Source organism: Equus przewalskii, chromosome 16 (genome assembly GCF_037783145.1).
Source record: "Equus przewalskii isolate Varuska chromosome 16, EquPr2, whole genome shotgun sequence".
Taxonomy (NCBI): domain Eukaryota; kingdom Metazoa; phylum Chordata; class Mammalia; order Perissodactyla; family Equidae; genus Equus; species Equus przewalskii.
In genome coordinates, this window is record NC_091846.1 from 74,854,699 (window position 1) to 74,926,787 (window position 72,089).

General features: G+C 40.0%; 1 long non-coding RNA gene across 2 annotated transcripts; it reads left to right on the forward strand.

The window, feature by feature from the left end:
• Positions 1-16,970: 16,970 nt before the first annotated feature.
• On the forward strand, positions 16,971-49,283 carry LOC139076530 (uncharacterized). 2 transcript variants are annotated; one of them, XR_011528250.1, is made up of 7 exons: positions 16,973-17,166; positions 28,075-28,192; positions 35,312-35,461; positions 35,596-35,768; positions 37,007-37,554; positions 44,629-44,730; positions 47,263-49,283. It is a non-coding gene; the product is annotated as an uncharacterized lncRNA (long non-coding RNA). The 2 variants fall into 2 exon arrangements; XR_011528249.1 differs by lacking the exons at positions 44,629-44,730; positions 47,263-49,283 and having other exon boundaries at positions 16,971-17,166; positions 37,007-37,977.
• The last annotated feature ends 22,806 nt before the right edge of the window (positions 49,284-72,089 follow it).

Here is a 72,089-nt window from a genome sequence, read left to right on the forward strand (position 1 = left end):
GCATTATTTATTTTAGACCTAAGTATAGGGCTTTCCATTGAACTCTATTAAGAATCTAGACCGTGAAGCACACTGATGCATTGATGGCTTTTAGTCTGCTTTTTCATTTGCATCCCTCCCTTCTCTTCTGAGAGGTTTAGTTACAATTTGATTTCTCTCTTATTCTCTTCATCCTCCACCACTGTGCTGGGCTCCAGCTCTCAGACTGGCCAATCGAAGTATCCCACGACTCCAGCTTCAGTGATTGGATGGGCTCTGGCTCAAATCAGGCCAATCAATGCCTTTCCACAGCATTTTTGCTGGAACTATTAAGAGAAACACTCTCCATTCTCTGGAACTGCAGATGGTGAATGTAATTCCAGACTAGGACACCAGAGAACAAACAAAGCTGAAAGATGGAGAGAGAGATGGAATCCCAATAGTAAATTTCAAATCCCACGAGTCAGATTTCTACTCTGGACTTTACAATTTACATAAGCCAATAAGTTTCCTTTCTTAAGACTTTTTTTTTCCTTTAGACTGAGTTTCTATAACTTAGAAAGAAACCTAACTAAACATCTTCTAAATTTTGCTTTTTAAAAAACTCCATCATCTAGAGTTCACCAAACAAAGAGTTTGGAAGGGACACTTGGAAAAGGGAATAACAATGGCCAGGACACCAAAGTAAGAAGAACAAACCTCCACGGTGTGTGTTGGTCAGTCCAGGAGCTGAGTCAGAGGTAAGGCGTGTGAGTGACCTCATCGTCCCAATGAGGAGTTTGCGTTCATCTCTGTATCGTGGAGGTACTGTCATATAAGTCAATAAGATTTTTGAAAAAGTTGTTTAAAGTGACCAGTATTAACTCAACAAACATTTTCAATAGAAAGCACAAACACTTTCAAAATAGAGATTTCTATCAATGTTAACATACACAACATCAAAATATTAATCTAGGAGGTTGGAAATAATGGGAAAACCAAGTCATGTATTAGGCTTCACAAGAGATACAATAAAAGAGAATCTTTCTGTTCATTAAAAATTTCATCATCTAATATAATTGTAAGGAAATTCTAAGTTCTTTTCACTAAAAAAAAAATCAGTGAGGCACAAAAATCTTCATCAGATAGGGAGGAAAAATAGCTCTTCATGGGGCCAGCCTGGTGGCATAGTGCTTAAGTTTACACATTTCACTTCAGAAGACCCGGGTTCGCCGGTTCAGATCCCAGGTGTGGACCTACACACCACTTGTCAAGCCACGCTGTGGCAGACGTCCCACATATAAAGTAGAGGAAGATGGGCACAGATGTTAGCTCAGGGCCAGTCTTCCTCAGCAGAAAGAGTAGGGTTGGCAGCAGATGTTGGCTCAGGGCTAATCTTCCTCAAAAAAGAAAAAAAAAATAGCTCTTTGCCTCTCCACTATAAACATTGCTTAGGTTGATAGCTAATAATAATAATAATCCTTCATCATTTAAGAAGTGTCTTTCCACTGGCTGCAAATTTACCCCTCCTTGTTGCCTACAATTACATCATATTAAATCTTTTCAAAATTTTCGCTAAAAAATATTGAAATCGTGTTTATCACATTCCATTGATGTGTCCTTCTAGTATAAAGAAAATTATCTGACCAATAAACAAATTCTTTTTCTAAATGCTTGTATACAATTATTTGAATAATCCATTTCATGTTTGATATTCAGCTGCTTGTCTGTAGCCCCCCTTCCCTTCTTCCCCCAGTATTTGTAGTTCCTCAAAGATTACAGAAATAATTCAGAGATCTTATTTTTAATTAATTTAGACAGAATTATATATATTATTCATTTTCTACTTTTTTGAAACATAGTCAATAAAGTTTTACCACATAGGTAGTCTTCAATTTGCTTTCTGCAACATTCCTTTATTTATTCAAATTTAGTTAATAATCTTATATATTAGTGTTTTCCAAAGTATAAGACCCCAGTTCTGCAAGCTGTTACTAAAGTACCATGAGACAAGATGTTTCTTGCATTAGATTTCTTTTTTGCAACCATATTACACTTTTACTCAAATTGAATTAAAGTGTTTTTAAAAACCTAGCTTACTAAGTGGACGTAATTCATATTTTACTTATCATTTTCCTTTACATCATATTAGTTTTCTCCACATTTTGTAAAGCATGTAAATTATATTATTTCTTGCTATGACATAAAAAACGCCTTTTTATATGCTTAAAATACACACATAGATGGTCGATATTTCACATATTTTTACATTGTTACATATACAATTTTCTAGCAAGTGCAATAATTCGAAGTGAGGCAGCAAAATATAAGCACTAATTACAGGATTAAAATAGTGTTCTGTTTATTCAATTGCGCACTTTTAGTACCGTATGCCGGCTCAAAGACATGTTGCGATAAGTCCTAAATGAAATTGCTGGGCAACTCTGCAGGTTCCATTGGAGAAGTCACTTGGCAAACGCGAGCAGTCAGAAGCACCAGGAACTGAAATTTACGTTTGACACAGCTCCCCAGCACGGGGTCTTCAAGTCAGGAGGCCGGCAGTCTCGGAGCCTTTAGTGGACACTGATCTGCTTTGGGGTTTTTTCCTAATTAAATTTGCTTCAATAGAACAGTGAGAAATGTCTCCCACATAAATTAAATGCTTTTATAAATTAAAACCTCATATACAAATAGTTCAAGAAACTTTCTTTTTGTAATTAAACATTTAGAGGGGACAATGTAACTCTCAACAAATTGGGATGTGGGGGCCAAAAATCCCATGTAATAGTTTGTTATTTATATGCTGCTGATCTAAAGTTCCTTGTGGATGGTGATGGGAAAACATTTAAAATTGCCAATTAAAGTGAAGAGTGTCTCAATTTTGAATTTGCTTCATCTTGGTTAACTTAGACACTTTCATCTAAATGCTCAGGTTTGACTTTTTAATTGAAAAAAATTGTATTATTATTTTAGCGTATCTACATGATCCTTCTCCCTAAGAAGCGTTGGGTAGAGAGACCAACTGTATGTCCTATCCTAATGAAATGAGCCTCAGGTCCAGGCACAAGTTCTTATATTCTTCTCTGCATCCTCGAATATTGCATACCATGTTCAGACTATCCCTTGCCGTGCCTGATCATTCATAAGCCTGCTGCACCACTTCTGGTCAACGTGTTCCTCTTGGCATTGACCATGACCAGTGTTTTCAATATCCCACATCGATTAGCTCCTTGTTCTTGCTAGCATTTATCATCTGTGGGTCTTGGTTGGGCCCTCCAACTGGCCTCTGGTTTGGGCATTCCACCCTTTGGCTTCTGGGGGCAATCTCACCCTTCATGATGGAAACTTCTTTGTGGCCCTCTGGCTCTTGTCTCAGTTACTTTCCATGTCCACCACTGGGAATGGTCTGTAATGTTGATGCCAGCAGAGTGCTGTTCCCATACCCCTATGCTGGTGCAGGGACATCAGGCACGACAGTCTCCTTCCAGAGTCCAAAATGGGAAGCTGGGCCAGAGACCTTCCGTGTTCAGTATCCATCTTGACATATCTGGGGTTGTCTCACCCTCTGAAGATTGAACCCATGTGAGGCCCCTGCATGAGGCTTCTTGTCTTCTTCTTCTATTTCCCCCTCTCTTTTCCCTTTCTATCTGGTAGAAAACTCCCCCACATCATGTCTCCCTTCTTCTCTACCCTGTGTACTGTCTTGGTTAGATGGTACCTTCTCTTTTCTTTCCTGGGGCACTAAGCTTCGGAGCTTATTCTTAATGGGGCAGGACATTACAAACTTGATTTGTAAGGAGAATTAAAATACACTGTTTTTATAATCTCAAAATATAATCTGGGCTGCTATGAAGCAGTGTGTTTTAGTGGCCTTTGTCTGTGTTCTTCACATGGAGTGGAAGCATGTGCCTCGAGCCATTCTTAGAGTTCATGTTGGCAAATGTCTGTGCCATCAGTTCATAAGGTGACATTGTCTCCACACAGCCCTCCTGAGACCATGTCACTTCTCCACCTTCCTTTTCACTTTTCTATGCAAGCCCCTTCCCATGATGGACTCACATCTGCCATGTGATTACAGGAGGCAAAGTAGAAGCCTGCTCTCTGAAAGAAGATTTCCTGGTATCAAACTCTTACTGATTGTGGGAACTAAAGCAATTATTCAATGTCTCTGTACCTTAGTTTTCTTATCTTTAATCTTGAGTGTAATAACAGTTGTTGTGACAGTGAAATGAGGTGATACGTATAAAACGCTTAGAACAGGACCTGGCCTATGGTTAATGCTCTGTACATTTTGGCTGTTGTTATGATAGAATCAAAGGACCTCAGGTGTGAAAGGTGCTAGGTCCAACCCTGACATGTTTGAAATCTCCTATAACCTTTCTGTTAGATATTTACACAGTTTGAATGCCTCAAGTGAAAGGAGACTCAGTACCTTTGCAGGTGATTCTTTCTACCCTTGGAGAGTTCTGGATGCTAGAATGCTCTCCTTTATCTTAAGTAAATATGCATCTCCCTGAAATATCTATTCGTTATTCCTAGAAGGCTTCTGGGGCCATTTAGAATAAGTCTAATTCCTCTTCGATCAGAGAGCCATTTTAGTGTTTGAGGATGGCCAGGATGTCTGTTTGTCTTTCATACCATATTTTCCTATGAGCTAAACAGCCACACGTCTCTAACTGGGCCCTCTCTGGTCTGGCTTAATTCCCCTGACCATCTGCCCTTGGAAGGTCATGCAAGCTGTCACATGACTCTGCAAGATCCCATTATTCTGACAACAAATGGATTAGAAACAACCATTTGTGTTGCTTAAAATCATAGAATAGGAAAATTCTTTTTAGCTCTTTGGAAATCATAGTCCACGTGCAAGAATGATAATTCTCTCTTTATCCAGTGTCATGCAGGAACGCACTATTCTACCTTTGAGAATTTTCCAAATAACTTAGTATTAACCCCTTTAAGTGTCAACTGGTTTTTTTGGTAACTATTCATGCATTTTGCTAGTGTGATTTGAATACTTCCCAAATTCTAAAAACTTTGTGGTAGGTACTGTCAGTGCATCCAAAATTATGGAACACATAGTCCTTACCACCTGACAATTTAAAATCCTGGGAGTCAGAGGTAATAAACTCATGCAAATTGTCATAGAGCCTGGCAGTAGTGACCCATGTCAGTTGGGACAACTCAGAGAAAACAGCACAAGCTTAGAGGAGGGGGGAGACCATCTCTGGCAGGCAGAACTATCATGGTCACGGGGGAGGAGGGATGGCCTTCCAAAATGGCGAGAGTTTTAATGCAAAGTGTTGCGATGCTAGATTTCTAGGTGGAAACACAAAGTATAACATGACAGTAGAATGACATTGAAGTGGTAGAGGGTGAGGTGTGTTCAAGATGGAGCATAAAGTCAAGTCAGAAAACAGTGGAATAGCATGTGGGCCTTAAGTAATAAAAATGAAAATGCGCTTGTGATGATCCAGGTCTGGTTTCAACTGGGAGTGCAATGTTGAATGAGAGCAACATGGTTTCAGGCCTGTTGAAGAAACTTTGCAAACACAAGGAATCTCAGGGAAAACAGCGCTGCGGCGGGATGGAGGGTGTTTTATTGGAGGAACTTGGAACGGTTGGAGTTCAGAGAGTGAAGAGGAAAAAAGCAGGAGAGAGGTGGGGGCGGGGTTCAGATTTTGGATTTTAATCCTAACAGCAATACTGTCGACAGGCTCTGAACAGGCACTGCCAGGATCGGGTTTGCATTTTAAAAAATGTTCTATTGGGAATAGATTGGAAGGCCATGATGGATTTGCCATCAGAGTAGATGAGCTTGCTTAAGGAATGAGTGATGCACCAAGAAAGATAGCCTAACATTGAATTCTTAAAAACGCCAACGTTTAAAAGTCAGGGAGTGGAAGAGGAGCCAATTAAGGAAATCTTGAAAAACTGGGGACCGTGGAGGACCATGAACTTTCATCAACAAGGTCAAGACATCTTTCTGGTATCTCCTTCCAACTCAAATACAACATTCCCAACAAAGACTTTTTAGATCAATGAAACAAAAAGTCACCTCTTCATCTCCTAAAACTCTCACAATATTTATTTTTTTCTGTTCCTTCCTAAGGCTCTTTTCACTTTCTACCCTGAAATATAGTTTTTTTACAAACATGTCATTTCTATAGACTACAAGGCCCTAGTGTCAAAATCTGTTCCTTATTCATCTTTGAATCACAAAGGCACCTAACAGAGAGATTTGCACATAATGAGTACTCAGCTTTTATTTAATAAAAGAGTGGTCTAATTTGTGTAGCAGGAAGATAAATTTTAGAGTTATGAGCAAGAAGGACCGCTGAGGAGAGAGACCCCCCCGCCAGGCACAGAAGGGCTTCAGCGAGGCTTCTAGGAGACGAAGATTAATGGCAGTAGAAATAAGAGGCAGAGACGGATTTGAGGGACTTTCTAAGAGAAATTGATAGAGTCAGGCGATCTCATCTTATCATATGATTTAAATACTTTTACACATTGTGACTCTTATTTACATATCTAGCCTTTGTTTCTCCTCTGAGCTCCAAATTCATATATTCAGCTGTCAACTTGGCATCTCCACATGATCCTTAATGGCATCGCTGACCGTTAATTGCTTAGGAATTGTATTTGATTCATGAATTTCTGTTAAGCAAGTCTGGCTCTACATTAAAATTATATTCTAGAGTTGACTTTTTTCATCATCTCCCATTCCAGCTATCTTCAACTTGTCATCTTTCCTCTGGAATAATTCAGAAGCCTCCTGATTGCGTGTCTTTTCTCTTGATATTCTCCAAATAGCAGCCAGTGGTCTTTTACGAACGTAAGTCAGAATGTAGCCTTTCACTGCTTACAACCTTCCAATGCTTGCCACTGCTCATTAAAAAGCCCTAAAATCCTCTCTTGGCTGCTGCCTACCTCTCTGAATTCATCTGACTCTCACTCCAGCATCCCATCCTCCAGCTAGCCTCTCTCAGCCGGGGTTCTGTGAGAATTAGCCATAGTGCTCTAAGCACACACTGTATGTGATGATTTCTCTTCTGTGCATCTAGAGTGGTACCAACCTTGAGAGAACAGAGAAAGTCATCACTCACATCATTTCCCATAGTGTTTAATTCTCATGGCAGTCTTGGTTGAGAAAGCCCTCTAGAGACATAGACATAGAGATATTCTTCTTGTCACTTGAACACTAATACCTGCCTCCAGGCCTTTGTACATGCTCCTTCTTTTGCCAAGATTTCACTTTCCCTAGAATCTTGAAAAGCTGGCTCCTTTCCATCATTAAGACTCAACTCAAAAACTTAGAAAGTAGAAGTGTCACTTCTCAAAGAGGCTTTCCAGAACCATCCTTTCTAAGGTACCTCCATCTTCCAAGCCTTTTCTGTCTCATTGCCCTGTTATCTCCTCCTTGTCATCTCTTAGACCATGAGTGTATGTATTTTTGTTTCCTTAACTAGAAGATTTAAAAAATTATAGACACAAATCAGGTGTGCACAAATGTAGATTTCTACATTTCTCTTTAACATGATCATCAGCCTTAATTTTGCATCTATAGCAGACAACAACACCAGGTCTAATTCAAGGTAATATGGTCTACCATAGCTTAGCTCCATCAGTTCTGATTTTGAATGCTCAGTCTTTCCTGTCACCTCCGTTCTTCCTTCTCCACTCCTTCTTCTGAGATGGCACCAATGGAAAGACCTCTTGCCAATTTCTTTTGCTAAGGGGTTCTTCCATGCTTGGTCTTTGAGCTTCACATGTACACATTAGCTTTAGTTACCTGTTTTCCCTGCTGCAACCTACGTTCATGAGAACCACAATTTTTTTCTTCTTTGAGTGTACAATTTTCCTCTTCTACTTTATTTCTCTTCTCTGTTCTGCCCGTGTCTTTCCTTTCTTAGGAAGCCCAGGGATCCTCTAAGGCTACATTGGTGATGAGAACTGCACCAGGGATATACGTAGCATCATCAGCTATATTGGTGGGATGGTCTGGGCAGGAGCTCATGGTCCTCGGACCTCTTGTATCAGTCAGGATGGGCTGGGTTATGTTGAGGTAACAGGCAACTCCCCAAAATCAGTGGCTTAAAAATGTAAAGGTTTGTTTTTGCTAGTGTAACATATCTTCAAGGGTCAGCTGGGGTTTTGATCCACATCCCTACTGGCCCTAGCAGATGTTACAACCATCATCTCAAACATGGAACGTGTCATTTCTGCTCACATTTTATTGGCCAAAACAGATCACACGGCCACACCTAACTTTTAGGATAGGCCAATACAATCCCCCTGCAGGCCCAGAAAGAGACCAGGAAATATTTGGGGAAGAGTGCTAATTATTAATGGCTTCTGCAGCCATTGTGGTTGACACCTCCCTTGGTTCTTGTTCCTCCTCAGCGGAGGTTCTTAAGCTGGAGTGTGCCTTGGACTCACTGCGAGAGCTTGTTAAGCAGGTTGCTGAGTTTGCCCAGAGCTTCTGATACAGGAGGTCTGAGTGGGGCCCCAAGTCTGCTTCTTGCTGGTGAAGATGATGCTGTTGGTGGGCAGACCACCCTTGGAGGGAGCTGCTACTCCAGAACTCAGAAACTCTGCTGGTCATGAGGCTTCTCAAAGAAGCTGCAGCCTCCCCAGACCACACTCTAGGAGATAAAGCCTGCGGCCCTGTGTTCCCTTAAAGAAGTCCGGGGTTTCCCTCTATTATCTCACTGCTTTCCACCATGGGCTGATGCTCCAGCGATAAAGCACTCGCCCTCTTTCTAAGTCTAGACATAAGAACTTACTCTCATCCGATCTTCTTTTCAGTAGGTTTTTAAAAATAAACATTGGCAATTAGTTTCTATTATACCAGTACACATGCAGAGGCTCAATTCCTTTTGCTGGAGATCTTTAAAGAGGTTTAGATAGCAAATAACATCTCTCTCAACCATTTCTATGGTCATGCTTTGATTCTAACATGAAGGTCTTATGTAAATTAATGATTAAAAATAAATTGTTAATTTGAACGGAAAAACAATTTATTACTGCAAAGTACATATAATTTAACTCAGGTCACAAAAGCATTTCATGAAGAACTTGCTTTAATAAATAAAAAAGCTACGTTGTTTGAAAAGATATTTGTGAATTTTAAACATTAGCCCTGGAATTCATTTGTAACGTGGAGAAAGCCTTTGCTAAGGGAGAAAATTGGCTTATTCCTTGTTCCGACTTCTGCAAACGCCACTTTAGCAGAGTCCACATCCATCAGGAGAGTTCAGCTATGTTGACAAGTCACTTTGCATACAGTTGAGTTTGGGTGTAGTGGCGCAATTTTTGGAGGGTGGCTCTATTTCATCAGAGTACGTTCCCACCCAAATGATTCATCTTACGCTGAAATGTCAGGCTATTCTGCAACCTTGGGTTAAGCCAGCTGATATTGTAAAGTAGATGTTATCGCCTCTCCTCTCCATCCACATGAACCTATTTGCTTCCACCCAGGCTGGAGGAGAGGATCAGGGGCTGAGCGGGTACGAGTCCGACTCATTGTGATGGCATTTTCTGCTCCACGATAATGGTTTTTTTTGAGACTGTTAGCTCATTCTTCACCATTATAACACAATGTTCTTTACTTTTATAATAGCTTTTGCTTTTCATTATAAAATAATACATATTAATTTTAGAAAGTTTAGAAAACACAAGGAAGAGAAAGAAAAGCTACCTTTAATTCTATCTCTGAGTGATATTGCTAATATGAATTAGTTTATATTCTTTTACTTTTTCATTTTTCTTGTGCTTATAAACATGTCTTAAAAAAAAAATAACGAAATGATTATTTACATACTGCTAGGTAATCTACTCTTTTAAGACCAATATATCACAAACCTCCCCCCAATCAAGTAAATATTATTCTGCACAATATGAATGATTCCATTGAATTTTAATAAACATTTTACGTTAACAAAAGAAAACAAAATGAACCAGAGCTTTCTTGTTTAAGTCACTCATTGGGAAAGCACTTTCTGGGTAATTCATGGTTTACAGCCAGGACATGTAATAATTAATGGTCATATCAGAATTTTTAAATACTTTTTCTATTACTAGTCTCTGCGATATCCACCCAATTATTTTATAGTAGTGACTTCCTACACAGAAAGTAGCTTGAAAAAGTAGCGGCCATAATTGAATCTGGAATCAAGTTCCTAAGACTTGCTGAAAGTTTGTAGATAGGTCCAAGTGTTACATGACTTCCTCAGTATTTGCATCCTTTAATCATTGCAGTACTGTGAGATAGAAGAAATCTCAGAGCACCTAGTCAACCCTAATCTGCTCCCTTTAATCCATTTATCTTAATTTGAAGCCTCAATGTACACAAATGTTCACAGACTATGCTCTGATTTTGTAATATCTTTAAAGAAGATCCTGCAATTAGCTTTATTAGTACCTGCCTGTGTTTAGCAACTTCTACTCTTCATAAGTCCGTTGAATCTCCCACACAACTTGTCTCCCCTGCTGCATTTAGGTACATTTCCCCCTCATTTTAATGTAGAGGAAGAGCAGCTGCTCACTAATTCTCTTTCAAAAGCTTCCCCACTTGTTGATGAGTGTGACTTGGAGAGTACAATAGATATCCAGTTGGGCTTCCGTGCATTCCAGCTGAGATGACTGTCAACATGGCAGACACAGGAGACCTTAGGTGTCAGTTTCATTTCCATTTAATATTTATTCTCCCCCACTGGGTGTATGGCACTCTAAACAAAGTGTTTACTGTGAAAGTGATCTTCAGATTCAGTGAGACCAGTGTCACTTAACATGCTAGTTAAGTCTTAATTGTTGTATGTTTGACACCACTGAAAGTGAGAGAATGAAAAACCATTTAGAAGTGACTACTTCCCCATCTGTGTTTACTCAGCCAGTGAGGACTAATTGTTGTGTTGACAGCCCATGGCTTTTACTTCATTGGCTAATTAATTCTGTGGTCATTTGAAAAGTTAATTATAGTTTCCATGATGCCATTATTTCTCCTTCCATATTTTTAGATGAAATGGGTACCTTAACTTTATCTTTTTTGAATGGCTTAAACTTACCAAAAAGAATTGTTTTTTGGCTTATTTGCTTGCCAGGTTTTTCACCTCGTAGAGGGGAGTCTCCTGTCTGGGTCACATGCGAGGATTTCCCTCAAACTCTCACAATCCCGTTAGCTACCATATTGAAGCAAACAGAGCGCAATTAAGATTTCCATTCTTGGCATCTCACTACACTTCTTCATTCTACCATCCTGTTATTGGGTTTAGAATGACTTTTTTAAGTTTAGGAAATAATTATTTGTTCTTAATTTACGAGTCGAGTTTTTTTCCTCTTCTTATTTTGTCCCCACTTCCTCATTTAAGCTGCATATAAATAATTTAATAATAGCTGATATTATAGAGTCTCTGTATGTGCCAGACATCGTTGTAAGTGTTTACATAGATAAACTCAGTTAATTCAACTCCCCTCCTTAAAAAAAAAAAACCCTCTGAGGCAGAAATTGTTCTTATCCCCTCTTTACAGATGAGGACAGTCTTTAATAGAATAAATAACTTGCCCACAGTTACGCAACCAGGTTGTCCATGTTGTGTTCATGGTCTTAAAATAGGGATATATTAAGAACTTAGAAGGGCCAAGGCTGAGACAAAATGATTAGGAGAATGATTAGAACAGAAAACAAGATAGAACTCCCCTCTCTTCCCGTCTCCCCACGAGATAGAGTCCCCGGGGCTGGGCAGAATGACCCCAGGGGAAGGGGTTGAGATAAGAGCAGGATGTGCTCCCACCTGCTTCCCTGCAGAGTTCTGGGAAGATGGCAAAGCCCAAGGCAGCCGAGAGCAAAGAAATGGCCTCAGAGATCCCAGGGCCCTCACTCGGCTCAGGAGCAGCAGGAGGATTCTCTGGGAACTTGGAAAGAGAGGACAAGGCTGCTAGAGCTGGGGTGTGCAACACAAACAGGGCTGTTTCAAAGGCCGAGGTGCTTTGATAGCCTGCAATCGATGGCCTGCGGATGTCTCAGCAGACACCGGCAGACACAGACAACCTGAGTGATCCACAAGCCCTTCTCTGGTTCCCCAGCACATAGCTCCCCAGAACTTAGCCCCAGGCCAAGGAAAGGGGTGCAGATACATTAAATCAACCGATTTTAAGGTTCTACTGCCCTGGTGGCTAAAAATAAGAAATTAGGTGGGAGACATATAGACGGGGCATTCCTTGCACACCCTATGCTAGAAATGTTGAGGGCTGACCTGAATGTCTCTGATGCATTCGTTTCAAGCTTTACCACTGCTACAGAATCATTGCTTACAAACAAACTTTCTTTACTTTCTTCTGTAGGGAAGGAAAAAGTTTTCGTCAACTTTCTTAGTGTCCTGGGCTGGGTCTGAAATTAGACTGACAAAGACAGATTAACAGGAGAAAAGCATATATGTTTGTTTAATATGTTTTATGTCATGGGAACCTTCATAAGGAAATGAAGATCTGAATAAATGGTTAAACTTGAGTATTTTTTTTGCCAGGTTTGAGGGAGAGCGGATGGTCATGGAAGGATATGATAGGTTAAGAAGTATTAGGTAAGTATAGTGAACCGAAGGAAACCTAACAAGTCCTGTTCAGTTGGATTCTTCCCAGTGTCCCTTCATCCTGGAGGTAGGATGCTGCTTTCCTCTGGCTGTAGGGAGGGCACCTGTCACACAAGGGTCTTATGATGTGTCTAAGGTGGGGGCGTGTCAGTTTCTCAAACTCCTCCGGCCTAAAATATTCCATGTGCCATGGTGCCATATTTGGGGGTGGCATGTCCTGAACGTCCTCACTTCCCTTCATAATAATTGCATAATAATTTTGTGATAGGTTAACTTATTCTTAAAACTATATGCCGATAATGTAATTGATTGTTGGTCAGGAATATTAATGGTGGGGCCAGTGCAGAGAATCTGAGTGAGTGCTAATGTTTGGGAAGCCACCCTTAAAAATCATATTACAGCACAAAGAATTGCTATGCATCATTTAAATAAAGTTCAAAAGACAAACTTATGGTCAGAAGTCAGGATAGTGGGTATCCTTGACAGCCACCTTGGGGAGGGTTGTTACTGACTGGAAGGGGGGTGAGAGGGTGTCTGGAACAGATTGTTATGAATTGAATTGTGTCTCCTCAAAAAGATATGTTGAAGTCCTAACCCCCAGTACCTATGAATGTGACCTAATTTGGAAACAGGGTCTTTACAGATGTAATCAAGTGAAGGCCCATCATCAGAGTGGGGCTTAGCCCAACATGACTGGTATCCTTATAAGAAGAGGAGAGAACAAACGAGGAGGAGGCCACGTGAAGACGGAGGCAGAGACCGGAGTGACGCACCTACAAGCTAAGCAACACCAAGGATGGCTGCCGTCGCCAGAAGCTAGGATGAGCCGTGGATCAGAGTCTCCCTCAGCGCCTCCAGAAGAAACCACCCCTGCCCACACCTTGATCCTCCAGAACAGTGAGAGAACAAATGTCTGTTGTTTCGAGCTCCCGAGTTGGTGGGACTTTGTTTTAGCAGTGCTAAGAAACTGATGTGCTGGCCAGTTCTGTTCTTAGTTTGAGTGCTGCTTATACAGGAGTTTTCAGTTTGCGAACGTTCAGAGAGCTGTGCACTTATGAATTGTGCACTTTTCTCTTGTATACAATATTCCAACAAAAAGGGAAAAATAGATATCACAAAGTACATGCTTGGAGGAACTAGGGGAGAAAGGCCTTTCTTGTGCTCAGTTGATAGAAAGAATCTCACTCGTCTGTGGCCCCTTCCCTGATGTGCATCTGCAGAAACCACGTGGGAAAATGATGTAAGAAAATGGTCGAAACAGAAGCGTGCAGAGAAAGTGAGCATAACCAAGAGGGCTCACATCACGGAAGAGAACTACCCCTTTGTAGGGGTTAAACAAAAGAAAACAATAGTTTGCAAATTTAAAGGAAATTTGATTTCTCTCTTTAGAGAGTCTCTGTTCACGGGTCCATCACTTTTAAGTCAGCTGTAATTACAGCTGGTTCTTTACCAGACCCTTCCTTAATGAGGCTCTGCACACTTCTATTAGCCCTGGGTTTTGTTTCTGAATAGATGCCCCTGGTTTCTCCTGGAAGCTTCCACAGATAAGAGCAAAGGAGACTGGGAGGAAAGGCAAAGAAGTCAGAGCCCCAGGGGGGCCTCTGCAGGCACTGGAAACACTTGGTAACTTTCCTTAGAACTGTCACTGGTATTCGCTTCTAACCCATTAAACCCGCTTGCAGGATAGCTTTAGTCAATGAAGCAGGAGATGGCCTTTTCTTGGCCTCTCCATTTCCAATTCCAGCAAAATGAATGAAACACAAAAAGTTCACAGGGGAAACAGCTGGGGAGGCAGTGTTGGGAACTGGGGTCGAAAAGAGCTTTTAACTTGTCTTAACATTACTGTCCTTTCCAATTTCAACTTTTATCTGCCCATTGACTCCTTAAAGTTTGCTCATCCATCCATCAAAAAGAAAAAACCAAATGATGTGTGAAAAGATCTTCTAGGTGTTGCTGGGTCCAGAATGTCATCTCCTAAATTTGTCTAAACACTATTGGCTTCACATCAGGATTTATGACTCCTTTTTATGAACAGTTAATAGTTATTTGTGATTTTTGAAAGCACTTATCTTTGAAATTCTTTTAGAAGCATTTTAAATCATTTTTGTTTCTGACAAAAGGAAGAGGTAACTATCCCAGAATGTTGCAGGGTCAGTTTTTACAAATGATGAAGGGTGTTTAAGATTAGTTTTTACTGATTGTACAGGGAGAGGCATCACGAATCATGAAATATCTCCCACCCAAACTCACGAGCCTTTTCTTTGGAATAACTCATGTAAACTATTCTGTTTATGGCCTAAGAAGAAAATGTTTAATAAAGGATCTGGAGCTTTGATTATAAAATAATACAAGTTTATTGGTCAAAGGAATATGTATCTATTTACTAAATTTATATGTTAGAACTTTTCTCAAATCTTTACAAACTCAATTCTGTTAACTTCCAAAAAGAAACCTAATTCTTTAGAGGTAAATGGGCCATCCTGATTAGAAAGATTTTCTTCAATTTGACTAATAGGATCAAAGTGAAGAAAAATGTTAGTAGATTCAAATAGAACTAGCACCCAATCCAGATCAAAGAGATTATTTATACATTCACTGAGCTAACCCTCGATGAGGATATTAATATAAGAGATGTAAAAGATCAAGTCCCCACACCAAAACCTCTACAGTCTTGTAAGAGATACAACATAACATTAAGTCAACTTAAATACACTTCAACACAGAACATGAAACTGTGGAATTTCTATTAATATTAATTGCTGAGATGGTGGGGGGTTAAATAAAATCTTCCAAACCCTGAGATAGATGCACTTACTCGATCCTTTATACAGAGACCGCGACGTGCTCCATGTTTGCCATCATTAGGCCTCCTCACCACCTATGTGCGCTCAGTGTTACCAGCCATGAAATAATCAGATTGGACTACGAGATCATCGCCGCATCTTTTAGCTAGCTTTATGACTACTATTATTTTTTGGAGACTGAGAATGCATTCTAGTGTTGAAACTGAAGAAGCACTGTCTGCTCGCATATCTTTAGGGCGGCATCATTTTTTAGAATACTATTCATTTTTTACACAGATAATTTATTTTCAATACTAGGGAACTGACAGACCAGGGGAAAGGCCACATATTACATAACCAGCAGGAAGAGGACGAGAGTCTGAATCTAAATTCAACTTTGGACACAACTTCAGCTCAGCAAACAGAGGTCTCAGGATGCACCAAGCTCTGTGCAAAGTGGTGAGATTATAAGGACAAACAGCCCAGTTGCTGGTTCTAGCAATGAAATCTAGTATCTTCTTCATGTACTTCTACACCCCCACGTTGGCTTATCATTGCTGGATATATCTAGCTCAGCTACTTAACTGCAGTCTCCCTTAGAGCAGAGAAAAGGACACTGCTGACTGAATTAGGGAATCCAGGAACGAGGCTGGCCCCTGCCGTGGAACGGTTCACAGTCTGATAGAGGAAACAAGTAGCTACACAACTCCGACAGAGCCAAACCAAGTACACTCATGGACATGTAAACAACGTGTCACTCAGGTCCAGAGATGGATTAATTAATCCTGACTCCAGGAGTGGGCTGGATGTGGAGAGGAAGGGTATTCAGTTTAAGTGAAAAAAAAAACAAACCCTTTATGTAGAAAATTATGGTGAACAGATGCCTCTGTGCCTGTCATTGCTTCAGAAACTCTTGAAAATGTGTAGTACCGCACCCTCCTCCCAGCTCCCCACCTGTTCACAGCAGCCCTTCCAAGTAAGCAGAGTAACTGCATTCATGGTGAGCCAACGGCACTGTACTCCTGAGTTTACAGAAGGCAGAATTCATTCACTTGCTCCAAATGGTCTCCTGTTGGTTTGCTATGGCAGCAACCTTTCCCAGGAACGGGCGTGACATTCCCTTCCTGAATGTTACATCTCTGCTTGTACACTTAGAGCTTAGTCTCAGAAGGATTTTCCGCTCTTGCTTACCTGATCCTGCTTATCTGTTGAGCTCACCTTGAGAGCACGCAGAGCCTCGGGTTGAGAGGAAAAGTGGAGGAAATGCCAGTGTCAAATATGGGAGCTTGAGGATGCTAAGGCAGGAAGGTTGTCCAGGTGGACAAGGATATGGGCAGAAGGTGAAAGCTGAGTGAACCTCGCCTGCATTAAAATGTTGTCTGCTGCAGCTCCGAGCGCAGAGAACGGGGATCTGAAGATCCTGATCTAAAGCCGTGAACTCTATTTGACTCCAAGCCCACCATGAATCCTTCTTTTTGGTTTTGTTTTAAGTTGTTCAAAGACCTTACCCCCCAACCCCCTCAGTCTACTAATTCCTGGGAAATTGAGATGACTGGAGAAGTCATGTCAGGATAGCGATAACACTATCTACACTAGGCAAGATCCTGTTTTGGAAAAAGAAAAAGAGTTTGCAATATTCTTTTGTCTTCTCTTTCCTCTGTATTTTCCCTCCGCAGGATTCCAGCAGGTAGTTGTAGCTTCGTGAGATTTTGCCTGAGCATTTCAGCAGGACTAAAAAGTAGAAGCTGCTTCTCCTTGAGGCTGGGTCTTTCTTTTGCTGGAGAGAAAGCGCAGGCCGGGGATTGCACCGACGTGCTCCGGGGAGCAGGCACCGTGCCCAGGTGAGAAGGAACTGGTTCCAGATTTAGAAGGGAAAGAGGTCTTTGGTCTCTCCACCAGTAGGGACCCAAACTCTGAAGGAGCCTAGCTGTGCGGAGGCCGCAGAGCCTCCTGACCTGCAAGGATCATAAGAGGACTGGGGTGGCTACTTCTGAAAGGATCTCTGCAGGCTCTGAGGACAAGGGATGGTGCAATGACATCCAAGATTGCATTTCCCATAATGCTGGAACCACGGGTCGGGGCAGCCAGGGCAGCCGATGTACAGAAAGTAGAGTAATATTTCCTACCCACTTCATTCTGTTGGCGAAAAGGCAGGCCTTCTACAATAGCGTGTTATACTGACTGTTTTACATAAAACACACGGGGTTCAATTGATAAATTTCCAATTTTTCAAAATAAACATGCTTACGAACTGATTTTAATTGAAGCCCTGTTATTATGGGAAGTAGAAAAAATATATAGAGGGACCCGTAAATGTCTGTTTCTCCCTTCATTACTTAATATAGTTTATATTTAATAATGTTAATTTATATTTCATAACGGAGCCACAAGGAAAGAAAATACATTTTTTAGTGCAGAATGTTATAGTTTTAAAATATAAAATTTCTTTTGAAAATCCTCTTGTCATCTGTTTTATATTTTTCTAATAGAGCCTTTTATGACAAGAACATGGCACATGGAAGGGTTTCTTTAAGTATTTTTGTTGAATGGCTGATCTAATTAATGAACGAACATTCCAGACACTCTCAAACTTAGTTGATTGGCATGTGCAGCGACACAACTGTGGAGAGTGATTTGGCAACATTTAAAACATCTTTAAATTATTCATAGCTTTTGACTCAGAAATCCCATTTCTAGGCATTTATGCTAAGGAAATAATTACAGACATATGCAACAATTAACAGAAATAATGCTCGGCTGAGTGGGGTTTTTAAAAATAACTCTAAAAGATTGTAAAGAATGTTAATGTCCCAAAATAATGCACTGGCCAAATAAGAATGGTCTATCATATAATGAAACGCTACGCAGCTGCTATAAGTTAGCTGTGTATAAATTATGTAATCTTTGTATATTCAGCTGTTCAGACATGGGAAGCATACTTTCCCTACTGAGCTATCCCGCTTGTTGTATGTGTTCGCATAATTTTAATTTTTTTCTTTTTACCTGTATCTTCTTAATTTTCTACAATGACCAGTCATTACTCTTAAATTAGGAAAAAAATTCTCAAAAAAATTATTTAAGACCATAAATTAAAAAAAATAGAGAATGTGAACATAGGTTGTTACATTTTTTTGTTCAATAAAAAGAAAAATATTTGAAAAGAGTAAGGATTATCACCTACCAAAGTTATTTATCTTGCTTGAAGTTTAGTAACAGACTTTAAGTAAAATATATTTTTTATTTTTCAGTTTTAACTAGACTATTTTTTAGAACAGTTTAGATGTGCAGAAAAATTAAGAAGGTAGTCCAGAGAGTGTCCACGTGTCCTCTACCATTTCTCCTATTATTGACATCCTACGCTAGTATGGCACATTTGTTACAATTAATGAACAAATATTGATACATTATTTTTCTCAGAAATCCACAGTTTATTTAGATTTCCTTAGTTTTCACCCAACTTCCCTTTTCTGCTCTACAATCCCATCCAGGAAGTCACATTACATTTAGTTGTCACATCTCCTTGGGCTCCTCCTGGCTGTGTCAGTTTCTCAGGCTCTCCTTGTTTTGATGACCTTGACGGTGTCAGGAGGACTGGTCAGGTATTTTGTAGATGTCCTCCATTGGCATTTGTCTGATGTTTTTCTCATGGTTAGACTGGAGTTTCAATAATACATTTAAAAACATCTTTCTTCCAGCTGCTTCTTCAAAAAAAGACCTCATACCCCCAAATATAGCAAAATCTCAAGTCTACACCCTAGGCAATGTTTTGTGTCTTCTAATTCATTGACAAATATGCAAAATGACATAAATACTGCAGGCCGCAGGCCTCTCCATTAGACATCTGACCCCTGGGTGCAAACAAACATCATGTAATGGAAGTCACATCAATGGAGGAGCCTGATCTCTGGCCTCTGTGCTGTAGGACGCTCTCCTTAGTTCCTTTCACAACTCTCCCACGTTTTGAGTTTTAATGAGGCTGTGAAACTCGTGGGTTAGGAGTGTATTGTCGTTTCCTGTTTCCGTTTCAATTAGCCTCCCAGCTTTCTGACTTGACAGGAGTTTCAAGTTTGAACGTAATGTAAACAACTGGAGACAAACACCTAATTATATTTGTCTTCCTTAATACTGTAATTTGTAAAAGAATGTACAACTTTTAAAATAAGCAATATTATCGTATTATGAAGAAGAAAACTTTTCATAAATCTTGTTGAAACATGCTCAGAGGTCCCAAGCATCTTGACATGATGACTTTTGTAAGCATGATGACTTTTGTAAGCACTCAGTTGGTGAACTCAGTTCAGGGATGTGTAGATCTGTAGGCTCACCCTTTACCAGAAAACAGCAGACTCCTTTTTCTGCTCCACGGGTGTCTTATGTCCTTTGGAAAACTCCAGATCTCTTAACAGAAATCCAAGAGAACCCTTTGATTAGGAGACCAAAAAAATGAATTTTTGCCATGTAAAACAAACATCGATGTTTTCTTTCCAGCATCTTTCACCACCTGCTAGGCTAAGCTCTGAGGCACGCTTGGACTTTTAGCAGCAGACCGGTGGGGAAGAATCCTGGAAGGGACAAAAATTAATAGAGCAAACTTCTACAGGAGGGTGTCAATAATAGAATTGATGTTAGAAGGGAAACAGGACGAGGCCACTTCAAAAGGTGGTTCGGGCTGGACTCAGCCTGCACTCTGGGGGATGTGATAGGATCCCATCTGAGGAAGGGACGTGATAAGAATTCCAGTGTGTATTAGGACCAAGGTCAAGCAGTCAAGGGTTGGAGGAGAAACTCTAAAATCAACATAAGAAGTTGGGAGCACATCAAAACACTAAAGCAGCAATCCCAGTGCTGGCCTGGAGCTGGACTGGTCATAAAATGACGGCGTGGTGAGCTCGCAGCGGGGCTCAGTGACCTGCAGAGCAGCGAGGTGCATTCGATTGCTGACTTTGTAAGCTTATTTTAACTATTTTTCCTTGTTTGTTATTTTCATGATATTTTGACTCACACATATTCATTTTGAATTATCATCTTGCAACCTTCTTCAATTTTTTTTTCTGAGCTTGTGCATTTTCAAAGTTCTACTCTACCAACAAATCAGATAATTATTCACTTATAGTTTGTATTTTTTTCTTTTACATTTAATTGTTTAAGACATCTAAGGTTTAATTTTAATGTATGGTGCAAAGTGAGAATCTAGATATATTCCCCATCTTTAAGTACTTAATCATTTTCCCTGTCATCAACCACTGAAGAAAGACTTTAGTTCCCGGGCTGGAAATACCTGGCCTTACCTATCTTCGCCTCACCAACGCCTACACCTACTGTGGTGTCCTGTCCATAGTAGTTGCTCAGTTCAACGTCTCTTGAGTAAATGAATACTTCCTAAGCCTGTCCCTGTCCCCGGCACCCATGGGTCCCCTCCCCAAGCTGTTTCGTCACGTCTTACAGATAACATGTTTGCTTTAACAGGATTTCTTTTGGAGATGGATCTGCAGGTCGACGGTGTGTAATGATTCTGATTAATTAAGAAAGAACTGACTTTCTGAATAGCCGTCAGCTGCTAGGAACCACCTCCCATTAGGGTCTCAGCCAGGCTGCTTCCCCGTGGACACAGCTTCTCAAGCACAGATGTTCGAGCTCCTGTGGGTCCCGAGTATCCACCCTGCAGAGTGACTCCCGTGTGTCCCTGGCCAGCTTGCCTTGGTGGCTGAACGAACCGTTCATTCCCTCTAGCAACACTCGTCGATCACCTATGGTTGTTCTCTGTTCTGGAAATATAACGTTTTTCTACTTTATGCTTTAGAGACTCTTTGCATAGCGTTTATGAGTAAGATAACTTCCTCATTCACTCCCTGTGAGGTGGGCTCCCCACAGCTCAGTTTCCTCATCTGCAAAACCAGGGTCATACTGGCTCACATTTACTTATGTACTCTGTGCCAAGTGCCTTATATTTAGTCATTATTTACTGCTCATAACAACTCTATGCGGGAAGCACTATTTTTATCCTTTTTTTGACAGATGAGGAACTGGAGGCACACGGTGGTAATTGACGTGCCTGAGGCTAGACAGCTAACAATGGCAGAGCCTGGATGAAAACCCAGGCACTTCTGGCTCCGAAGTCCGAGCTCGTATCCACTGTGTCATGCTGTCTCAGGCAGGACAAGTAGTACCCACCTTAGAGAACTGATGTTAAGATCAAGGGAGATACTGCACGAAGACTACACCGTGAGCACTGCATAAACATGAGCTCTGGAACGGGGAAGTAGAGCTGCCTTGCTCCCGGATCTTACTTTCCGTAGCGGACACTGATGCTCAGTCACTTTGTACACAGTAGAGATAGGAGAGAAAGAAGGACTGGAGACTGGGACCACATAACAGGGTCCCCAGTCAGATCTGGAGGAGTAGGAAAGGCTTCCCAGGGGCCCCGGGGGCATTACTTGTACCTGCTATTATTTGAGGGGAAAAAAAAAGCCAAAATAAAAAATCTGTTTCTTTTCTCCCTGCACAAATGTCAGGGGTTATTTGCCCTCAACAGCCTCTGTCTATTTCGCTTCCTCTTTCTCCATGGTCTCCTGCCACTGCCCTGCCTGTCACCTTCTTTGGAATCCTCTGGGGGGACCGGCTGTATCCAAACACACAATCGTGTATGTCCATCTGTTCCACAAACATTGACGTATGGGGAAGCACCCGAAAGAGTTGAGTTGAGTTACATCCTTGTGATTTAAGGAGAGGGAGAGATGACTGAAGGGGAAAAGGATTAAATGTTTTGAGGAACATTTAGACTTTTCACATTTTAAAAAATGGTAATTTTTAGTTAGTTGTCTCTAGTATTAGCCTGAATGGGTCTCATCATGATTTTTCAAAAGCAGCCCATTGTTCCTAAAGTTATATGAATCCTGGGTAAATATATGTATGCACACCTGAAATGATAGCCTTTTGACTCACTCGTGTTTGCAGAATGTAACCCATTCCACTGAGACAGGCCTTATGGGCTCTTTAGCTTAAGCCCATAAAGACTTTGCTTTCACCAGAAAGGTGTTTTTTCTTGTTCTTCTATTTTCTCTTAAATAATTGCAGTGATATGGAGCTCACCACACCTCAAAGCAGCCATTCCGATTGTTGTGCAGCTGTAATTCTAAACATCTTGACTTGCATTGACCTAAAGTCTACCTGTAATTGTAATTTTCAATTATTGGTCCTTGTTCTGTCCTCCAGAGAGAAAAAAAAAAAAGAAAGAAAGAAAACCATTCTTTTTTCTGTAAATTCAGACAATTTCATGGTTTCTCTTTGTTCTTTGGATGAAATAATAATGTCAGTTGTTGGGGGGTCTTATTTATATTCCAGTAGCAAGCTATGCAAAGTATGATAACTAAGCACTCATTTTTAGATTTTAATTTATTTTGTTTATTTTAAGGATGTTCTTGCCTAGAAACTTTTGAATAATCTTGAGGAAGTTGAGCATATGACATTACAAATTAGTTTTTAAAGCAGAGTTACACAATAGTAGCTAAGAATTAACAAAAACTACGCATAAGAAATGCATTCTTTTACTGCTGCTTTATAAATTGTGTTCACTTCAACTTAATCAATATAAAGATGATACCTTAGGAGATGAAAATAGTTTAACTAATAAGATCAAATATGACTTCATCAACGGAATTCAAAAGGAATCTCTTATAAACATAACGTTTCTAATGAACTTATAAATATGTAGCAAATGACATATCTTTTGGAGATAAAGATGTCTTATTTGCTTTCAAACTCATTTTATTAAGCAATAGAAATAACAATGGTAAATACATTTTCAAATAGCAGTTAGACTTTATCATAATTTTTGTATTACCTCTTTAGGTTAAGATACTTTTAAAATTATATGTAAAATTTAACCGCCTTTTATAAGAGGCTTGTTTTCATATTCCATAGAATATGTTTTCATATTAACAGTTCAAATTAGGAAAGCAAAACGAAAATTGCCATTAAGATAAAATCTTTCTCTCAGAAATATGAGGGAGAACACGCACACACTTTGTTGGATTCAGGACAATTCCGATTTTTAACACTTGGGCAGTAACCCTTGACCCCCCCTCCCCCGCCCAGCCAACCATTCTCCAAAGGGCTGTAATGTTACTTTTGTTTGGTCTTTGTTACTTTGTTTTCAGATTTTCCCGTTCCCCCAGGTGTGGAGCATGGGGTAATTGTTGACAGTATGTGATGTGGTCCCACATGTAATCCGTGGGAATTTTCATGCACGTGCTTAATGATACGTTTGAAGGTGTGCTATTGAATTCAAAGAACACAGTTAGCTCTCAGAAATATTAATTTGATTTAATATCCACCCCGCCTCCTCCACTTATGGTTGGTTTCTTACCTTGAGAAAATTTTAAGTGAATTTAATTCACTCATATTTTGAAAGTTTTTACATCCAGCTTTGTGAGGCAAATGTTTTGCAAATATATGCAAAGCAAAGCCATACTCATATTTGGCCTTTTCGGATATGATCTCATTTATTTGACTTTATATGATGGATTTAATAAAGCAGAATATGCAATTTTTAAAATAAATGATTGTTTAAAAGCACTGTATTTAAGTGATCATTAATCAAAGGTGTAATTTTTATCTTTTAACCTTTGGAACATTAAAATAAAATGGCGTTTCTTCTCTGTTTTACAAAATAATATTATTGCAGCATCTGTTGAATATACAGTTTGTCTCTCAGAGACTTTTTGGCCTTGGGTCAAATTCTGCGTCTTCTTAAGTATCTGTATTGTTATTCTCCTTTTGTTTTGTTGTTTGAAAAGAAAATGAAGATCTTTGACATCATTTATTCTGGAAACAAGTACCCAAGTGTGTTTAACAAGAAAAATCAAGGATGTAACTTCTGCCCCACTGGTTTGAAAATCCAAAATCTCCTTTGCAAATAGAGTCATTCATTGGATACAACTGGATGAAAAAGTAGCAAGTTTTGTCTAAATCTTTAGCCTCAAACCTCCCCAGCTTCTCCCAGATTAACTCTGTTGTGCATGGATTAACCTCTCAGAACCTCGGTATTGTTTCTCTTCATTACATTTATCCCCATGTCTCCTATTGTCTTTGCTTTTCTTTAGAGGGAATAAACAGTAGAGATTTAAGCCATGATAAGCTTCTCCAGCTTGGAGTATCTATTTGAGCGTCATATTTGACACTTGTTTCCCCTTTCAATGTAAACATTCATTTTGAATCCAATAGCCTTATCAATAGAAATTGTTAATGTGAAGTGCTGAGCAGGCTGTGTGAGCAAATGCCAGAGAAGTCTCATTAGCTGTACAAAACCTAAAGCCAGAGATGACAGTTTTGTAACTGAATTAATGGTCCGTTGACCCATTTTGTTATAAACAAATTGGAAAGAGTATTAGCAAAGAGAACCACATCCTTTTTAATATGATGAATTTAAAACAAGTACAGTATGTCCCCGGAGTCTGTCAACAGACAGTTACTCATGATACACTCTGTTCTTTCATTTTATACCAAATCTTTTAAACAGATTGGAATATTACATGCATTTAACATAAATTTGTTGGCAGGGCAGTGGATTAAAAGAGATGAAAATAATTTCATTCTGATCTCCAGTCATTGTTCAAAGACAGCTATTCCTGACCTTGTCCCAAAGGAAATTCGACATTGATTAGAAAGGCCATGAGCATAGGCCTCTGAACTAAATCCTGGGGAAGGTTGAGAGTTATGTTATTTTTCTTAGAAATGGCATGACAAAAAATCAATACTGCGAGCATTCTATGATGTCATGATTTGATTTACTAGCTGACCTGCTGCCAATCAATGACTGGTTAACATCCAAGAGAGCCTCGCTGGGCTCCTCGTAGGAGGCTTGCTCCTCCATTTATGTGTGAATTTCATCTTCACTAAGTTTAGAACCCCCCAAAGATTAGCCCCCCGTCATGATTAAGTGAATACTTACAACACAGGAATCTTGAGCTCATGGACTATCTATGGTTTTCCATTGTTTGGTAACTTTTTCTATTCCCCTCTTCTGCTAAGAGCGCAGGGCGCCCAGAGACTTTACATCGTCTCTGAACATGATTCTCAAATGCAAATCTATACTTAGTTGCAAAAGGGAGGGACTCAGGAGGCTTTCTGAGAAAGCAAGACAGCTCTTACTATGATTTGTATCAAGGGGCAAAATCAAAAGGAAGGAGATATGCCTATGTTCTTTTCCCCAACATGCAAAACAAATCTATCTACATGTGAATGTTGACTTTGCCATATTTATCAGAAAGAACATTCAGTGTTTGGGACTGAGGCTAGAACTGGCTAGGTAATTTGTGGGGCCCAGTGCCTTTTGTCCCAAGTTTATTAAAGATTTTAAGATGACAACAGCACAGCATTAAACCAAACTCAAGGCCAGTCTATGGGTGGGGCCTGCAGGACAGCCCAGATTGAGGGTTCATGACGCCAGTCCTGGTTGGGCACAATCTTAAAGTTATTCAATGGTATTTGCTTAGGTGACTGAGGAATGGCTGTCCTACCTCAAATCTCAGTGCCCCCTACTTAGCAGGCTCCCAAGGGAATTACAAGCATAAGGGATGATGGGAGAAAAATAAAACTCAATATACCATTCTACTATTGGTTGGGCTTGTGCACAATATCTGAGGAAGCACTTTGGTAAACAGGACTGGCAATATTGCCTCACCTAAAGCCACGATCTCCTCTTCACCACACAGAGCCCAAACCCAATTTTGGAATCTCACCATTCTCGGCAGGAGGAGATGGTGGAGGAGATGAAAGAATTCAAACACAAACAACACAACGTGAGGAAAGAGAGAGAAAGCAAGCTGGCGTTAAGCATGGGTGGGAGCCTTAGTTCATGGAGCCACTGTGGCCAAGAAGATGAAGAAGAAAAAAAAGACATTGCATTTATGGGGGCGAAGTCTGGATGCACAGCAACCTCACTCATGATGCAGTTGGTCACGGAGCATGACCAAGTGGATTTGCTAATCTTCTGTCTGGGTCTGGGTGGAGTAGAAGGGAGAAGAGGCTGGGAAAAGGGAATTGTCCCCCACTCTCCTGAATGCAGCAAGGAAAAAAATAGAGAGAAAAAAAAACGTAATTTCTATTAACCATTTTTCCATTTAAAAGCTATTAAACTATTTTAACTCTATAAAATAACAGATGTTATATGAAGAAAATATAAAAATAAATAATTAGAAACAAAAGGCAATGATAAAAAAGCAAAACCAAACTGAATCTCCCATTGCCTCACAAGTCCAATGTAAGTGATGCTAACATTTGGGATATATCTATCTTACCTTTGTTCTGTGCATTTATAATAACACATGTAAGCTCATAAAAATCAGCATTATGCTAGATGTAGCCTGCTCCATTTGCTTAGCAGTATATCACCAATGTCTTTCCATGCCAACAAACATTTCTTTACAGCTTTATTTTAAAAGTGTTCTTTTAAAGTATTTCCTTAAATCCTTTTTTCTGAATATTTATGCTGCTTATTAACTTAAGCTATTATAAATGACTCGGCATGAATGTCCTTGTAAGTATAACTTTCCAACATTTCTGGTTATTTTCATAGATTGGATTCCTAAAAATAAAATCACTGCCTTGGAGAGGATGCATATTTTAAAGACTTTCCCTACACTGGTGAGCACCATGGCCATTTGCAGTCCCCCCAGCGGGGTGAGAGAACGCTGCTCTCACCAGTCCTGCCCATGGTCACCCTTTTTCAGTTTTTGCTGGTCTGTTAGGTGAAAATGTTATCTTTCATTTTAATTGCATTTTAAAAAATTCTTCTGCAATTCTTAAGAAGATGATATACACAAAGTCTAAATTCTTTTTCAATTTTTAAAATTAAGTTTATTATCTACATTTCAAAGAAAAATTTATCCCACTGAGTTTCTGAAATAACAAAATGTTTTTATTTCAATGAGTTCAGTCATGTCTGTCAATTTAAAAAAATTCTTTCAGAGTACATCAGACTTTGATTACAAAAAATGTATATTTTAGAAACTATAAAAGAATAAAAGCATGGTAGTAGGCTGAGTTGAAATTAGGAGTTTACTCTGGCATAAAATTTTAGCACGAAAGACTAGAAATTCAGCCAAGCATAATCAATGTCAAAAAACATATACTGAACACATATTCAAGTAAAATAGTCTAGGAGATACATAAAAAGTTAATCATATTAGTAACAGTTGAATATCTACAAACATTCAATTAAACCTAAAGATAACGAATTAGTGCGAATATACATCCTACAAATAAAAAGATGTAATGCACATTTATCTGTCATATCATTATTTACATTCAGGAAGAGAGCGATTCAATGGCCGTGCAGGAGAACCATCCGCGGCTTTTCTCATTGGTCTTATCCTTGTCATGACCCTGAGAAGGAATTCTTTCTCTTCCCTCTTGAAGTAGTATTGCATTACTAAATATCATTTTTTTTCAATTACTCTTCCAATTTTTAGAATCTTTTGCAAGATTGATGCATATTCCAAGTTAAGAACCCTCCTCGGTAGCACATGAGGTGCCGTGAGGAGGGGAAATCAGACAGCAGAGGCGTTGATTGTGACTCTGCGTCTTACTCACGGAGTGTCGCGAGATATCACTTTCAGCACACGCGACCTTTTGAACAAGATCCATTAATACTTTCTTTTTTCTCTGAGCACAAGCTTCTACAGTCTGGAGATGTGAAGGGTTTCTGATTTTCTGCTCTCATCCTTATGATCTGATGTTTCTATCCACAGAGGCATTGACAAGTGCACCGTAAATCTGAAACAGAAGAAATAGAGTAAGAAAGGATGTCCCTAAGTAAGCCCTGTGGATAAATATTCACGTAACATAAATTCTACTTCTGCAACAAAGGTCAGTTACCATCATTATATTTATTATTGAATGTGTGCGCTAGTCAATGAATGCTACTTTCAATAGCGTAGGTCTATGAAGAGAATTGGCTAATTAAGATCCAAATGGGAGGCATTTGGGGGGGGTACTAAAATAAGATAAAAAAATATTTTAAGCAGTATGTCTTGGAAATGCACTTTGTAATGGGCTTCTGCGTGTGTGCACGTGGACATAAGAATATTTTACACATTATTTTGCATCGGTGGAAGCGGATTATGTCCAATGACTGAAATTAGCAGGTCATGCTGCTCTCAGCAGGATCCTTGGAGAGGCAGGAAGAATGCAGGTGTGAAAAGAGGACTCTGCTCAGTTTTGGCTTCCTTGTGACCGCAGGAGGATCTCGGATGGAATCGGGGAGATTCGTGCATTGAACAAAGACTGAAGTCATCTTGCAAAGGCTTTGCGATGTGAAGAGGGAGCACATGGACCCACTGTGCCGGGGAACACCTTGGCTGTGGGCTAGCCTGTCATTTCTTTCTTCAGTGTGATATTCAGACTAAATTAAAAACTGTGAAAATACGTTGCTTTCCTTTCCTTCAGCTCACAATTGCTCCCTCGAAAACATCTTCAAGGACCCGAGGGAGGGGAGACAACAATAATCAACGTCTACTTCTAGCGTGATTATCAGTAGTCCTTCTTCAAACCCTGGAACATTTTCCATTTCTCTTTGGAATGTTAATGCTTGTACTTGGCATGTCAAAAAGTGGTAGAAAGAACAGGTTGACCTAACCAGTCTCATTTTGCACAATAAAGAAATCTCGAAGGAGAATGCTTAATTTATTACTTTTATGAAAAACAAAGCTCTGAATTATAGATTGTAATTATTTTTATGTGCTTCCGTTCAGAAAGTTTTAAAGATATATTTGCTTTGTGCCTCTTTATCTAGAAAAAAAATTAAAGATAAAATTAAGGTTTTCTTAATTCAGTCATTAAATATAGAACTTTATGTTTTAGTTATACAGAGATAACTCTGTATTACTCTGTTACAGTACAGAGTTTAAAAAATTATACTATTTTTTGTACAAAGGGACATTCATAGCCAGCACATAAAGCTTTTGAATTGGAATCAGGAGGAATTTCAGCCCAGTTTTCATAATGTGAAGATGCTGGTCAGAAGATGGGTCTAAGGTAGGTCATAAAGGGTTGAAGTTTGGCTTATGGCCACTCACTTGGAAAAGCTTTCTCTGATAATAAACAGAAAGAAGTGGTTGCACAAAGTGGATCACACAGCTTGTGGCCATCAAAGATATATACTCAACCCCTGAAGTTTGAAACCAAGCCAAAAACACAATGAACGCATTTCTACACTACTAATGGCTAAGACAAAAATCAGTTACTTTGGAAGAAAAATATTGAGTCATTATAGGAAGTAAATATTAAACTTCCTCTACTCACCCTTAAAAATATTCATACCTCTATCATCTATCCATTTATCTAACATACCCAAGTGTATATGTGTATAGATAGCACATAGACATATATATCTCTATGTCATTTCTATATATGTATGCATAATATATCTATATATAGAGAGAGAGAGACCTAAGAGATTTTCATTGTTTTTGTCAAGGATGAAATGACCATTGTACACATTGTTCCACCTCAGAAATCTGTCACTTTTGAATATCTCCAAGTAAGGCCTCTCTACAAGTAATCCTCTGTACAGGAAAAGGGAAAAGCTATGAATGGGTACATATAGATACACAGATAGAGATAGAGATATGTAAGTATAGAAAGATAGACATATACTTCTTTCTCTCATTTCATCCTGAAGCCTGAAGAAGGGAGGGAAATTATCACATCAGAAAGACAGATCTGGGAGTAGTATAGTCTTCCCCAAGAGACGTAAGAATGAGAAATGAAGTCACAGCTGGTTAATAGGTATATCACGTATTGTTTAAGGAAGATTCTGCCCCCACACAGAGGAATTGGCAAAGTCAAAAAGTGCACATTGTGCCCGTGGGGACACGGCAATATACTTGAGTTGCCGTGAGCGTGACCTCAGGAAGAGATAGTACCTGGGTGTGAACCCAGCTCCATCAACTGATCGACCTTCAGCAATTCCTCTAACCTGTCTATGCCTCAGTTTCCTTGTCTGTAAAATATGGAGTATTAAATGGTACATTTCGTGGGCTAAAGCAGTGCCTGCTACACAGTAAGCACTCAATAAATGTTAGCTGTTACTTATATTGGAGGGGAGAATCCTGGATAATATTTTGTGATGACACTGTTCCTTCCTGATTTTTAAATTAAACTGGGAAAACTTCCCTGAGAATGTTTAGTTTACATTTTTAAAAACTCTCCAAAATACTTTGTTCTCCCAGTTTTTATCATGATATCTAATTTTTTTTTATTTCTAGTGTAGATCACTTATTATTTGAGATAGTTTAGAATACATATCAATATTTGGAAAAATATTACATAAATTCTTTATTTAACCTAATTCTGACCTTCAGACTTATTTCTGTGGCAGGTGCTGGCTACAGGAGGGCCTCGGAATGTATGGAATCACACTTTCACCAATTCCAGTCTCTCTTTCTTACTAGTCACATGGATTTGGGCAGATAACTCCTACACCTCAATTTCCTCAATCAATCAATACAATAAGCAAAAAATATTATCTACCTCATAAAATTATTATGAGAATTTTTCTACTATTAGTGGAAAAGTATTTAACAGAGTGCCTAAAAAGGTGTTCAATAACTGTCAACAGCATTAGAAGATATTTATTCATTTTCCTTTCTCTCAACTCAGTATTAAGCTATTACATTGAAATTATTGACCCGTGAATTCATTAGCAACTTAAAATTGCATTTGTACCTTACAATTGGCATTCCTGAGGGAGAGGTACTTTAGTTGACTTTCTCTGTCTGTGTGCTGTATTTTCGTAGGACACCACATTCTGTTTATTTTTCATTGTATCTTTGCGTTGTCCCTCACCAAGGCAGAAAGGTCCGCTAGAGTGGAGTTTTCCTCTTCGTTTTTGCACTGAATCTTTAACTGTCTTTGATGCAGGCTCTCCAAGGTTCAGGGCTGTGTCTAAGGCTCTATAACTTCCCAGAGAGTCTATCTGGTACCCTGTAGGCTGCAGACGATTGCTAGATTTTATTTACTGACTGAATTAGATAATTAGGCTGTATATTCGAATGGCCCACACCAAATAATTTACTATCCCAGCTGTGCAGAGGTAATGTTCAATTCCCAAGAAACATACATTTTGAGTGTTTAGTTAACTGGAGTCATGGCGATGTATAATGACCCTTAGCAGGAAATCTTTGATTACTTAGACAACTCTTAGGAGATATATAACATTTTATAGATTGATTATTCCTATCTTCTATATTTTTGCTGTTTTTATATACAGATCATTAGGCTGAAACAGCTCTTGTCTCAGACCTATGTAAATCTTTCAGTGGGAAGCTCAGGCAGTGTGGTTTAAAATGTTACACTACTATATTTAATGGGATTACCTTCTAGGGTATGAAGTGAGAAATAAATTATTTGGAGAAATCTAATCAATGCTGCTATAAAAATTAATTGCAAAAGACCGGGCTCATTTAACTTCTGTTCTATAAAAATGGCCAATGAAGAAAAATATGGTTAGTGCCTGTGTAGGGTAAATCTGTCGATAATTATGAGGAAATATGTAATACAGAGTTTCAAAGAACTAAAGAAACTTGCTTGGGTTTACTTTTATGAAAACACATAAGTAGTAAAATCATTTTTCATAATGATAATCAAAGTTAATATTTTTGCTAGACATCTTTTGTACTTTCCCCCAACACTTTATTATGAAAATGTCCAGATAACAGCAAAGTTGAAGGCATTTTTAGGTGAACATCCATATACCCACCACCTGGATTCTAGCATTAAATTTAACTAGAGTTTCTTTATCACGTCTATCCATTTTTATATTCTTCTACCCATCAATTAATCATCATATGGTTTTGATGTATTTCAAAGTAAATTGCAGGCATCATTATATGTTTTTGATACATTTAAAATAAATTGCAGATAGCATAATTCCTCCTAAATACTTAAGCATGCATACCATGAATTAGAATTTAATATTTATTTATATTATTTTGTTGTAAGATTTACATAAAATGCAATGCAGAAATTATACGTGCACATCCTCTGAATTTTGGCCAATACTTACACCTGCGTAACTCAATGCCATATCAAGATACAGAACAGCACGATCGCCTCACAATGTTTCTTTAATTTTCTTCCCAGTCATTCCTCACCCACTTTCTCAGACACAAACATCTTGTTTTCTTCCACCAGTGATGATTTTTCTCCTCCTCTAGAATTCGATATCAGTACAGTATGTTTTCTTTTATGTAGCACATCTTTTACTCAGCCTAATGCCTTTTTATGCATCCATGTCACCTGTGTCAATAGTTCATTCCTTTTCATTGCTCAGTAGTATTCCAATGTGTGGACATACCACCCATGGTTCCTGTGCTTTCCTAATGATGGATATCCGGGCTCTTTCCAGTTTGGGGTTGACATGAATAAAGCTGTTTTGAGTCTTTGATACAAGTCTTTTTGTGAACTTACATTTTCATTTCTTTTTGGTAAATCGCTAAGGATGGATTTGCTGGATCACACTCTGGGTGAATATCTAATTGTTTTTCTTTTTTTCCCTAATTTTCTCAAAAGACAATCTACGAGGTGGGTGCTATTATTATGGCCACTTTACAAATGAAACAGTCAAGGGAATGTTACAGACACACAGATAGTAGGTGATAAAGCCAAAGTTCGAGCTCAATAATTTCGTTCCAAAATTCATGTTTCTAGTACATGATGAGTAAAGTAGTGGGAAAATAAATCTGGATATATGCCCAGAGGGCAGATCATTAAAAGCCTTGTAAACCCGTTTAAGGGATTTAGGCTTTATCCTATGTGGGGAGCCTCTTAAGTTATTCATTTCTCTGTTTGCTATTGGAGATTTTAAAACAAGGGAATGACATGCTCAGGTCTGTACTCTAGAAAGATGACCGCATTCCCAGTGGTGCGGAGAGGGGCAGAAAGCATGAAGCTTGGTAGAGTTTAGATCAAGACGTCTTCATTCAATTAGTTAGCAAATATTTACTGAGCACCAACCACGTGCAAGAAGGTATTCCTGGAACTGAGAAGTCAGTGCTGAACACCCCTCCATGGACACCCCTCATGGAGCTTACATTTTACTGGGTAGAGAAAAATGATAAACAAATATCCAGTCTGCCAGGGGGTAACAAATCTTTGGAGAATAATAAAGTAGGTTAAGAAGGAAAGGGAGCTTTGTGGGGGACAGGAGAAGTTATTTTTTGGGGGAAGGAGCAGTTAAATTTTATTGAGTGACCCAAGAAAGGCTCTAATCAGAGAGATGAATGCAGCACCTGAGGAGATGAAAAAGCGGATTCTGTAGATGTATGGAGAGAGAATGTTCTATTCAGAGGAAATAGCACGTGCAAAGGCCCTCAGTGGGGCGTGTGCTTGGCATGTTGAAGGAATAGACAGAGGAAGAGACGGTAGGAGATGAAGTCACTCTCAAAACATGACCGTTAAAAGACAACTATATTCATTCTAGAATAACTGCTGCTGACATCAGGGGACGTTGTTTACAGTTTTATGCTATCTTGGGGCTGCTGTGGAGGAGATTAAGAAAAGATGCCTGGATATTTATGTTTGAGTGAATTTGGCTTTCTTTCCTCTTGGTCTTATTAAGATTAAATGGTGAGTTGTAGGAGTAAGAAAGAGTTTATCACTCTTGTGAAATATCTATATACTTATGACTTTCCTGTCACTTTTTAGTAATATATATTGTATCCTGAATATATCCTCAGTTCTTTGCTCTTTTTGAGAATGTCTTGCGCATCTAGAGCTAATCTGCTCAAATAAAGCCACCTTATGCGCCCCATCCTGGTATCTGTTCTCAGTGCCGTACTTAGAATTGCAAACATGCATTTGTTGGCTCATGGCTGCTTGAATGCTTCACCTTCTGCATTTCTGGTCGCAAACACCACCACGTGTGCTTCTCAAATAAACGGAGGAAAGATGCTCACCAGGAACTGGTCTTTTCAGGTACTCTGCTGTTGTCTTTATCCAGTAACTCTTCAGTATTTCCGTGGACTTTGTCCTGTACCGCTAATCCGAGAGAGAACATCCTGGGAGAAATCACCTGAATGATATTAATGGGGATTTGAATTTCAGCAATTAACTACAAAATTCATTTTAAGACACCTATGGCTTATCCTGTAATCTAACTTCAGGAACACTTTTTGGGGGAAGATAGCTGACTGAATGAGATTGTCATGTCCAGTGAAACATACCTTTTATATCCCTGGAATGCACGTAAAGGAGTATTTAGTACTCCCTTAGATATTCCCAGGCACCAGAATAGCATCAATCATGTCCTTATCTATTTCAAAGCAAATATTTGGTTATATCATATTATATTGCAGTTTTTGCAGTAATATGTTCAGCTTTGCAGTAATGTATTCAAATCATTTCCTTTCCTCCCTTCTCTCTACATTCTGCCTTTTCTATTGTAGTAAACATTAAGCATTATTTCTGTTCCCTAAGCTGCTTTTAAAATCCAATAAAATATAAAATACTCTCTAGACAATCTGCATAGCTAAGGCGTGGAGGACACCTCCGGAGTCTTGTTTACCAACGTAATTATCACATGTATTTCTAACATGCTCCCGTGCCTTGTGCTGTGCCCTCAGGAGGTGGCAAGACCTCTCTGGGAGAAATTAGAGAGTCCAGGTTCGATAGTTGAATCCCGTGGGTCTCTGGTGAAGATAACTCCGATATCCGGTGACTTTAAAGGGAGCTCACTTCAGAGAGAAAACTGCTGCTGTTGCCCTGTTGGCCTGAAAATATTTGCAATACATCTGCTGTAATTATTGCTTCTCCCTGTTGGCTGATCCTCAGAAAATTTCCAGCATAAACCTGTTTTCACTCAGGTTTCATTTTGAGCTCGACGGGTTCCTCTCACACCCCGCGGTCCCTGGCTCTCTCCCTCATTCCCCTTCCCGTCTACCTTCCACTGGAAGCGACGGCTTGAAACAGTGCCATCTGTGTTTGCAGTGAGAGAACTCACGTCTCAGGTGTGCAGAGGCAAACAAGCGGAAGCTCAGATGTCAGCCGGCTCCCTCCGCCCAGGAGCCGGGACACGGTCCAGAACGTAGGACACCGGAGTGTGAGAGAGTCGAGCGTCACTCTGGCGACAGTTTACAGGTAGGCAGGGACAGAGCTCCGTGGCTCTTAGATGTTTTTCTTCCACTGTCTCCTGGAAAGCCGTGGATTCACCCCCCACCCCTAAATTAGCAAAATGCTCCACTGGCCTTCAGGGACCTCTTCTCTTCACACAGAACACCAGGCTGCGAGGGCGTCGTGGTTTCAACGTCTTCACGGGCTTCCTAGGAGGTCCCTGAGGCCAGTCTAAAGGTGCTGATGTAATCCCCAAAGAGACAGATCTGTCAGAGGTAAGGAAAGTGTCCCCAGGATGGATAAGAGGAAGCAGCCAGAAGCTCCTGGAGCACAGGTACCGTTTGTCTGCTTTTGTCCTCTTATGAAATCCTCTAAGGGAGGAAAAAAGGATCCTACATATAATTTTCTTTCTCTCTTTTTCTTTCTTTTTTTTTTGCTGAGGAAGATTAGCCCTGAGCTAACATCTGTGCTACCAGTCTTCCTCCACTTTATATGTGGGTTGCAGCCACAGCATGGCTGAGGGGTTGTGTAGGTCCATGCCTGGGACCGAACCCTCAAACCCCCGCTGTGGAAGTGGAGCATGCAAACATAAGGACTATGCCACAGCTGGCCCTGAGGATCCTATATTTTTAAAGGGCCCTTTTATTCCAGTAATCAACACAGAGCAGAGGCCAGAAGAAATGGCTGCTTCAATATTCCTTAATTCCCTTGGCCCATTTTCCCCCTATTTTTCGGTGTGTCTTTTAGTGGCCATCCCATATCCGGCTCCAGGAGAAGCGAGGCGAACTACTCTAGTTTCTCACACACTAGTTTTCCTCCCGTATGACTCTTAACTCACATCTACATGGAAGAGCACAAAAATGCAGATTTATGAAGTGGCAAAGTAATTGACTCAACAATCTAAATTTTCATCTTTCTATAGATTTAAAAATTTAAATTTAACCCGTGGTAATATTTATTCTAAAAAGTTTTATTTTTGACTCTAATGTAGTCGACTAAAACTCGATGTAGGGAATGCACAGAGGATATTTTTTCATTGCATTTTAAACACAGTATGAATGATTTGAATATAATTTCAATTAAAAAACAGAAGGCAATTTTTAGAAATAAGAATAACTTCTTATTATGCTTCTCCTTGTTTTATTTCTAGATTTTACATTTTATATCCAAATCTACATTTTTACCAGAGTGTATTAAAACAGTAATTAAAAAAAAAATGGGGGGCCAGCCCCGTGGCTGAGTGGTTAAGTTAGCGTGCTCTGCTTCAGCGGCCCTGGGTTTTGCCAGTTTGGATCCTGAGCACGGACATGGCACCGCTCATCAAGCCAGCTGAGGTGGTGTCCCACATGCCACAGCTAGAAGGACCCACAACTAAAATATACAGCTATGTACTTGGGGGCTTTGGGGGAAAGAAGGAAAAATAATAATAAAAATCTTAAAAAAAAATAATGGGTAATTCTCCCATTTCACATCTTATTTATAATCAGTAGAGGCTATATCAGATCCTGTGTTTGGTTACATGCCTTAAACTCATAGGTTTTTCTGTCTCTTTAAATGTTTTCATTTTTCTAGGACTGTGGCCTGCTTTCCAGACTGTCTGCTTCTGCCCCTTCACTCGCCCGATTATCTCAACTGCAATGCCCTTCATCTCAGAGCGCTTCTGTATAACCTCCCACAGCCCAGCCATTAATCATTCAACAACAAACCCCTTGGGAGCACCGGTTGAAAAATGAGTTAGATCTTGGGATTTTCTGCTTCATGTTCTAATTGAACTTCAGTAGAACTATTAAGAGACCATTTTTTGATAATTCTGCTTTATTTACTTTTCAAATTTAAGCCCTATCAGAGAAATAAATAAAAAAGGGCAGCATTCCAAGAAGGAGATTCTTTGCATCACTTCATGAGCTCCAGCATCTTAGACTCTGAGAAAGCCCTGTTGCTTCTAGGATGGTCCAAGTCTTCGCTCCATCCCACGCTGGGCACAGGCGAGCATGCTGTCCCCTTTGGGAAGCTTGGAGAGCTGCTCCATGTGGGTCCTGGTCTGGGAGAAAAAGGAAGATGAAAGGAGAAAATGAGAAACGTTCATTTTTGTTTTTTCTGACTTATTTTTGTTTAATAAGGTATGTTAACACTTCTGTAAATGTCTGAGGAAGGGCAGTGAACTCTACAAGGAGAGTCATGAAAGATCCTTCAGAAAGTCTGTTCCGCGATTGTCTGGGACTCCGGAGCCGTGATTGTCTTCTTCTTTACATACTATGTGTGGATTAGAGAATGACCCATGATTCTTCGGTGTTGTTTTTATTGTGATTATAATTAAGTGGAAGGATTTAAAGTTTTTCACACTTGTAAGCATTTCCGAATATTTTTCTTCATTATGTTTTGCTCAAAGCTCTTCTAGCACTTTGCTTTTTCGTACGTTCTCACATGTTAGTATGCTAAGTTCTCACAGCAAGTTCAGGAGATGTTAATTTTCCTCTGAGATCAAGAAAGTTGCACATATAATATTAAAATGGGAAAAAAATGATTCATAATAGTTCAGAAAACACAGACCTGATTGCATCATTTCCGTCCTTGAATGGCTGCCACTACTCCCCTTTGCATTAGACGGAGCTTAGGCCGGTTGGTTGGCAGTTCAGAAGCATGCCCTTGTGACGCCCACCCCAAACCTAGTCTCACCCTAACTCGGATCTCATCCCTCACCACTAGCTACCTGCCTCATCCATTTCACATCCCAGTCCTGTGGCTGCTCGCACTTTCTACATCACGCCTTGGGCTTAGAGCTACCTCCAAATCTTTTGCTCAATTTATTTCTCTCACCTACGTTGTCCTTCTCTCTCTCCTCTTGAAAGAAAATTTTATTCATCATCCAAGATTGAGGTTTCTGAGAGCTATCTTGATCCTATTGGCCAAAATGAATATTTCTCTATTTCAGGCTTTCATAGCACTTTATTAGTTCCTGTGTTATGAAGACAATGGTTAATTAGCTTTATATTAAAGACAGCTGCACATACTGCTGCCTCATCGATGAGATTTCAGATTCCTTGAAGACCACACTCCGTGTATGTAGAATTGAAATAGCTATCATTTATCAAATGTGAATGCACACTACCCTATTTGCAGATGTTTTCCAATGTCCACATTTATTGTGAAAATTTCGTAAAATATTGATGAACTCGAATTTCTTTCCTTCTGACCCATACAAACAAGAACCAACCCAAATATCAAATTACTGGGTAATCCACTATTACTGTATCACGAGAAATACTGCACATTAACATAAGAATATATGTGGATGTGCTTTGGAAATTATAAAGCACAATATTTAAACTAATTGGTATTACACAGAGAACTTTAAGTATAGACCCCAAAAAGCCATACCTACCTTCTCCGTCTTCCCAGGTTTTGGGAATTATTTTATTTCATGAACTTTTACAAACCATTTTCCTTTCCTCCATGGGTCAGTGTTCTTCTTTAGTGCCGGCAAGACCAGGCCATTGACCTGGTAAGTGAGCACTCCTGACTCTTCCAGGACAAGACACCTGCTCTGGTCAGTCTGCTCTGAGGCTGAAGGGCAAAGCCAGCTCCCATGTCCAAATTTCCAGGCTGACTCTGCAGCCCTGACTCTACTCATTTGAACTTTCGATTAACGTGGGACTGAAATAGCCCTAATGCCTTAGTTTTTTGTAAGGATACTGGTCTTGTTCATCCCGTGTGTTGAGGATATTAGAAGATTTCTGGGCAGTTCTGGAGGTATCCCAGGAATCCTGATTTACTTGGAATTTCAGACACATACTGTAGTACTTTTAAAATATGTCCACAAAAATCTTTGGCACTCCTCCTTCAGAAGGTGGAGACTAACTCTCTTCCCCTTGACTATGGGCCTGACTTAGTGGTTTGATTCTAACAATAGAATGTGGGTAATTTCTGAGGCTAGGTCAGAAAAGACAGTATCACTTCTGCCTTGATCTCACTCTTGGTTCGCTAGCCAAGTCGCAAGAGTAATCTCTCAGCTTTTGAAGAGCTATTTTAAAAGGGGACTGAGGTCTCTTGCCAACAGCCCGCACCCATTTGCCAGCCATGTAAGTGAGCCATCTTGGCGGTGGATCCTCCAGCCCCAGTCCAGCCGTCAGATGACTGTAGCCCCAGCCAACATCTTGATTATGAGCAGGTGAGAGACTATGCTTGAGCTGAGCCAGAACCTACCCATCTATGGGGCTCTCAGATTCCTGATCCACAGAAAATCAAAGACAATCGATGATCACTTTTATTTTAAGCCACTAAGTTTTAGGGTAGTTTACCATCTAGCTAGTTAACTAATGCAGAATTTGGTATCTGGAAGTGGGATACCGCTGTAACAAGAAACGAAAAGTGTGGGCTTGGTTTTGGAATTGCTCATTCAGTGGAAAGCTGGAAGAACTTTGAGAAGAATTTTAGTGAAAGCTTAAAGTGCTTTGAAGTGATTGTTAATAGAAGCAAGCCTGATGGCTTTTGACAAGACTGCAAGTGAGGGCTTAAAAGAAAGTGAGGAAAATGATATTAGAGACTGCAAGAGACAGATTCTTGTTGTGTAGCAGCATAAAGGTTAGCAGCACCGATGAAAGTAGTGTGGAAAGGAGAAAATGGAGCCAGTGAGAGGGAGGATCTAGCTAATAAGATTTCTAGGCAGTCTGTTGAAGGGATCACCTGGCTTCTACTTGCTGCTTATGGTAAAATGCAAAAGAAGAGAGATAAACTAACAGAAGGCCTACGGAGCATAAAGGATACAGGAATTGCTAGTTTTGCAAATCCCAGACCCTCTAGATAGCCAATGCTGCTAAAGTTAAAAATGGCTCCAGGACAAAGATCAAATTCAGAGCACTGGCAGGAAAGCATGATGTGAAGAAGTAGCCAAGGGTGTGGCTGTAAACCCCTTTGTTAAGACTGCAGGAATATCTAATATCTAATACGGACCTCACAGGACTGTTCAGAGAATAAGATTTCTGAAAATCTTAAAAAATATCATCTCTCTCCAGCCTCAGAAGAAGCCCAAGGTAGCAAAAGGCTTATCTCAAAGACATTTGTGGTTGTGGCTTTTGTCTAATGGAGTGAATGTCAACAAGAATCATAGGAGACCTGCAAAGTTTTTAAGGGGATTTTATTGGCAACAACACTGTCTACTTGAGGGACCAGCCTGGTGGCACGGTGGTTAATTTTGCACATTCTGTTTCGGTGGCCTGGGGTTTGCCGGTTTGGATCCCAGGTGCTGAACTATGCACTGTTTGTCAAACGATGCTGTGGCAGGTGTCACACATATAAAGTAGAGGAAGATGGGCACAGATGTTAGCTCAGGGCTAATCTTCCTCAAAAACAAAACAAAACAAAATAACATTGTCTACTTGAACTACAAGGGACAGAAACAGTAGAAATGAAAAGAAGCCTTTGGAACCCAGAACTTCTACCAGCAATAAGTAGACTGAGTAAACTGTTCAGCTGAAAAGGCAAGCTGCCTTTCATGGAAAAGAAAGAATGATTCAGAGGGAAAAACAGGAGTTTAGAGGACAGAATCATGAGCTGTGGAGAATGGTTCCCAGGCTTTGTCTCCCAATCAAGGAACTGCCAACATGTGTTCTGCTACATTTCAGAATTACCATGGACAAGTGACTCCTGTGTGTCCCCTGTTTCGCCATTTTTAAAAGGGAGTACTTACACTGGGCGCCTAAGCTCGTCTCACCCTTATCTGCAGGTGTATGGCACAGGTACCTTGTCTCTTCAGTGGACAGCTCTTCAGTTAGAGAGGAGCCGTCATCAAGGAACCACAGCTGGGGAGCTTCATTCACAGCACGATTTGATTTAATGCCAAGGTCCTCCAACGTGAATCTCATTGCTGCTGTAACAAATGATATTTCGGGGGAGGGTTAGAGGTGGTGTGTATATTTTGCATGTTGGAGGAAGGTTAACAATTTGTAGTCAGAGGGCAGACTCTGGTGATTTTATACTACATCCCAAAACTTTTTGACATTACTCCTTTCAAAAAGTAGCGCTCAAATGCCCTTCCCTGGAATATGGCTCAGACTTAACAACTTAGTTTTAACAAATAGAATGTCACAGAAATTACAATATGTATTTTTTTTTTTTTTAAAGATTGGCACCTGAGCTAACAACTGTGGCCAATCTTTTTTTTTTTTTTCCTGCTTTATCTTCCCAAATCCCCCCTGGTACATAATTGTATATCTTAGTTGCAGGTCCTTCTAGTTGTGGCATATGTCCACACATTGTGGATGCTGCCTCAATGTGGCCTGATGAGTGGTGCCATGTCCGCACCCAGGATTCAAACCAGTGAAACTCTGGGCCGCCGCAGCGGAGTGTGTGAACTTAACCACTCGGGCACAGGGCTGGCCCCCTTTTTTTTTTTTTCAGGAAGATTAACCCTGAGCTAACATTTGCTGCCAATCCTCCTCTTTTTGCTAGGAAGACTGGCCCTGAGCTAACACCCTTGCCCACCTTCCTCTTCTTTGTATGTGAGATGCCTGTCACAGCATGGCTTGACAAGCAGTGCCTAGGTCTGCACCCAGGATCTGAACCAGCAAACCTGGGCTGCCAAAGAGGAATGTGCGAACTTAACTGCTGCCCCACTGGGCTGGCCCTAACAATATGTGTCTTTTGATGCTGCGTCATAAAAGGCATCATTGCTTCCCCCTTGGTCTCTTTCTCAGACCACTTGCTCTGGGGAAGCCAGGCTTTATGTTAAGAGAACGCTCAGGCAGACTGTGGAGAGGAGCTGAGGCTTCCTACCAGCAGCCAGCGTCAGCTGGCCAGCCCTGTAAGTGAGCCATCTCAAAAGCAAATCCTTCAGACCTAGTCAGGCCTTCAAATAACGGCAACATGGGTCAACATTTCAATTGTAACCTCGCAAGAAACCTTGAGCCAGAACCACTCAGATAAGCCACTCCCAAACTCCCAGCCCACAGTAGTAGTTATTTATTGATGCATAACAAATTACCCAAAAATTTAGTGGATTAAAAAATTAAGCATTTATTTTCTCAGTTTCTGTGAATCAGGGACTCGTGAATGGGTTAGCTGAGTGTTTCTGGCTCAAGGCCTCTCACGTGCTCACAGTCAAGGTGTTAGCTGGGGCCTCATCATCTAAAGGCTTGACTGGGCTGGAGGATTTGCTTCCAAGATGGCTGTTAAGGAGGCCTCAGTCCCTCAGGGAGCGTGGGCAGGAAGTCTCAGTTTCTCTTTCTGTGGACCTCCCCACAGACTGCTTGAGTGTCCTCACCATATGACAGCTGGCTTTCCTCAGAGCGAGTGCTCCAAGAGAGGGCGCAAGGTGGAAACCACAGTGCCTTTTGACCTGGCCTTGGAAGTCACACATTGTCTTTTCCACAATATCCTGTTGGTTACACAGGTGACTCATATCCCATGTAGGAGTGGACCATAGAAGGACATGAAAACCAGGAGGTAGGAACCCCTGTAGGCCACCTTAGAAGTTGGCTACCACAATGAGATAATAAGTGGTTGCTATTTATTCCACTAAGTTTTGGGGTAATTTATTATGCAGCAATAGATAACAATATACAAACTGAGCAATATGCAGTATTTCAGTTCTTCCTAGTGATTCTAACTGAAGGCCATTAGTGCTGCCTGCCTCCCATGTTCATGAAGTACCAGGAGCTGTCATTGACCAGAAGGTCACACACTTGTTCCTGTTTTAATAAAGCTCTCTAGTTGGAAGGGTGTCCAAGGGACCCCACAATCTCTGGAATTGGCTTGACATCCTAGCAGCTGGTGCCAAAATCTTGGCAATTCATTAGCCAGTTTTATTTATCTATTTTCTAATTTTTTGTAAGTCAGATTTTTCAGTTTTTAACTAAGATCCCATCTTGGATTCTGAAGGCTTAGTTTCCTTCTGGTAAACAAATAGCCTATGCCTTTAGAACACCCTTTTCACACCATGCCTTTTCAAATAGGAAAGATACTGGTTTTGTCTCCTCTCCAGGCTTTTGTGGGAAGGCTGTAATGAAAATCAGTCTCCCCAGATAGAAGCACAGAAAAAGAGAAGATCAGGGAAATACAGCATGTTGTTTCCAACAAGGTGGCAAATTCATCTGAAATGACAGAAATCCCGGGTAATGACGAATCTCCGAGGACCGAGTGTCACAGCAGACTAGCTGATTGGGGTGTGCGACTGAGCTATAGCTTAATATCAATACTTACACTCCCGTTTGAATTGAAAATGAAGCAATTAAAAGTTACTAAATCCCTTATTTTGAATTGCTTCTGGTCCCTTCGGGTTTGCCATAGCCCAGTTTTGTGCCTCTCATTTTGAGAAGCCGTGTCTTGCAAATTTGAAAGTTCATAGACTCTATTTTGAAATGGGCTTCATTCCAGAAATAGGTTTTACTTTATTATTTTCCATTCCCTCTGGGGATGTCTTGACAAAAATGGCAAAACCCAAAGACTTCCTGAAGGCTAATCTTTTTTCTGGGTCATAGGATTCTTTTCAGTTTTCATCTGGAGAGGGTTTTCTGATAACAACACGTTTGGCTGGCGGTGAACTGGAGAAAATCCTGTTGCTTTAGCTTTAACAATGAGTGGAATTTCAGAGCAGTATGATTATTTGCTTAACACAATAGAAGTTGATGCAGACTGGACTTACAAGTGTCAAATAGACTGTGTGGGAAAAGCTGTATTCCTGCCACTGAGTCAACAAACACCTCTGAAAGCAGAAATGCTGACGCGACTGTAGCAGACCATTTGGCCAACTTCAATTCATTTCCAAAGATTAAACTGGATTAAAAAGATCTCTATGAAGAAACGGTTAAATATTGAAAACAGCAGGGATCTGCAAACTAAGAGGGAAAAAAGAGAAGAGTCAGTGAAACGAAACATTAGAAACACAAAACAATGTGCAATTAATATTACCTGTCTCAGAGGCAGGTTTGTTATAAAATGGAAACCGCAAAAGAACAAATGATCAAAGAGGATGCTGAAGTCCTCAACTCATTACTCACATGCATCATGAAGTGTCAAACAAACAGTGATTAGATTACAGGGAGATGCTCTATCTGCTGAGATTTTTAAGCTTTTGGCTCTGTTGGGTAAACACCTTCCAAGTGGATATGAATTTATTTGAAACTGGTGTGTCTGAGTTTATTGGCCAGACATAGCTTTTTAGATATGACTTGAATAAATCACTGCCTTATATCATGCAGGTGTCCGGCCCAGGAATACCGATGAGGTTACGGGGTCAAGAGCAAGACCTGGACTAGGAATCAGGAAGCAAAGGCCTGGGCTGCCTGAGCAATTTGGGACAGGTCAGTTTAAGACTATGAGGCCCAGTTTCCTTATTGACAAAACCCAAGCCTCAGTTCTTTATCTCTCTGCTTCACAAGATTGCCGAGAAGGTATCAAATGTAATTATACACACACACACACTCACACGCACACTCACACACACACAGACACACACACACACATACACACACACGAAAGCACTTTAGAATTTTTTCCCTTTTTTACTGCTCCAGTCAACAAAGGGAACCTCACTGAGGCCTCTGGGCCATGGAGCTTGGGCAGGACACCCCCTGCAGGGGAAGGAGGAGTGGGTGGAGGAGATGACGCACTGCAGTTGATCAAAATGAAAACGGACATGATAAAATCTAATACTTCGGGTAAATACTGTTATTGTCCTCATTATTCAAATGACATCGTGACGCCATTATGTCCAATGACGTCACTTGTCTCCAGGCAAACAGGGACAAAGGAGTGGATCCTTCATCTACTTTCGGTTTGGGGGCTCCAAACCACTGCAGGCTGGTAGCCACTGTTCTAATAGTGGGAAAGGAGGAAGGGAGCTAAGGTGGACTCCATAATCTGAGGCGTTGTGATCTCTTTAACCCCTGAATAGGTATATAATATGATTCTCCTTAGAATATAACTACGGGGAGACACTCAGTAATGAGCAACGCAAAGACTGGCCTTCTGTGCATACTGAGTGTTCTGATCATTTAAAAGTCAAGATCAGTATGCGTTCCGTGTGCTTGAGTTCTTCTCTTGAATAAAAACAGCTAAATTAACGGTGGGAATAAAGCTCAAGTTTTAGGTGCAACCATTTGGGAGCAATTCGTACTTTGTTTCATAGCCAGAGATCTCAACAATAAATAGCACTGGTCATAAAAGGAATGAAGAGAAGGTTGGAACAGTGTGAATCCTTCAGTACAGCTCTGAACATCGTTTCTCGACCTTGGAACTGTTGACATTTGGGGCCAGGCAGTTCTTTGAGGGGGCTCTCTTGTGCATTGTGGGGTGTTCAGCAACACCCCTGCTCTCTACCACAAGATACCAGGAGAAAACAGCCTTCTCCTTCAAGTTGTGACAACCAAGAAATGTCTTCAGACATTGTTGAATGTCACCTGGGGTACAAAATTGCTCCCGTTTAAGAACCATTGCTCTCAAAACATCTCAAAAAACCATTGATTCCTAGTAATCTAGCGATACGTGAATAGCAGTTGACAGAACCCATAGCTTGTATGCAGATTCTATAGTAGTAAAAGGTCAATAGCATATTAAACTATTCTTAAAGCAATTTTCAAATTTGTATATGCTTCAAATAGTAATGTGTTTTTGAAATTGATGAGATTGTTGCCTCTTATTAATAGACTACTTTATATTTTAATCAATAAGCAGAGCCGTCCACTTATTCTGTTAACTCTCTTTTTAATTTTACTCACTTTATTCCAAATAAGATTCCGAAAATAGTGTCAAGAAATAAAGTAATACTATATAATATCAGACCCATTAAAACAGTTGAAGTGTTTTCTTCAACTTTAAGTATTTGAGATGTTTTTATCACCATGCTAGCAAAATGCCTTTAAAAAGAAACAGGGGCCGGCCTCATGGCCAAGTGGTTAAGTTCACGTGCTCTGCTTTGGCGGCCCAGGTTTCACTGGTTTGGATCCAGGGTGTGGATGTGGCACCGCTCATCAGGCCATGCTGAGGTGGCATTCCCACATAGCACAACCAGAGGCACTCACAGCTAGAATACACAACTATGTGCTGGGGGGCTTGGGAGAGAAGGAGAAAAAGAAAAAAAGATTGGCAACAGACATTAGCACAGGCACCAATCGTTAAAAAATAATAATAAAAAAAGAAATACTATATATATAAAAAAAGAAAGAAACAAATAAAAAAATGGGTTTTCAATCTCCACACATGTGGAACAACAGAAATATATCCAATACGTATATCTGTGTGTCATGGTTAATTATATGTGTCAACTTGCCTGGGTCAAGGGATGCCCAGGTGGCTGGTTACACATCACTTCTGTGTATGTCTGTGAGGGTGCTTCCTGGGAGGATATTACTTGAATTGGTGAACTGAGTAAAGCTGCCTGCCCTCACCAAAGTGGGTGGGCACCATCCAATCCACTGAGGGACTGAACAGGACAAAAATGTGGAGGAAAGTTGGATTCACTCTGCCTAAGTGCTTAGCTGAGGCACTGCTCTTCTCTTGCCCTCAGCACTCCTTGTTCTCAGGCTTTCAGACCCAGATGGGAATATATATCGTCTCAAGGCTCTGAGGCCTTGGAACAACACCACTGTCTTTCCTGGTCTCTGGCTTAGAGACAGAAGATGGTGGAACTTCTCAGCCTCCTTAATCACACAGGCCAATACCATATGATGCCTGTTCATATGTATATATATATATCGCCTTTTGGTTCTGTTTCTTTGAGAACCCTGACTAATATAGTATGTGTGTATGTATAATGGATTGAGTATTGTCCCTGAAAAATTCATGTCCACTTGAAGCTCACAATTTGAACTAATTTGAAAATGGGGTCTTTGCAGATGCAATTGAGTTGAGGATCTGAAGACAAAACCATCCTGGACTTAGGGTGGGCCCTAAGCCCAATGACTGGCATCTTTATAAGAAGAAGAGAGGACACGGAGAGACACAGGGAGAAGGCCATGTGAAGGTGGAGGCAAAGATTGGAGCGATGTGTCTATAAGCCAAGGAATGCCAAGAACTACCTGCAACGACTAGAAGCTGAAGAGAGATGTGGAATAAACTCTCCCTCAGAGCCTCCGGAGGAAACCATCCCTGTGGACACCTTGACTTTGGACTTCAGGGCTTGTAAACCGTGAGGGAATAAGTTTCTGGTCTTTTAAGCCATGCACTGTGTGGTAATTCGTTACAGCAGCCCTAGGAAACTAATATGTGTGTATATGTTGTATGGGTCATTGTCCTCATTAGGCAGGGCTGCTATAAACAGAACACCATTGACTAGGGGCTTAAACAACAGAAATTTATTCTCACAGTTCTGGAGGCTGGAAGTCCAAGATCAAGGTGCCAGCAGATTGGATGTTTAGTGAGGCTTCCCAGTTTGCAGACGGCTGTCTTCTCATTGTGTCCTCACAGGACAGAGAGAGAGAGATCATCTCTCTGTGTCTCTTTTTATAAGGGCACTAATCCCACTCATGAGGGCTCTACCCTCATGACCTAATCACCTCGCAAAGGTCCCAACTCCAAATATCATCACATTGGGGATTTGGGCTTCAACATATGAACTTTGAGGGGACACAAACATTCGGTCCACTACAGTCATATTCCCAAGAAGACCTGAGAAATTCATGGGTTTCTTACATCCTTGACCAGGTTAGTGTGAATTTTTATTTTGGCTCATCCATCTCTGGCCAGAGTGTAATGAAATATTCTGCACAGGGAATGGATAGGATATTTTTTTAAGAATTAGGAAATATGGAAACATCTTCTAAACATGTAGCATATCCTGGTTGTTTTTCGCAATTGTGCTAGTATCTGTTGGTGCCATAGGAGTGTAACATGTTTGCCTTGAAGATGGTATAGGACAAAGCACATTGGGAAAGAGTTGTCTCTAACCTCAAGGGGTTGACTCGCTAGTTCAGTAGCTTCTGCTAACATGGGTGAGGGGAGGGAATCACCAAGCCTTGTGTGATGTGTTCTGCTCCAGAAGTGCCAGAAGCGTTGAGCAAAGTCCAGTTCACTGAGTTATAATATCTAAGAAAGCTTTGTTCCAAAAGGAGGAAAGATGGGCATTTGAAGTCCTGTAACTGGGGGATAGACAGAAAACTGGCCAAACAAAAGTAGGCAGTGTCTAACGGAGGAGACCTGAGAATAAAGAAGGAAGGACCACAAAAATGACTCAGAGCAGGTGGACTCAGTCAATGAAGAGGAAGCAGAGTCCAGGATGAAACTTGGGTCTCTGGGGTCAGCAGCTGCATTAAGATCCTCTTTATGCATCTTCTTTGCTCTGGGCAGGTGACAAGAAGTCATTAAGCCTCGCTGACCTTCTTGTTTGACTTGGTACATACTGGGCACTCACACTGGAAGAGGCAAGAATGTTTGGAGTATCGCCCGCTGAATGATCCCCCATTTTGCAAGTAAGGAAAATAAATCTGGAAAAACAATTGTCATGAAATTCAGCGGCAATCTGTTCAACCACCATCTTTAAATTGATTTCTTAAAGGCCCAGATGTGCGATGTGTGACAAGCCTTCCTCTGGTAATACCAAACTGACTTTGCGTCACAAAGAATGGTTGTGAAATTCACAGGCTAGCTGTCTGTCTTTTGAGAGACTCAATTTTGGATAAGAGAATTGGGAGAAAATGTCACAAATTTTCAATTTATAAAGTAATCTCCCTTTTAAAGTATTTGCAATCTTTAGAAAATGGAATTCAGTGTTTATGTGTTTATCCTTTTGACAACTGTCACCAAACACTAGTTAAAATAATGAAATTTGAAAGAAATTGCTATATTCTAATATCCAGAAATTGAAAGAAAATTCTAAAAGGATAAATAAAAAGTAAAACTAATAAAAAATTAAAACAAATTAAAGGTCTTTCATTGCCCTGTTTCCTGTTGATATTGAAGAAAGCTCAGCTACAAAGGAGAATCACCTTAATGTTTCTTGGGTATGTAGGTATTTATTTTTAAAGCTTAGACTTCAATGGATCTACAGAAAACCAAGCCAACGTTTTAAAACATGACAGCTATAGCGCAAACATCAAAATACATTGGGTCAAATTAAATTGCATTATCCGACTCTTTTCTCAATAAAAATACATTCCAAAATCTGTGCTACCTAGTAAAAAAAAAGATCAAGCAATTTCAATGTGGTAGTGATGAAAAAGTTCTCAAATAAGAGGCTCTAGGTATCTTTGAAAAGAGGTTTAAAAAAAAACACCATGAATTGCTTATTTTTAGTGCAAAGTTTATTTTTGATGAGCAAACTTGTCTTGAATACCAAAGGAAAGTCCGTCAAGGAAGCTGAAATGCTGTTGAAATCCACAAAGGAAAAATCTAAGCTCATTTCTTTCCCCTTTTCCCCTATTAAAAAAATAACATTTTCTTAACTAGCTTATTTTCTGACACACAAAGAACACTCTCAGTTTCTTTTCTTTTCATTGTGTTAGTTAGTTGACAGGACCTCCAGGTAAAAGAAATGTTTTTAATAAAATATATTCCCTCACCCAGGGTGGAGTAGAGGTAGCTGTGCGGGAATAAAGATGTTAGCGCTGTCTCCTCTGAGACATATAAGATGTTCGCTTTAATCTATTTGATTGTCCCTGAATTGCTGATTGCTGCTCTTTTCTCTCCCAGGCACAAAAGGGAAGCTTAATACATTTATATATGTACGCACGCAGAATATACAGCCTGTATTAGGCATGCTCATTTGCTTTCTTTTTCACCTCTCTCTGTTTCTGCCTTTCTTCTCACTGTGAGCTGAAAAATGGAAGCAATTTGCTAGAGCCATTCCTAAAGTTCTCCTACCCAGCATCCTGAGTTTTATAATTGCTGCGATATTTCACCCATGCCAGCTGAGATGAGTGAAAACTGTTAGTGGGCTAGAGTGGGGGTGCTGATGTGCTGATATGTCGTGGGCAGCAACCTATAAATATTTGTGTTCCATTTCTCCTCGCACACAGAGATGCTACTTCAGCGGCCATGCAGGGGTTTGTGGGTTTGGTTACGAGATCTCCTATTTCCGCTGAGACCTGAGACATTAGTGGTCCTTGTTGAAATTGCCCTTGAGACAAAGCGAGGGTCTTGGGTAATAATCCTTCATCCCTTCTACTGCTCTGTACAGAAATCTGCGCTGTGTGTAAAGATAAAGATACTTGGCTCCTGTTATAAAAATTAAGCATCCAAATAAACTAATTTTAGAATAACAGGTTAATCTGTGGGGTTTTTTTGTCTGCTTTTTTTTTTCCCCGAATCCTCCCAGTATATAGTTGTATATTTTAGTTGTGGGTCCTTCTAGTTGTGGCATGTGGGACGCCGCCTCAACGTGGCCTGAAGAGCGGTGCCATGTCAGTGCCCAGGATCTGAACCAGCAAAACCCTGGGCTGCCGCAGCAGAGCACGTTAGCTTAACCACTCGGCCATGAGGCCAGCCCCAGATCTGTGGTTTTTAAAAATGTTATAGTTAAAGCCCCATCTCTGAGCCATGTCTGAATTGGTTGTTAGATCAGAATTCCATGGTCTCTCTCATGCTTTCCTAGACTCATGGTCATTCAACAACTCTCATTACGTGCCTTTCTCTGAGATGGATTTATTTCCTTCTAACTTCCAGATGGACGATTTTCTTCACTGTTTAATTAATATATTGACAACTTCCCTCGATTGCATTTTACTTCATAGATCAATCACTGCCCCATTGTCACTCTATTCTATGTAAATACATTTAATCAAAAAGATCAAATTACCTCTCTATCATTTATAGTGTTGATCACATGAAAGCTGGAATCAAAGGTGACAGGGCATGCGATGTGCGTTTATCAGCCTCTACCTGAAACCATCCCCCAAATCTCACTTTCTGGCTCCTGGCATCTTGTTGCACCTTGTATCTCTAGGACTCAAGAAAATTCACGATGCATTCATCTGTTGTTGTATGTCGCATATTCTTTGATCAGGTAATGATGAACTGACAGTTGTTATAAAATCATGAAGCCCTGGATTCACCGGCACTATCAAGTCACTTGCACTAGTTTGATGTCAGATACTGTCATTTGTTCATCCTGTTTGTGACAGGTTGGGATAAAGGGGACAAGGCAGAGATGGATAAGATATGGCTCCTGCTTCAAGGAGCTCGGAGGCTCCTTGAGGACAAGTAAATAGAACCTCTGAGCCACTGGCTTGTTGAATAGCAAACTCCTCGGTTCTGCTAGGAGCTCCTTGGGTACCACTAGGCTTGAGGGGCCACTGAAGTGCTCCCATCCTGCGTGCGTTCTCACAGCATCTTCCCTGCCTGGTCTTTGCTCTGCAGACTGCATGCTAAGGGCTCAGGTGTGAGTAGAAACCCTGACACAACAGACCTTAACAAAATGAGCACATTCATTTCTGCTTCTTTTACCTGGGGGATTCAGGTGTGGCCATCTGTGCAACCAACAAAAGGCAAACAGAACAGCTTACACATGCAAGTGTCCAACAGGAAAAATCGATGCATTATTGCACTTCAAACCATGCTCTGGTATGTAATAAATTTATAATAATACTAAGAAGAGACTTAAGAGACATTTTATATATATATTGGATCTTTATGACATCAAAATGTTGGTTCTTTGACATTTTTATAATATGATTGGGATAAAAAATATTATTCGAAAAGAATATTTTCTGTTTCTTTCATAATTTACATAATATTGTAGACAGAAAAAGCTTCATATACATAAATAAGGATATTTATAATGTATAGCACGTATTATCTCATTTACTATCTCTTTAAATTGATTCAAACTAAGTTTTATTCACATTAGGATTTTACGATCATATTTTCTATTTGTTTTTAGTTTCATTTTACAGATGAAGTTAAGCTTTAAGATGAATTTCTATATCTACTTTTGCATTTCTCAGTTTCTGGGTAATAAAGCAGAAAACACGTCCAAAACAAAGCAAAAGGATTACAGGACTTATGTAGAGTATTGAGACACAGCGATGAACGGAGCTTACATTGGTAGCTTTCAGGGTACAATAGAATGCGCATGGGCTGTAAAGTAAACCAAGTCCTATTTAAAGTTTGTCCATTTCACGGTTGTGTGAGGGACTTTACTAATCCCTCTAGTTTTCAGTTTCATCATTCTTGGGAAGTATGGTAATGCTGACTTCATAGATTTACTGGGAGGATTAAATTAGGTGTTATATACAGAAGGCCTACAGTGGAAACATAGTAAATGGCACGTGTCCCTTAGAGAGAAGAGACTCAAACTGGATTTTAAAATCAGTAGAGAGACAGGGAGACATCGTTTTGAAAGCTTTTGTCAAGAACAGTCTGAAACGTTAGCTCTTTCTAGGATGACATCCTAGCAGAGCTCTGAGAACACATTGCCCAAACAGGCGAATCTCTTCTGATCCAACAATTTCCCAATTTAATTATTTTTAATTTCTATAACACCCCCTTTATTTAGAGAAAAAGGTCTACTTAGAAAAAGAGGGAGAAAGAGAAAGAAAAAAAGAAGATAAAGACAATCATAATCGTCATAAGATAAATAACATGAAAATCTGAAGGTGAAAATCAGTTTTAAAGACGAGAAAGCAAATAGGTTGGTTCTATGAATTGGTTGAGTGCAAATTTGCCTTGAAGCCTCCTACAGCCAAAGCAAAAAGGAAAATTAAATGTTTCACAATGTGTCCTATCAGAAAGGGAGATGCCTGGGAGAATGAATTATTGTCAAACTGGGAATATACACAGCACCCCAGGGATCTCAGCCTCTGTGCTCGCTCAAGTTGTCCCCCAGGCTAGAACAAAGCCCGCCTCTTATGGTTTTCCTCCAGTTTAAGCATGAGTTGAATCCTTCTCAAGACTCAGCTCCGGCCTTCATTCACCAAGCTTCTCCTCCTGAGGTCCTACAGTGTTCCCGCACACCACGTCTGCTTGCACTAAACGTACACTGGCCTATCCACTATCGCTTTACTTGTGGTAAACTCTCCTGTCCTTGCCCCCGTCAAACCTGGGGCTTCATACGTGCTCAAAGATTCCAGATTACAAGTCTATGAAACTCAAAGACCTGATACTAAATCTTGGCGCTGCCAGAGGCTCTCTGCAAGATTTGGAGAACCTTAAGTTCCTGTAGCTTTTGTTCGCTCATCTATAAATTGGTGATTGGGATGCCTACAGAGCAGGGCTGTCGTGAAGAGTAGAGATGATGTAGGTAAGGCTGATCAGTGTTTCCCACATAGTAGGCAAAGAGAAACTATTGAAAGACTGAATGAAGTAATGAATGCAGGCATTAAACAACAACAAATAATGGCAGATAAAAACAGAGACTTATTAAATGATAACTATTGTTATTGCTGATTAGCTGAGTACAGACTTTCTGCTCTGGCCCAGAATGAATAGCAAATGTTGCTTATGGGGTTGGAATTAGAAAAACTGGAAATATCTGAAGTGGGAAGGACCGTCATCCTTAGAAAGTGGGCCACACTTCTGAATCCTTCTTAGATCTAACTATGAAACATGCTTGACATAAACACACACATTTCTCTGATGAGTTACGTGCTTATTCCTTGTATGGCATCCTTTGCCCTACACCAAGTGTATGGGATGACCTTGACTATGATAGTTAAGGAGGGATTAGGGTAGACATGGTAGTGTGCTTTGGGGAGAAGGAAGACAATGGAGAGGAGGTGGATTCGATTCAAAATGGAATCTATATTGGATGGTGGATTGAAAGAGACAGAAATTGGGAATGGACAGTGTTATAACAGACAGGTTCTGTGGTAAAAGTCCTATTTTTGATAGCTCTTATTTTTATTTCAAGGTTTTCCTTCTAGCAATATTTCTATTAGGAGAGAATTGTCACCAGTTTCTTTGCTTTGACTCAAAGTTAGGATAATACAAATGTCTGTTAATAAAACTTCCCTCTGAGTGAGGGGGCTGATTCATTTGGAGGAGAAACACTGTCATTGGCGCCACTTTGATCCTACTGACTAATATTTCCTAGGATCGCCCTTTACTTTAAAAAAGGTATTTTTTTTCCATCCAAAATTGAAATATCTTAATAGTTCTTGTTGATTTTGTAAGTAATATATTCTCATAAAAAAGTAAAAATAATTCAAAAGCCTATATAATAGTAAGTGAAAGTATTGTCTCCTAGTAATATTGCTAACAATTTGTTAAAATTTTCCTGCTGTTTCCACATACCTTTTTATTATTGTAATAAAATCATACCATATATGTTGTTATAGGACCAGCCATTTTTGCTTATTCTACGGCAGACATCTTTCCATGTCCATCCACATAGATATACCTTATTCTTTCTACTGGCTTCATAGTGTCCCACTATATAGAGTTATTATAATTATTTAACCAATTCCCATTGGTGGGCATTTCCGTAGTGTCCTCATCTTAGTGTTGCGATAGTTCCCCAGGGCTGCCATAACAAAGTCCCCAAACCAGGTGGCTTAAAACAACAGAAATGTGTTCTATCGCAGCTCTGGAGGCCAGGAGTCCAAAGTCAAGGTGTGGGCAGGGCTGTGCTCTCTCTGAGGCCCTCAGGAAGGATCCCTCCTGGCCTCTTCCTGCCTTCCGGTGCTTGCAGCCGTTCTTGGTGTTCCTTGGACTGTAGACACATCACGCTAGTCTCTGTCTCCGTCTTCCCATGGCCTTCTCCTTGTGTCTCTGTCTCTGTATTTCTTCTTTTCTTATAAGGACACCAATCATATTGCATTAAGGGCCCCTCCTACTCTGGGATGACCTCATCTTGACTCACTGCATTTGCAGTGACCCTGTTTCCAAATAAGGTCACATTCTGAGGTTCTGGGAAGGACATGAATGAGGGTAGGGTTGTATTGGGTTGTATTCAACCCAATACAAGTATTACAAATAAAGCTTCCTAGAACAGATAATATGCACACTTATCTGATTCATTCCTAAAAATGGAAGTGATAACTTGAAGTATATAACATTTTCAAGACTTGTAATGCTTATTTCCAGATTTTTTCTCCTGAAAGGTTACATTCCCACGGAGCTGTGTGCCTTGACTTATTTTGAATTCTCTTGATTGTTAGTACATTGAACATTAAAACAAAATGAAACGATTTATGGTCATTCATAGTCTTGTACAACTTACCATTTCGATTCTTCGCCATTATTCTATTGTGATATTCATCTTTTGCTTAATATTTTTAAAAACCTTTTTATATATTAAAAGCATTAAGCCATTATCTGTTTTCTCTGTGGCAAAAATATTTCCCACTTGTTATTCTTGTTGTTTGCATTTACAATTTTTAATAACTATTTTGTCACAAAGAAGCTTTTGTTTTTTGTCAGGTCACACGCGTGTGTCTTTGCTTCACGGTTCCCTCTCCCTGAGATTATAAAACCTCCCTCATCACAAGATTTTTTAGGAGCTTTTTTGGGGGTTGTTGGTAAAAACATCCAGCTCCTTTCGGGCTCTGTTTTCCCTGCCTTGTTTTAACTTCTGAGATGTTCCACACTGATCAAGGCTTCTTCTTTTTAATCCCAGAAACCTTGTAACTCTTAGAAATTATTCAAAATTACTGGCCCGTTACTGGGCCTATACTCTGCTTTCAGAATGACCCACAACTAGGATATACAACTATGTGCTGGGGCTTTGAGGAGAAAAATAAAAAAGAGGAAGATGGGCCAACAGTTGTTAGCTCAGGGCCAATCTTCCTCACCAAAAAGCATATCTTTAAAATAAATAAATAAATAAATATATAAATAGACAGAAGATGGGGCAATATTACCATTTTCAACTGGGAAATATAAACTTTCATTGAGTGCTTCAAATAAGAGTTGGTTTTTCATAGAGTATGCTAGTTCCCTGTCTACTCTATCCTCTACCAGAAGTAGTTAACTGTCTACCAAAATGCTACTGTCCTGTGCCTTCAATATGAACTTGCTTAACCACTGGGCAGCTCACAGCCAGAGAGTTTCCAGACTAAGCTGAGCAATTTCTGCTTTTACTTTCATTGCAAATCTGATTATGTCATAGCTTGCTGCACCCTTCGGGGGCCTCCCACGGCTGTTAGACGGAAGTATGAATACTCGGACTTGGCCTGCGAAAGCCCCAAAGAGGTGATTTCTGCCTATTTCTAGTGGTTTCCAAAGTTCCAACACACTGACCTTTCTGTTCTCCTGACTTCCTGGGCCTCAAAACCTTCGAGCGTGTGGTTCCCGACACTTGGAAGGTTCTTCTCTTCAGTACTGAGCTTCATCTAGATGACTCCTACACACCCTTACGTCTTGGGGTCTTTCCCAGGGACCTTTTTCAAGGAAACATTGCCAGATGCTCTCAGGCTACGTTAGATAGCTCTTTACTCACTATCTTGCATTTTCCTCTTTTCCTCCATAGCATTTCTCAAAGACATGAAGAAATAACTTGACTACTAGCATATGAGCTCCATGAGAGCAGAAAACATTCAATCCTGTATTTTCAGTCTCTCCAAAAAATGCCTAGTAGTTCATGGAAATTAATTAAACGTTTTTTGAATGAATGAGAGTACTCTAAGCGGTTGAGAGAGGCTACCTGTCCGTCCCTGTGTGTGCCTTGCCTTCGAGAGTGGAGGAGGTGAGTACAGTAACAGTCAAGAGTGCCCCCCAGATCTTGCTTAGACCCCCAGGCCTTCTGTCTGGTTCAGTGGTCATCAGGAAATCCTCTTTTCTCCAAACTGGAGGCACTCTCTTTCCTCTCGAAGAAGACTTGCCGTGGAGTACTCCATATGTCCCAATACACAACAATAAAAATAAACCATAAGAAGTTGATATTTTTCCTCAATATCTATGTTGTTATTTTCTCCATGAATACATCTTTACTTCAGTATAAGGAACACATTTAAAACATTTGAGAAAAATTTGTGGGGCCAGCCCAGTGGTATAGTGGCTAAGTTTGCATGCTTTGCTTTGGCAGCTGGTGTTTCACAGGTTCAGATACTGGGCACAGACATGCACACTGTTCATTGAGCCATGCTGTGGCAGTGTCCCACATATGGAATGGTGGAGGACTGGTACAGATGTTAGCTCAGCAACAGTCTTCCTTAAGCAAAAAGAGGAAGATTGGCAACAGATGTTAGCTCAGGGCCAACCTTCCTCACCAAAAAAAAAATAAAATAAATAATTGTAATTTCTTTAAAAAGTCTTCAAATTTGCAGATGGCACATCTGAGAGATCCTCTTGCTTGGATTCCTTTCATCTGTGCCCTGTAACATTGCACGTGTCCATACGTCTTTCTGTGAACAGTTCACAAGGTAAGCAGGAAAAAAAAATCAAATTTCCAAACAGTTATGAGTGACTGAGTCTTCCATAAAGAATTGACTGGAAACGTGGATTGACTCTACAAAAAGGAGCTGTCTTTATGCGTTTTCTTCTCTGTGTTTGTGCAACTATTATGTATATCATTATGAGGCAAGTTTTGAAATTTTCCCAACTAGTTTTCATTCTCTTTCTGCTTTTTAAAAAATAAGATGTCACAGCTATGGAAATGATAGTTTGAGGTGTGTTTGAGTCTGCTCAGAACTCCTCAAGAGCTATCCACTAAATTTTTAGGAATTTTGAGTGATTGTTGACATTGTGTTGGTAGTCCACGTCTGCCATGGTGGGAACATCTCACTGTGAAAATGGGCAAATGTTCCAAAACAGAGATCCACTGCACCTCCTCTGGAGAGCCAGATATGAAGCTTTTACCAGCACCCCATTTAAGGACCTACGAAAAGGCTGCCCTCTTGAGAGGTCTACATTCTCTCCCACACCATATTCTCAAAAGGCCACATCAGTGTGCACATAGTTTCTTTGCCCAGAATTCTGCTGTTCTAGTTAAGTTTGCATCTCAACTATCTTTCAATTTCTGGCAATCTAAATTATTTTTTGATGCCCTGATTCTTATTAAAAGTGAGAAAACAAACCTGGGGAAACTTCAGAAGGTCCTTGTTGCTACATGGCTTGAGTCCTAATCCTGGTCCTGGCACTTCCCAGGCATATGGCTGGGAGCAGTTACCTAACCTCTTTGTGCCTCAGTTTCCTCATCTGTAAAAAGAGGACAACATTCCCTATCTTTTCGGACTTTGCAACGATTAGGTGAAATTATACATACATAAGATCACATGTATTTATGAGTTAGAGTAGTGTCTAGCACATAGCGATCAATAAAATTATTATTATTCTTTGAAATAATTTTAGACCTACAGAAAAGTTGCATAAATAGTATACAGAGTCCTTGTGTGTCTTTCAATCAGCTTTTCCTGATGTTAACAGCTTACATAACCATGGCACATTTATTGAAGCCAGGAGATGAACCTTGATACATTGCTGTCAACTCATCTACAGACCTGTTTCAAGTTTTGCAACTTCCCCACCAAAGTTCTTTTTATGCTCCATGAGCCCACATGGATCTATTGTCACATCTCCTTAGTCTCTAATGTGTTATACAGAAAGATTCAGGGAAGGGCTGACTAACTCCAGCAGACTTCACCAAGAGGGAGCGTGAGAGTTGGGTTAAACACAAAGTGAAGGAGGGCAGAGGACCTCTCCTGTGTGTGGAAAAATGGATTTCCTCTAGCCTGCAAACACATGTTTATAAAAGCCTAGATGTTAGTGTGCTGAGCCATTGATCAGAGGTGGGGTCAGAGATGTTGGTGCCTGGAAATCTTCGTTGAGCTACACCATACTTCAGAAATAGCCAAGGGAAGAATGCTTTGCTGGCCACAGTTGTTAGCAAGAGATTCTCTAGCTGAATGAGATGTCAGCCTCTAGGAATGAAGAGAATGCTTGTCGCCTTTCTCCCTTGGGGAGGGGTTTGGTGTGCTGCCTCCAGGTCTGCGAGTGAGTTGGCCTTCTTCAGCATTCCATAGATGGCAAATCTGCTTGTTAAGTAAACTCTTTGCTTTCTCGAGCACTAATGACAGAGCGAAAGTCACCAATGAAGTCTCTAATGAACGTTTCATACAATTCATGTGTGAGACTATCTACATAGGACAATGATGTGAGCATTTGGGGCAATGGGGGTGTAGCATATATTATTGAGGAGAAAAAATAATTATCTATGTATCTATTTTTTTGTTTATAATTTCTTTTCAACACAACCTAAATTCATCAGGCTCTGCTTCAACTTTCTAGTTCACTTGACAATAAACCAAGATGACATTGATTCTGTCAGTAGCCCTGTGGTTTCCTATTCCAATGGTTTGGTGATTTCCATTGTCTTCTCCCCCTGCAATTAGATAAGTAAAAAACACACCCATTTACATGCTGGTGGTCAGATTCATAATATTAGCTTCTGGACACCACAATAATTAAGACACCATCTGTGTGTCTGTTTGGTTCATACACAAAGAACCCTGGAATTATCAGTTCTTCTTTTAACAAAAAGAGTCGGTTAGACACATTCCTGCCAAAACTAAACATTAATGTCCAAAATGAACAAAATATTTTGGTAAAATAGCCATCCTGTGCTGTGTCTGGTTCAATTTGAACTCATGATACTCAGTTTACGCTTTCCAGCTTGGGGAGAGGGGTCTATTTACTGTTGGGATGTCTTTAACTTCAAGATAAAGTGATAAAGCTGAAGTGGTACGAGCGAAGTGTTTAACAGAAGGACAGGAATACCAGGAGAAGGTCTTCTATCTCATTTCATTCTTCCAGCCTCGGCTTTCAGGCCGATACCGAAATGGAAGGGTTGGTGTATTTTGCAGCAGGCAAAGTTTTCAGCACAAAAAGAACTAAGAAACAATTTTTATTCTCTTTATTATAGATACACACAGACTTACACACACATACACACACACACACACACACACTCCCCACAACATGAATTTTGGCACACAGAAGACCAGGGTAAGGATTTAACAGGTAAAACAAAAATTTCCTAGCTTCAGTATCTTCTCGCATATAAGATTTCCGGCCAAATTCTGCAGCTCTGAAAGAGTTAGAATGTTTGGAGAAGATTCTAAGAAACATGTAAACTTGAGATCTTTCCTTCGGTCTCTACCTCCAACTGCAAGTTCTCACTCCGCCACTAATCAGAACAAGGATTCCTTTTAGTTCCACAATCTTCCCATTACAAGCTCACCAATTAAAAGGGAAAAATTGTGCTTCAACTGTGAAAAGGTTCCAGCTTCTAAAGAAGATAAACTGGAACGAAAGGCCCTCTTTGTTCATTTTCCTTTCTCTGGGAAAGCTACCTTTAAGGGTTGCAAGAATATAGTATACAATTATTCTAAAAGGATATGCTTTGAGATTTTTAATTCATTTTAATCTTCCTTGTATTATGAAAGCTATACTTCTTTTTAAGGCTTTCAGACAACCAGCTTAATTTTCATATTGATTCATTCCAGGACAAAACTTTGTATAAACTGAATAGAAAATGACTCTTTTGTGGTGAAGAATATGTGCTTACGTTTAATTATAATGCATGGAAGTGTTCTTTCCTAATTAAACATTTAAACGAAGAAGGAGTATAAATAGAAATTTTTAAAAGTGAGCGAGCACGACATAGTTCATCCATCGCAAGATGAAGGTCCCCATCAGTTCTTTTTCACCATACCCAAAGCTGACATGATTGTCCGGGGTTTTCAAAGTGTGTCTGCACATTTTAGGGGAAATTTTTTCCGTGCATATGATGATTACTAAATTAGCAATATTCTTCACTTGCACAGACTTATCAAGAAGGGGCTTCAAAGTGCTTTATTATCTAATTAAACCTCACAACACGCTGCAATTTTATGAAGACATAAAGTGAGACAGTGCAGTTGAGTGTCTGACATTATTGTATAAAATAAAAAAAGGGATGAGAATATAAATTCAAGTTTGGAAATAGAACACACTTTAGCCCCTGGACCATGCTGACTGCAACAATCTCAGGAAATGTGGACTTTGGTTTATTAGGAAATTTGGCAAAATATAAAATTCTGTTTAGATAGAGATACTCAGTTTTCATATTTATAAAACAAAAATAGCCTTAACTTATGGAGTCATTTTGTAGATTATGTACTATGAGACCTTATTCTTCCCATCTTTCTCTTCTCCTTCTTTCATTCCCAACCATACCTTCTTGAGCCCGCGAGAGTGATACTTTTGCCTCTGGTCATCAGAGTGATTTTTGCTTTGCTCTAGGAGAGATATGAAAAATTTTGTTACTTTCTTTAATACAAAGCTATTTAGTGTATGAAGCCCTGTGAGAGCTTCTGTTGTCCCAGCCCGCTACTTCACGTGCATCCTGTGATCTACTCTAGAACTTACTATGGTACCATGCAGGTAGTAGATGTTGAATAAGTATTTACTGAAAGAAACAAAAAGCCCTTTCCAGAAGCGTTTAGTGGATGTGGACAAATTTTTGGCACATCAAACAGAGGAGTGTTATTCATTACACCTCGTGCTGTACAGGGCTAAGAATTTGGCAGAAAATCCCCAGTAGAATGGTTGTATGGAAAGACAGGCTGCAGGAACACGCTGGGAACCTCTTGACCTTAAACAAATAAATAGCCAGTTATTTCTCCAGCAAAAAATGGGTTTATTTAAGATCAGCAAAGAACTGCAATTTGGGTCCACAACCATGGCGAGGCACAGGAAAGTCCCCAGCAACGCAGCAACAAAGGGAGGCGAAGCTCTTTTATAGAGAGCAAAAGGAAGTTGGAAGAGCTATTGTAAGCAGAGCCCATTGGAGGAGACTGGGAGTTTGAAGTGTACTGGCTTTTCATTGGCTGAATTGTGGCAGTCTCTCATTGGCTGAGCTGTTGCTGGACAAGAAAAGGAAGTCTTTCTTCTTCCTGTTGGGCTTTGCAATCCTGATAGGACATTAGAGCTCCCCCTTCTGGCCTCCTGACTCCATTATCATTTTTATTATTTTATTTTATTTTACTTTTTGAGGAAGATTAACCCTGAGCTAACTGCTGCCAATCCTCCTCTTTTTGCTGAGGAAGACTGGCCTTGAGCTAACATCCATGCCCATCTTCCTCTACTTTATATGTGGGACGCCTGCCACAGCATTGCATGCCAAGCAGTGCCATGTCCGCACCTGGGATCTGAACTGGAGAACCCCGGGCCACTGAAGCAGAACTGCACACTAACTGCTGGGACGGCCCCCTGACTCCATTTTTAAAGAGGTTTCTGTTTATTAATTTTCACAAACCAATAGACAATAAAGTCCAGACAAGTTGTATGCATGTGTGAGAACTGAGTGTATGTATCTGTTAGCCACTGTTGTTTAATAAAACCTCAGTGGTTTACAATAATAAGCATTTGCTATTGTTTGTGAATCTATATGCCAGCTGGGCAGTTCTGTTGGGTTGGGCTGGGCTCTCCTGCGTGTTTGAGGGTTAGCTGGCTATAAAGTGGTTCAAAATAACCTAGGCTGGGGAACATGGGCTCTTCTCTGCATGGTCTCTCAGCCTCCAACAGGCTAATCCAGGGGCTGGGAAAGAGAGAGAGAGAGAAAAGAAGCGCGCATGGCCTCTTGAGACTGGCACACCATCACTTCAGCTGTGCAACTCTGGCCAAAGCAGCAAGGCGGGCCCGAATGAAAGATGGAAAGAGTTCAGCTCTTGGCAGGAGGTGAAGGACCTGGATGCAGAGGGACCATTAATTAGGGGCATCGATGCAATCACTCTACCACAGCAAGTGACTGTCCAATGGACATTTTAAGTCAGTGCAGGGAGAACTGTATGCCCAGTGGGGAAACGACTAACCGTTCGGACCAAAATAAATAAAACTATAAAGATAACAGAAAAAAAAAGAGCATTATCTTTGTAAACGAGATGGAAAAGGCCTTCTTAAGAAAGGTACAAATCTCAGAATTTATACTGGAGAAGATAAACTGTTGTTACATAAAAAGTTAAAGCTTCTATAAAAAACATATGACAGCATAAAAAAGTTAAATGATAAACTTCAAAACTGGCAAAAATATATTCAAATATATCCATAAAATTCATGTGTTGAATATTTCAAGAACTCCTACAAATCATTTTTTAAAAACTACCAACACCACAGAAAAATTTCTAAGGGAAATGAAAAGGCAATATGTTGAAGAAACATAAATTACCAATTAACACATGAAAAGAGAAATGATAATTAAAACAATAATGAGATTCAAAATTTTTAACCATTGCATCACTAAAATTTAAATGCTGCCGAAGGTTGCAGGATAGTCTCATGCACTGTTGGTGGAAGTGTAAATGGAGACAGACTTTCATCTATAAATCATATAGATACAGGAATATTACTTTATTAATTACCGGAATCATAATTGATTAAATCTTTTTTCTTTTACCTTTTGTTTGTTTGCCTAACCATCACATTATCCCTATATATTACTTTGCAGATGGTAACGTAAAAGTAAATTAAGCTTTTTCCAAAATGGTGATTGTAAGTTGTTTCTTTGTGTGCCAGCTCTTAGAGACTTTTACTGCCTTGTAAAAGGTATTTGAACTTTTTAGCCTATTTTGATCTGCAAATCAAAAAACAAATCTTGCCATCTTTCTCTTTTAAAAGTTGAAAGTGAGTTAATTTGCCCAAAATAATGAAATTTGATTATCTTCTGGGCTAGGTGGCCGTTTATTAGTGATGGATGGCCATGTATTGATCCAAAAGTAAAGGGGTAAAAACTAATACATTCTCTTATGGCTTTTTTTTTTTTTTTTTTTTGAGAGCTATGTTTCAGACATAGGGTCTGGTTATTAGCAGATACTCAATAACTTTTGATTGACTGACTCCTTTATTGATTGATTACCTCATTTAATTCTCACTAGAGCGAGGTTTTATAAAGCCAGCCCTTTAAAGGAGAGAACTGAAACTCAGAAGCTAAAAACTTGCCTGAGGTTACATTCTAGAAATGACAGAATTCACACTAGGGCCCCTCCTTCTCCGTGGTGCGTGCTTGCAGTGTTCAAATGGAATTCAAATACCGCCTGCATGCCTTGCTTCCATGTGCACCTTGTGAGGTACATAAGAATTCAAAACTATCTTTTCAAGCAAAAAGAAAACGTTTTTAATGAAATTAAATGTAATAACATTTTTGCGCTATCTTAAAAATGCAGTGATTAAATTGAAATTTTTTACAAAGCCATCATGGATTTAGATAACTACAAAAGTCTTAGGGGCATTTTCAACTTGTCAAATGAAAGAAATTCTGGTATGAGAGTCCAGCAAGCCTTTGCCTAGGCTTACCTGGAGCCACCTGTTAACATGAAAAAGCAGAAGTTATTTTTGCCATCATTCATATATATTGAAGTGGTTTGAAATGGTGTGAAACAACCTGATCCTTAAATGATCATACATCTGCTCTTGACACTGTATCAAATTAGAAAACATACTTTTGCACGGTTGAGAGTAAGCCAGAGTCATTATAATTTTCATTGCTCCTTGCTGGTTGTCTCGTGCGTCTGGGGATGGTTCTCCGTAGGTCTGCTTTCTCTGTGTTAACGGTTCCATCATCGTCCCCACCAAACTGGTGTCAGGAACCTTCGACAGAGAGGGATCTCAAGGTGCTACAATCTTTTCTCTGAGCGGAAATCATTCCAGGGCGTTCTCCTGTTAATGTTTGGAGTAAATCAATGACAGCTGCGTGAGCCTTTTTATTCCTTTTTTCTTTTCTTTTTTTGCATTTGCGATGTCCCTGCTTACTTTGGAGATATATTTGGAAGAAACACTGGAGATTTTTAGTTTTTAAATCCACCTACTAGTATTAGGTCCACATAATGATTTTTAAAATACCGGATTACACTCTGCCTCTTTGTTTAAGTGGAAATGTGATTACTCGGAAGACTCAGTTCTGCTACGGTCACAAATAATATAGTTATTTATTTTCCAAAGCTCAGTGTAGCAGGGTATCAAAGTAGTTTATAATCATCCAAACAAATGTCCTTTTGGAGCCTTCCAGGCTCGGAGGGCTGAAATGTTTCCATTAGGAGAAAGGGATTCATTCACCCGTAAATCTGTTTCTAGGTAGTGAAAACTCTGAGTATTTGCATAAATAATCACTAAAGAAATGTAAATGACAAAGGAGGATTTCATTATCATAAACCTCGCAGAGTACCTGAAGGGCTTGGAATGCCGCGGATCAGGTTTCGAGTACCTCTTACCTTTAAAAGACAATTATCTTCGGCAGATCTGGAGAGAGAGAGAGCACTACCACGTTTCTTGGCAACGGTGCTCACATGTTAACTAGCTGGATCCTCGAAATCAAACGCAGTGGAACGGCTCCTCTTGACTATTTGTATATTAAATATCTATCTGCAAAATCCTCCTGTGTTTCATCGTGCGTGTGGGAATTAGGTTGCGCTGAGAACATTTCCTGAATTACTCCTGGAAAACCAATGATTACAACAGGACTAGACTAATCAGAAGGCTCTCTGTGTAGCATGGTACATTTTGCAAATCACTAGCACACAGATTTCAATTTGCTCACATCACGAAAAAGGAAACTCATGTGGATTTGAAAGGGACGATGTCGGATCCATGATGGCAGCCCTGACTGATGCAAAACATTAGCCCCAGAAGGTTGAAAACGAGAAGGCATCCCCTTTCAGCAGTGTGTATACAGGCTCAAGGTGTTTAGCAAACACAGAATTTGCCAAGGGTAAGATTGTGCAGCTGATTAGAGCGCTAGGATTTCACCCTTGGGCTCTGTTCCCAGGCCTGCTCAGGTTTCAAGGGTGGGGGTCTGCGCTTCAGCCGACCTGCTCCAGGAGATTAGTTCATTTCGGGAAGGACCCTGGAAATTCTCAGCCCAACTGCGTGTGTGCGTGTGTGTGGGTGTGCACCCACGAGGCTGTGAGTACCGACCTTGCGGTATTGTATTTACTCCCCGGTCAAGCCTCTCTCTCCTATCAAGTTTCCGAGAATTCCCTTCCCGCCGCCGGCTCGCATCCTTCCTCCGCCCTCAGATCCATCGCTTTGCCTAAGGCCTGCGGTAGTTCCTGAGCTCAACCGTTGACTTGATTGCCTTCTTATTCCATCTCCTTCCCCTTCTCCTCCCTTCACTTCAATCTAAGCAACAGCAGCAGAATAGCTAAGAAAAAAAAATAATAAAGCATTTCCGTTCTGGGCAAAGCAAAGCAATCATACATCACATTGTCCCTATTAGAAACAAAAAGTAAAAAATAAATTGAAATGCTCAAAAAATCAGGTATTTTTAAGCCAGAAAATTATTGAGCTCTGTTTTTGTTTTTTTTTGGGCAAAATTCTCATTTAATCACTCATTTAATCATTGTTTCTGGTATTTCATAAACATTGGTCTTGGTTTTTTCACTGCATGAGTACTAGTTTGGGACAGTTTTATAAGTGTACATTTGGTACATTTATATGAAAAAATGCATTAAGGTAAGAGGTCCAACCCTGTATTTAACTTTCTGTTCCTTAAATCTCCTGACAATGTGATATTTGATACAAATATTGAGAATTCTGACATAACAACATTCATTATTTATTTGACTCAGAATGATAACACCACCAATAAAGGACATTTCTTGGGTCTAGATACATCTTACTAAATTTTTTTACATAGATTATCTCATTAAATTTTTCAGTCAACTCCATAATGTAGGTTTGATTATTGTCCATATTTTGCCAAAAATACCCCTGAGGTCTAAAGAGCTTTAACAATTTTGCTAGAGTCTCACAGCTGGTAAGTGGTGGCTCTGGTCTATTTGATGCTTGTCCATCATTTGCTAGTACCATATTTTGCCTAATAGTTGCAAGAGTAAAATAGTAGAAGCAAGGTTTGCATACATAGCAAGTTGTGAAGCCATCTGTGACTCTTAAAAATTGGCGTGGCGTGACTCCGAAGGAGGATTTGATGTTAGGGGGCAGGGGTGTAGAAATAGTTGGAGGAGATCATGTTATTAGTAAACATTACTGAAGAGCTGTGCACTAGGCAGGATGATAGAAGTCAGTGTGCTTCTCTGGTTCTCCTCTGGAGTAATCCAAGGTCTAAGGGGGAAAGAGACACTTCACAATGAATATACTGTGATGTTGGGCTATGACACAGTTGAACACAATGCACCTGGCGTTGGCTCAGTGACGTCCTTGGAAACAAGAGAAGGCTAGGACAGACACTTCTCATTTCTTCCTGCAGCCGCCAGGCCTCTGCTGAGGCCGCCATGTTTTCCTCTACTGAGACAAAGTGGCCTAAGTCAACCTGGATAGCTCAGGTTTCTTGGGTGTGTCTTTTACTAGTTATGCTTTTTATTTGCCCCCTTTGTTTACCTGCATCTATCGCCCTTTTTTCTTTTTCAACACACATAGACCAGGCAATCTGGTCTAGTGAAAGAAGCAAGACTTAAGAGTTTTACATATTTGAGACTGAATCCTTGTATGTGGTTCAACTCCTTAATAGTTGTATGATCCCGAGCAAATTATTCTAATCTCTTTGAGTCTCTGGGTCATCAACTAATACGTGGGGATAAGTTATTGTAAGGACTGAATTAGATAATATATGTAAATTGTGAAAACTCGATTAGGTAATATATGTAAATGGTCTTATGCAATACTTGGCATATAGTTGATACTCAATAGATACTAGCCATCGCCCCTTCACATACCCTGCTCCATGTCATTATTGCTGTTGTTTATTTTGTTTTGTTAGGAAAAATTGTCAAAGACTTAGAAACGGGCAAAAGCTATTACTGGACATCCTTTCAGTTGAGTGCTGGTTATTGCATTCAGGAGAACCTTCTGCAGCTGTGGAATGTTTTGCATCTGCCCTGTCCATCAGAGTACCACCAGCCACATGTGGCTCTTGAGCACTTGAAATGTGGCTACTGTGACTAAGGAACTGATGTTTAACTTTATTTAACTGTAATTAGTTTAACTTTAAATAGCCACATGTGGCTGGTGGCTATGGTGTTGAACGGTGTGGGTCTAGCCAACTCTCTGGGGACGGAATGCGTAGGAGTTTGAAACTTTAACTGCCTTTCTGTTGACTAGGCTGTTTTATAACTCTGTATGAGTGGAAGCTAAGGGGTAGAAAACTGGTATTAATGCAAAGGATTCCTGTCTATGTCAAAGCAAATGAATTTTGTCCAGTAAATATAACTGATTTTTACCTCACAGAAAAGATAGCCCGAAACACTGCATTTCATTCCCCTATTGGATATTAACTAGTTTTGTATCAATTCGTAAATTTATTTCAGCACTCCTGAACATCTATATCTATTCTTTAAATTCTATTTTGAATTGATTTTAACAAATTACTGGTTCCCTCTTTTACTGATGAGTTAAATAAAATCTTTATGTGTTCATTTTATGTTTATGTGAAAGTGATGATTTTACCTTGAAAAATCAAGTATCCTCACCATTAATTTCCTAATAGTGCTTTCACTTCAGAGCAGTTTAATGGGAAAATGGGAAATTGTTTCAATGCAACCTGTCCCTGTGGTTGCTTATATTACTGTGTCTATTTTTTTTTCACTGGGTATAAGGGGTTGTAGGAAATTACTGAATGTGGTTATTGCGGGGTTGAGGGATGGCATTGGGAAACAAAACAGAGAAGTCAATTCTAAGCTTGGTGCGTGAGCTAGCCGTGTCTCCCCTCTAGAAACCTGCCTTCATGGATTAGAGATGGCAGGGCTTTGACTACAAGGTCACTCCTCATTTTGTTGGTTTACGTTTCATTGCCATAAGAAGAGAACAACTTGTGTCTTGAGTTTGTCCATAAGACCAGCTGAAATTTGAGAACATTATTAGATAGTCCGGCACGGCCCATGGAGGCACAGGAAATACTGGTCCATGATGAGAGGAGGAGATAAAATGTGTATCACAAGGCCCTGTTTCTTCTTGGGCCTTCTGTTTTTAGGCAAGTTGTACAAATAAATATAAATACAGTTGTGCTTGAGTAAGAAAATTACTTGAGAATTAGAAACAGAAACATCTTGCAGATTAAGAAAAAACTAGAGTTAAATTATGCCATGAGAGTTCTGGAAGTGGAGTGAAAGTTTGAGAAATGGCAAAGGCTTTTAACATAACTGACATAACACACACACAGCGCAGGTTTTGTGTATCTGACGAGGTACAGTGAACCATAACCTTTATCAGTCTCTGCCTGGAATAGTTTTGCGGATGAGAAAGAGTAACCTGTGGGCTCTCAAATCGTGTTTCAGGTGGACACGGTACTGGCTTTGTGTTCATACCCCACATCCATACCCCTTAAAATCCCCAAAAAGAGTGTAAATAGAAATTAATGAACTTCATGCAAGGTTAGTTAAGATCAGCTATGAAACACAGCTACACGAAAGTTGCTCTAGAGTTTTCCACTACTGTTTCTATGACAAATGAAACGCCAGCTGCAGCAGAGATAATTAAAGCAGAAATTCTTGAGTATGCAAAAAGGAAGGAGGCAAAAAAATTAGAGGCATATTGACTCAATAGAATATCACACAATTATTAAAACAATCACTGTAATAACGTTATGGGAAAGGACAGAGTATTCACGAAAGAATGTTGAGAAAAGTAGAATGTGATTTTATTGGGATTTTACAGATACTAGGATCACTGAAGATATAAAACTGATATATTTCTATGGATTAAAAATCAGAAAGAAACGTGAAAGGCTTATTTGTTTTAACTTAAAATTTTTTCTTTTAGTATCCTTTAAACTTGATTTATCAATACTTTGAAAAAAAGGCGCAAAAAGAAAAAAGAGGGGAGAGAAAAGATGAAAAGGAGACACTAAAAGAATGAGAGGAGACAAAGTGAAAAGAAGAAAGCTTAAATTAGCAAGAAAAGTCAGAGACTCGAGCAGAAGGGAGGTTGGGCTCCGCAGACCTCCGCTCTTTGAAGGCCGGAGCCTTTGGGCGTGTCATCGTCGTGTGTGAGCGGGAGTGTCCAGCCCTATTTTCCTCCAGAGCTCATTCACAGCGCCTGCCTGCGGGACCACAAGGTGTCTGGTAGACTTTCTGCTCTTTGTTTTTCCCCTCCCAGCGGCGGTGACACAAAATCCTTTTGCTTCATGCAGGGAAAGGGAGTTAGCGTCCCTTAGGTAACCATTGTCTTAGTAAACTGAATTGTCTGAGCAGACGCAGGGAGAAATGTGCCCTGCTGGCAAGCTGCTAACGGGCCAAGTCATCAAAGGCACTGGAGAAACACGGAGGAGCTGCTCAGGCAAGAACTTAAACTCTTTTATCTTGACGAAGTTTTGGTAAAACTGTAACTATCATCAGTTGGATGGCCAAGATCGAGCCTTGTGAAGTTTCTAAACACAATCAGAAAACAGTGTTAGACAAACATGAGTCAACAGGGAGCTGCTTACTGCAGTTTTGATTTAGGAGGCAGCAGGCAGAGCCGCACACCCTGAAGATTTTAGATAACGATAGAATGCTACAGTGATTGACGCCAAGCAGACAGATTCCACACATGGGGGGCAATAGCACTGTAGCTCCCTCCCAAAGGCTTGGGAAGAACTGCAAATTATTTATACAACATTTTATAATATTTACGGTTCTTAAACACAGCTCTTGTATTACCGATTCAGATTCCATTTTGGCAAAGCTAATTCTTAACTTTTTTATGCTTCTTTATGGCAATAGTCAAAACTTTAATCTGTGTAACCTTTGCAGTTTGCATGAAAGTGTTCCGCGAGTTGTAGATGCTCACTTGGGAAACCACGTAATGGAAAGTTGTCTTTGGAGGTGGAAAAATTGAGCTCAAAGCTCAGCCCCTCACCAGTTTATGACTTTGGATGAGTTACTTAATCTCTCTCTCACATTTGGTTTCTTCATCTGTAAACAGGAAACTTGATGAGATGATGCACAAAAGTGGGATGTCCAACACATAGCAGGAATGTGACAGTTAGCCGTTAGCCTGTGAGGGCACTTAAACAGTGGGGTGTTCAGGTGGGGTTCTTGCCTAACATTTTGTAACCCAGAGTTTAATGGTCATGTATCAGATGCATGTCTCTATAATCTGATATCAATGAGTACAGTGGATTAGAATATGATTAGGCACTATTAGAAGAAATATAAATTCTTTTTTCACCTATATAGAAAAAAGAAAATAATATTTAACAAAGATATTGAAAGCCCAAACTTAAAAGAGCTTGGGCTAGGACATTAACATGAGTTGTCACTTTTAATTCTCATATCAACTCTAAGAGAAAAAGTGCAACTAGCATATCATTTTGCCAATGAGGAAACTGAGTTAATGAGATAAACTGCCCAAAGGGACACACCAGTGAGAAAGTGGAGAGACTCCGGAATGAGGATTCGGGTGTAGATGCCAAGATTTCACAAATAATAGACTTTCTAGAACTCTACAGGGAAGAGATGTTACTTGTGTACATCCCAAAACTGCCCAAAACCTGGAAATGGAGAAACAATGTTGTTGCATGAGAATCCGTTTGTGCAGTACGCTGATAATAGATTAGAGCATGTGAGGAGGGCACTCTGAAGCATGAAGAAAGGAGGTTGGGCAGAGGCGGGAAAGAGGATTGGTCAACATCAGAAACAGAAAAGGGAGTGACCAGGAGGTGGACTTTGGCAGTGAGTGTTCAGCAATGTGCAGGATACCAGGTTGGACAGTTTAATAAAGGGGCTATGTGCAAAGATGCACCAGGAGTATAGGGAAGCCACAGAGGGAGTGCAGGCCCTCAAGAAGGAGGGCACTGCTACTGTCCCAAAACATGAAGGGCCACCAGATTCTGGAGACAGAGTGCTCTGTGGAGAGGGCACCCTGATAAGAGGTGCGGTCTTCCACT